Raw genomic sequence first — 72,089 nt, 5'->3', positions numbered from 1 at the left:
CAAATTACTCCAAATTGAGTTGATCCTTCAAATTCTTTAAAACGTCTCTTCCAAGTGGAGTGAGCCATCAGTGAACGTTGAGAGCGGTATTCATCCAACAACAATGAGACGACGATTCGCCTCTATACAGGCGATGGTAGGTGTTCAAAAGGGGGACATGACATATTCCGTGACATTTGCTCCGGTCATGATATATCAGGTGGCATAAGGTTAGAGTTAGCGTTGTGATACAGTTTTTTGTACAGAATAATATACAGATAATGATTAGGTTTATTTAGCTTGAGAAGTTAGTTCTATGTTTGGCTTAACATGCAGATTTTCCATCGGAGCAATAAATATTGTCGCCGGAGCAAATGTCATGGGTCCGTTTTATAGAGTTGTTAAAGGGGAAGCCTACCCCCAACAAATGCTTATTTTTATTAGTAGATAGAATCATAACATTGACAATTTCATCGAAATCGGAGGTATAATAAGAAAGTTATGACATTTTGAAATATTGATTATTTTCACAAAAAAGTTATGCGCAAGAAAGGTGATAATGCAGAAGAGGAAATTGATGATGTCACATACTCAACTATTTTTTTTTTTATAATGAAATACGAAATTTCATTTTTAGTTTTGCAGATTTGACATTTGACAATAAGAGAGCTCTTCATGGAATCACAATATGTTGCAACAATTCCATATGTTTATGTAGGAATCAAAACTTGTATTTAAATCTTAACGAGGAAAAACAAAGATACATCTAAAAGAGTGTGGGCGACGTAATAAGTTCCCTCATTTGACATATTTGTACACGGATCAGGAGTCTGTAACACAAAGCTTAGCAATGATCGTAGAACATTTTTCTACGATTGATTCCATTGACTATGTACAATCAATAACAATTTTAGCGTGCCATCAATCATTAACCATTGTGTTACGGGACACATGATGTATAAACGTCTCTCTGTTTTGTGAAATTAAGCGAAAATTTAAAATTCCATAACTTTCTTATGTTCAACGTTTTGATTGTTTATCTTTAAGATATACCCAAAGCTATTTTTTGGACCTTACCTTTTCCGATATTTACGTGTGTGGGGGGGGGTGCGTGCGTGTGTGTGTGTATGGAATAGGAAATACGAACATTTCTTAAAGTTGTTTTCTTTTAAAATTGATATAATGCCTGACCTCGAGCTGTCTTCTATATCATGAGGTATTGAATATTGCATGTGTATGCATGAACGTATGGGTTCCTTCTCTTTATTCTTCATCCCTTCAAATATTATAAAGTGACTTAAATAATTGCTCAATAAAATTGCACAATAAAATTCAATTAAAATGAAGTTTCTATTGTATTTAGAATAATGATCTTGTGCACATTTCCATTTTTCTCGCTTCTAACAGACTGCTTTTTCGTTAATATCTTCCCATGCCCATACATATATTCTTAAAGTTGAATAAACTTATACCAATCAGTAAACCTGAAATACTCTTTTTTCATAATAATGTAAACGGTGAATGGCGAATAAAAATAAAATTATTTACTAATTTATTAATGGCGCATTTTGGTATAACATTCAAGTTATTGGGAGCAGAGGCGTCGATCCTGGGGGGGGGGGGGGGCAGGGGGCGATCGCCCCACCAATGAAAATATTGGGGGGCAAACATATTGTTTTGCCCCCCCCCAATAATTTCGCATGTGCAAAAATAAAATAAGATTGTAATGTTATATACAGAAATCAGCAAGCGAGATTGAGTTACTCGTTCTTTATTTAAAATCTTGCTCAAAATGTCCGCTTTTCAGATTGGAATATAAAAAATTTCAGCTCGCGTTTCGCGCTCGCATCATTTTTGTAGCAAAAACCCATACTTTTCATGATTAAATAGGTGAATAGTACCAAAAATGCTTAGAATATCAAGTTTTCAGGTCAGAATATAAAGAAATTTCAGCTCGCTCTCGGCACTCGCATTATCTGTGTAGTGAGATACATGTATCTATCCTCCTCATGTGTTACTACAAACAGTCCTAAACAGGTACCCTTTTCCTATTTTCATGTCAGTATACTAAAAAATTTCAGCTCGCGCTCGCATTAATTTGTTGGTGAGATATGTGTCTCTATCTCATGAGTCATATAAATAAATGAATATATATATATATGCATATGTGTGTGTGCGTGTTTGTGTGTGAGTTTGTTTGTTTGTATACTAAAAAATTTCAGCTCGCGCTTCGCGCTCGCATTAATTTGTTGGTGAGATATATGTCATGAGTCACATATATACAGTGCGTATCAAAAAAAAGTTTACACTTAGAAAAAATCCTGTAAAATCATACATTTGTAATATCCTGAAGATTTTTCCACATTTTAACATTGGTACAGATCCATTTAATCAAATGACGATATAACTGTCGAAAAATAATTCCGCTTGAGTGAGCACCACTTAATTTTGAAAAGTTAGTGAAAAATGATTTGCGCAAAACTTTGAAATAGTAATGCAAATAAGAGTAGACCTTAATCATGAAGAACACGTGAAATTTAGCTAGTAAAATTGATTTGAAGATCTCTTTAACCTTTTTAACTTGTTTCCTTTCCCAAAACCCTTCGAAGAGTGCATATCGCCCCACCCCACTCCCCCACACACCGAGGCCATCATGACGACATTTGCTTTACACTGAGCTGTGAATTACATGAAATAACTTAGGCTTGATTTTCATTGTGTTAATCATTTTCAAGCTTGGGAAAAGTGTGGAAAAACAAGTATTAAATGAAAAATGAAATGTAAACCCACTTTAAATGATAAAAACTTAGTGAAAAAATACTGGAGATGTCTGATATAAACTTTTGTTCAGATTCAGTTATGTCCTCAGATCCAGCTGGCACAAAAATTGTAAAGGTTGTGCTTACTAAGTGTTGAAATTTCAATTTGGGTGGAAAATTGTTACAAAAGGTTGAATGTATCCGTTTTATTTCAATTGACTGAAAGTGCAAGGGAAATGTATGAGAAATGTTTCACAATGTAAGTTTGATTTCGCCCATTCCCCTGACACAGCGTGAAAACGAGCGTTTCTGCGCAAACAGATTTCTGTGAGCTTTACAAAAATGGACAGTGCTCACTCAAGTGTAACATTCTGTCAAAACTTTTACTTTCATTTGATAGATGAGACCCAAACCCAAGATTATATGTCAAAAAAATACCCACATGTTGTATATTTTTTAATTCCAAGAGCCTTTTCAAAGTGTAAACTTTTTTTTATACGCACTGTATATATATATACATGTATATATATATATATATGTGCATATATAGGCCTATGTGTGTGAGGGTGTGTGTGTGTAGGGGTGAGAGTGGGTGAGTTTATTTGTTTTGTGTGATCGAGCGTCTTTGGAACGTTGATTCATGATTTTGCCCCCCCCCCCCATCTGAATAATGGATCGACGCCCCTGATTGGGAGTATAAAATTTATTTTAGAAAAATGATGCAAATTTATCAAGCAATACTCGGAAAGAGTTATACTCTTGTTTCATTGCCATGGCAACCAGCAACTCTATTTTCAATTCTTTAAAAAATAGAAATATCATCATATGAATGAATAGTGTTTGGATACCACGCACAAACCTAATACCATAATCCGGCATGACGTGCAAGGGGAATTGACGTGAACTCATAAATGACATTAAAGACCAATGGTAGATTGTAGTTGTCATTATTTTCCTTGGACATGTTGGATTTGCTACTTTTATCTCTCATCAGAAATGTATAGATGAGAAAGGACGATGTAGAAGAGTTGTCATATTTTCATTGAACTTTGCATGAGACGTGATATTCTGTTAATATTTTGACGTCAATAATTATTTAATGAAATTATCGGTAGCTCAATACAGGGACTGTATAGCCATGTATAAATGTGTCCACCATTGATTAAGTAAGAATTAATGTGATTTGTAAAAGTAATAGTAGCCCAGGGATTCTCAAACATCATTTATATACGACTATATAATTTCTAATCAATATTCGATCTTTACATACAAAACCATTAAAGGGGAGCGAACTGTGTGTGACCTGTCATTGACTGTGTGCATGAATAACCTTAGGTACCTTTCAGAAAACTATTGATAATTTAGAAAATAATTTAGCCTATAATTTATTATTTCTATTTATCTATTTATTTATTAAAATATCTTTATACAGGATAATAAGCTCAGATTGACTGTTTTTCAGCATGGTCCTGTTAACATAAAATAACAATATATACATAAAAGATAAAAGTGTAACTTAGGTTCTATACAAGTAATGAATGAATTCAATAACATTTAAAATCAATAATACAAAAAAAATTGATCAAAAATGACATATTCAATTTTTGAGGAATGGATGAAATGAAAATATATCCTGTATAGACAATACAATAACAGTAAAATATAAACTAAGGTGTATTATATCATTGACATAATAAATGAATAATTCAACAAAATTTATGAAGGAAATTATGAATCTAATTATCATTGAGCATATACCATACTCGACTTAAGTAGAAAATTTACAAAATAAATATCACCAAGCAAAGTATTGGAAGCTTGTTTGCTAAGAGTAAGCAATTTCAATTGTATAGAGGAACTAAAATGTCTGTATAGGGAGAGTACATGTTTTTAGCTACTTCGTAACATAATTATTTCGGTATGAATATAATGAGTAGTGAATTACTGCTAAGAATGATGCATTATGGGGTTGGGAACGTGGCCAGTAATGAGTAGATGATGACTCGAGGTGGCTCCTGGTTCGTACTTGCTTTAAAAGATCTTTAAGGGACTGTCAAACCTCAGTGGACGTTTTAGCAAGCGTATATTCCGGCATACGCCATGGGCAAGCCGTTTTCCCACGACTGTAATTCTATTATTTTCTTGAGGAGTTGCCTATTTGATCACAACACAAGCTCATCTCTTAATATATTTTCTCGATAGTTTGTATTATTAACAAATACCATTTTTATATGAAAATTGACTGTTTGATATTAATAAAATATATTTTTTTTTAATAAAAAATAGTCACTGAATAAATAAACGAGAGAAAGGATTGCCATATAGTATAAACCGGCATACACTCGACAACATGTGCTGATGTTTGACTGTTTTGATTGTTTATTTTATTTCCGATCAGATTATAATGAAAACAATAAAGAAAATACCCCCCCCCCCCCAAAAAAAAAAAAAGAGTAGTAACAAAATAAAACAAAGTTCAGCAATGCTATAACATTACTGTTCTTCTTTGGCAGTCCCTTTAAGAGTGAGATTTGGAGGTAACATCAATATGTTCCATACAGAATGTCTTTGGGCAGAAGATCATGTTTTCTTCCAAAATGAGAGATTTGAAGTTCACTCGGGTCACGTGGTAATATCCCATCTGCCTGACAACAGTCACGAAAACGAGACCCGCTTCAGACATCTGATCTTCAACTGAATGGATTGCTTGGGTGTGATGCGGGGTGAGTAGGGGGTGGGAATATGGCAAAGTTATACAGACCTGAAAAAGTCACGGCCCTGGAAGCCGGGGTGCTACTCCTTCTAAAGACACCCTTACCTCCACCCCCCCAAAAAAAATCTGCTGGTGCACAGCAATATCTGAGCATAGAGCTAGCTTTATGATTTACTTGGTATGATAAATGTAGCTCATTAGACTTGTTACCAAAACCACAAGTCACACATTTCTTTTTGTGAGTGATTTGGGAAAATTCACCTTCATTCGGGAGTGAAACCTTTTTTTTTTGGGGGGGGGGGGGTTGTTTTGGTTGTTCACATATGATACTTATTTTGAATATTACGTGTTTTACGAGTAGTCTGAAATGCGGGCTGTGGTAGGCTGGGCAAGGCGACCTACATTTTGTCTCAATGGTGTAATATACAGGGGGTGTTTTACACACCCAAAATCTCTTTTTGGAACACTCTCCCGCTTAGCTTTATTCCCTCTTTCTTACTTATTCTTTCTCTCTTTCATCTTTTCTCCCCTTTTTTCTTTCACAATTTGTCAAATTGACAGGGACAGTCGCCCCTATCCCTCTCCGGATCGTCACCAGTGGGAATTTGACTCCGAAAATGACAGTACACTGACACTCAAAATGTTTTTCTTGTGGATGGGCGAGGTTGCGTAACAGTGGACACAACATATACTCTAAATTCCAAGGATTTAAAATAAATCCAGATCGGCTGTAAATAGTGACCAGCCGAATTTTGAATTTATTTCAAATCTTAAGGATTGACTTTAAAATTTCAAAAGATTTAAATTCAAATCTTTTAGATTTATATTCAAATCAACAAGGTTTAAATCTAAATCTAATATTCGGCTGGTCACTATTCACGGCCGATCTGGATTTATTTCAAATCCTTGGAATATAGAGTGTAATTTTCACATCAATGCCATTGTGTTCAAGTTACGTGGAATTCGCCGGTTGCTGCTTCTCACTACACTAATGAACAACGCCATCTCACGAGTGGGTCAAGTTTCTTACTCTTCTGGTCAATTAGTCAAGAGTGAGCTTGGTTCAATACTCATTGCACTGGAATTACATTATTTCTATTTCAGTGATCTCACTATCATTCTACTCAGATGCGGTTGCGTCCTAGTCAAATGCGACTATAGAAATCAATCAGAAACAATATACAACTGATCATTTCATAAGGTCATTTCAACTATAACGATTAAGAAGTGTGGATCCTGTATGTATCATCTTCAGGCATTTTCGCTATTAAGACCCATGCATATTGTAAATTTTAATGTTGCTGCCGAATATTGTTTTAGAAGCTTGTAATTTAGGGAATGGTGCATTATGGGTCCACATCTTCGCAACTTATTCTATAATCTAACCGTAAGATGGCGCTGTTGATTTGTCTCAGGATATATGTTTAGTGTATAGGAATGTCATTATCGAATTACCTCACTTTTCATATGATTAACAACTATCATAATCCTTTGTAAAAAGACTTGAGCCCTCTCATTATCATGTGGGTTTAGTCGTTTAAGAGTAATGAAGATAGTCAACCTGCCCGTACACTCTTCAAACAAATCAGTCAAATTGACTAGACCAGTAGTCAGCTGGGTTCAACTGATATGGCAATTACTGATAGTCACATTTCTGACATATACTAGTATTCTAGTTAGAAATAACTCCGTTCTCATAAAATACGACTAGAAAATATTCAAATATGAATAGAATAACAGTTGCACCCAGCTGACCCAATTGATTAGTCATTTTTAACCACTTTGTTTTTTAAATTGTAATGTCGAGTCTTCTTTCCTGCTCCTGCTATGCAACTCTAATCGCCGACGCAAGCCAGCCTTCTCTAATCCCTCTAACTACTGAAGCCTCTCAACTTTTCTGGTTCACAATCCTTCACTCATTTTCAGAAAAGAATAAAGTACTTTTCAACTTTCCACTTTCTTGCCTATCCATTTCACTTCTTCCTCTGTCCACGTTTTCTTAGTCCTTCTGGGATTCATCACATTTTGTACCGTAAACCACTCCCGCCATTGTCCATGCCACCATGCACACTTTCAAACATCGTCTGATGATCGGATCAAGCCCTGGTTTGTGAACTTAAGTGGCGCAAACAGGGGGGTTCCACTAATTCTTATACCTTAATTTGCGTCAACCGTGAAAATCGACTAATTTGACATCCTTAATTCCTCATCTAAAAAACATGTAATAAAACAACACGCAACCAAAGAGCCGCTCACGAAGACCCTAAAATTTTCCTAATGAACAAACGCTAAAAATATATATATTTCATTTAACCAAATTTCCAACCTTACATTGCGTGACAGATGAAAAAATGCTACCCTAAGTTAGTGGCGATTACCACTCAATGGTGCTGGTGAGGCAACCGTTTTCCCCTGAAAGACGACGACGACACCTTGGTGCCTGAAACAGAACCAGCCATATTAGTGTGATCTCAGAGAATCCTAACAAACTTATAGAAACGAGGGCATCAACTATCAAACGGTTTCATATGAGGGTTGTGATTTATCAGGAATGGTGAAGGTTAATGTGAGAGTCAAAGTTGAATAAAAATAAAGAAAAATAGAATGAAAACAATAACAAGAACGGACAAGATAGTTAGCCGAGGACACGCGAGTCGCATACCCCTGGCCATTGTGTCGGGGTTCAAGCGGTTTAAAAAAAGAAGAGACAAGAAACGGGACACGAATGGGAAACAAAACAATTCAACCGCCGGAAAGTCACGTTCGCTCCTCATAAAACATGTTTTACAACCTGCTTTTTCAGCCTCCTCCAGCGTTCAAGCAGCGCTCATCATTCAAAAGTTTGATGGTTAGGAACTATCATCGTGGAGTGGTTTTGGAGTGGTTATGAAGGATGTCCGAAGTTTTGAGGATAGGTCTCTAAGAAGAAACGGGTTCAAATGAACAAAGTCTCCGATAGCCCGGACTTTGTGTTTGTACGATCTTAATGGTACGTTTCCAAATTCAATCCTTACAATAACTACACACGCCACTACAAAAATTGCGATTTTTGACGACAGTGACGCAAAAGATTGTACTTGTAGGTAAGGTGTTGAGCCACTCATTGCATGCTACTCATGTATCAACTGTCTGTGACAACCATGACATGTTTAATTTTACTGCACACCGTTATCAGAGTGTCAAATTCCAAAGGTAAGAATTAGTTCTCCCCTGGATTTTGATGTCGATGGTAACCAACCAAATCTATTTCCACCATTTCTAACATCGTCACCATCATGGATACTAACACCATCATGATCATCACCAGTAAATACCACCTCCGCCATCTTAATAATCATCAGCAGAAGCAACAAAACATTATTGTCAGTATCAGCACCGCCAACACCACCAACCTTAACAGTTCCACCTCCATCAGCAGCACCATTACCGCCACAAGCACCACCAACACCATAACTATCACCATCGCCATTACATCACCAATATCAACACAACACCAGCAGCACCTGCCAGCATCACCACCACCGCCACCATCAGCACAACCAACAACAACGTTATCATCATTAGAAACAGCATTATCATCATCACCATTCCCTTCATCTCGTCATCATCATCATCATCATCATCACCATCACTTCCCTTCCACCATCACCGTTATCATCAGTAGCATTTTAACCATATTTTGTTAAGCGTTTTCTTTGTGTTTGTGGAGCAAAAATACATTCGTTTTCGACAAAACTTGCGAAGCCAGTTGTCCAATCTATAATGTAACCAGTATGTTATTATAACACATGCAAGTCATATACCTGTATGTAATTATTATTAACTAGTTTTAATAACTACCTACTTGACAAATTACCCTTTTATGTCTAAGTATCATTAGTAGGCTATATTACCAGGGTTGACAAATACTTAGACGCTCCAAGTTACTATCAACAGAGATAGTTTACTCTTGAGACGTTATCTTCGTATTATCATATCATTTATCTGTATGCAACAATTCACAATGTATTACAGACAAACTAATTGTTTTGAAGCTCTAAATATTCCCAATATTCATTCATGCTAGCTGCCTGCCGATGCAGACTAGTAAACAGAGGGGTCAAAATACATTCCTTTGGGCATGGCAGATCGCATTAGGGTGCCATTTGTCACACCTGCAAATTCCCATCTCGTGTCGCACCTGCGGTCTCCGTTCGGTTCCTGTGAAGTGAGTGGTAGACTGAAAACGGGCGCGGAATTGTACTTGTTTTTTATGGCTCAGTGCCCCGCTCTCTACCTTACCTCACCTGACTGGCTGGCTGGCTGGCTGGCTGGCTGGCCCGGTGACAGGTTCTTGTAATAATAGGAATTAAAGGAAATCGATCAACCCCTGCGCTGTACCTGCCGTCGTAAAAGGACTGCCTGAATACAGATGTAGAATCAACCCAAATTCGCTTAACATATCGCATATTGAAATCTATAGGAACAGAACTGTAAAATATGTAATAGAATATATATCATATGCTCGAAAAGCGAGAATCGGTGAATAATACACTAAAACATCCAACAACCCAAAAAGAGATAAGCTACTTTTTGTAATTGTTAAGGGTAGACTTCAGAATATCCGTGGTCGACTGATCATTCTATTGTTCATAGATAATAATTCGCAATACACATTTTAAATAATGATCTGTAATTAAATATCGGGGGAAATGGGAGATCCACTAAAGCATAACTCATTATAACGTTAACCCCCCCCCCTCCTCCCGAAATGAGGTATCAGAACAAGAACAAAGAAGAAAAAGAGAACAAAGACAAATTAAAAAAAATAGATAAAAATAAAGCAAAACAGGACACAAGAATGCTGCTACGTCAATTCAATTTTACTTTAATTTTTTTATTACTTTTAAAACTTTGCAAATAGAACACACGAAAGCAATGTAGGGGCACACAAGTCATGATTATGAACTCATTTTATGAACGCTTTTATCATATCATATATTAGCTACCCCCCCCCCCCCCCCCCATTCTTCACGTAGATGGAAAATTAATTCATCATTCACTGATGTTCTTGTCCTCGGTACGACCGTGGTATATGGACGAAGGGGGTCGGATCGGGTTTGATCTAAGGACCGCCTTTATCCGACGTGCATGACAGCGTGCACATAGCTCATGAATGTTTAAAGAGATCGTTATCCTCTCCAAATAAATCAATTTCAGAAGAATGTATTGAATGATGGACCTATAAGCATTGGGATTATGTTGGGAGTTGGACTGTGAAGGAAGGAGTTCCGTTCAGCTGGATGAAAACCATACCTGACTATAACTAATTCATAAATTTCTTAACACGAGCAGCAACCCAATATGCACTCAACATCCTTCATTATAAACCAAATCTGTCTTTTTGTTCTGAGATTTGTTTTCAATATGCCTAATCGCAAATATAGTGGATTTGTGTTGATTGTAATTTATATTTCATAAATTAATCACACACTTATCACCCTAAACAGCCAAAGAGAGTTAAAATGGGATGATTTTGTGATGCACAACTTCATCTTTGCGATCGATGTCTTTTCCATTTTTCAAAATTACTGCAACGTCTATTTGACATTTTTTTGGATGTTTTAAGGAACAAAACTGTTTATTTCCATTTTACACCCCTCTATAGTTCCCACATTCATTATACCTTGTGAAGTCAGGGGATGCAATATTTCATCACGTTGTGAGCCTCGGGCGATTATTGCACCTCCCAAATCATATTATGAACGTTATTGTGAGCAATTAGTTTTGGATTTGATTGAAAGCCACCTATACAATTACCACAAACCACCGAATTGCATTGTCGACTGTGGTATTGCAATAGAATTTAATTGCATTGAGAGATAATAGTATTGTGGACTCCATCCTTAACCAGTCCTCTTGATTTGTTATGAAATTGTCTTTGTAAAGCTCATTTTTATTTGATATTAAAACAAATTGAATGTAATAATCTTTGATTTGGTTAGCTTGTTATATAATCTAGTCTGACTTTCGTTGTATCATAACATTCCTATCTGGCACCTGTCATCACCATGATTGTCATCAACAACAACAAAAACAACAAGACGCAAATGAGTTGAATTAAAATATACCCATTCTTGAAATCATCATATCTGTTTATTCAGGCTAGAGATTTGGGGATTGAGTTTGAAAGATATTAAGCAGATTCAATGCAAATTTCCTGATTTTTTTTTCTCTAAATCTAAATGAGTGATAAGACACTCGAAAAGGAGTGGTATCCATGACTCTGCATGATTTTATCATTGAAGTAGTTTCATGATTTTATGATGAGGGACAATACTGAGTGAGACATTACGCTATAAATTTAACCAACCTGGGGGCCGTTTCATAAAGCTGTAACTTAAGAGCGACTGTTGAATCTTTCTTACGCGCTAAATAATCACCAATGAACATTTAATGGCGAATATCATTTACCAAAAAAAAGGATCACCAGTCGTTTTTAAGGTCACTCTTAACCAGGGGCGGATCCAGCCTTCGCCAATAGGGGGGGGGGCCGGAATTTTTTTTTCAGCCATATTTTCCCCGATCGGCCGCTCGAAGAAGATTTTGCCGGGATTTTTGGTTTCTTTGAAGGGGTAGTACTAATAGTCACTTCTTTGCTTTCTTCTTATGAACATGATGAACAAACATAAATATATAATACCATAATCCTTATTTATATAATGCGAGCGCGAAGCGCGAGCTAATTTTTTTTGGAAATCTTATGTATTTTTTTCTAAAATTTTGAACATTCTGGGCAATGTTTGTTATCCTGAAGAAGATGTGTATGCAAATGAATAATTACTACGAACGTGAAGCGCGAGCAGAAACGAACTGATGGAAAGGGTACTGGTAAAGACTGCTTGCAGTTAGCCATGAAGACGTTACATATTTTAAAAAATCAAGTAATGCGAGCGCGAAGCGCGAACTGATTTTTTTTTTCTTACCTAAGGAATGGAAATTCCAAGCACTTTTTGTAACTCAAACAGAATAGGTATATAGCTAAACAATTGAAGCGAGCGCGAAGCGCGAGCGGAAAATTTCGAGATTTAGACCTACTGAACGAAATACTCTATTCAAGTTTTGTAAATCATGAAAAGGATGAGTAAGTGGGGATCTTCCTTACATTAATAATGCGAGCGCAGAGCGCGAGCAGAAAATTTTTATATACGTTTTGAACTGATCGAAAATGTACCTGTTAAGGACTGCTTGCACTTAGCCATGAAGACGTTACATATTTCAACAGTCAAATAATGCGAGCGCGAAGCGCGAGCTTTAAAATTTTGACATTTCTACATAAAGAATGTAAAATTTTAATCAATTTTTGTAATCGTGAACAGGATAGGTATATAACTAAACAATTGATGCGAGCGCGAAGCGCGAGCGGAAAAATCGAGATTCAGGAATGAAAACGGGCACTCTATTCTTATATTTTCTATATCACGAAAATAATGAGTAATAGGGGATCTTCCTACATTAATAATGCGAGCACAACGCGCGAGCAGAAAATTTTTGATATTGTGATCTGAAACTGGATAATGATTTAAATAGAGAACAAGTTGACTATCTGAATAAACATGCGCGCGCGTGTTTCATATTAGACCATAGATGATTTAGACCTAGAATCTAGGCATTCTAAATACATCTTTTATCAGGAAAATCAAAGCGACCGTGAAGCGCGAGCTTAACTGAAAAAAGAGTTAATTTCAGCTCAATATTTCAAGAACTTTGTAGGAAAATTGTGAGGTGGATATGGATCGCACTTAATAAAGAGCTGATATTTTTAATTATTATGACTTTAAGTTTTAACATAGGACCGGGACATCTTTAGGACATGCATATAGAAATGATGACTATCTTCCTATTTCTCTTGCTAACAAAAGGGACAATTTAATTATTAAATTAATATCTTATTCATTAATGCCTAGGGTGCGAATTCTGATGATATTATTGTCTGAAAATTGGACATTCCAAGCACTTTTGTAATTATAAATAGGATGCATCAAGTTAATATATTTTAACCATTAATGCGAGCGCAAATCGCGAGCCAAAATTTTTGATAAACTGTCATGAAAAGGGGATTTTAAGTAGTTTGTTGTATCATCAATATTGAGACATAACTCGCCAATCAAAATGCAATCGTGCAGCGCTAGCTGATACCTTTTGACCTGAAAAGGGATATTTTGATCAGACCTGAAAAGGGATATTTTGAAAACTTTATGGAATACACGAAAATAATAGGTACCTGATAAATAAAAATTTGCGAGCGCGCAGCACGAGCAGAAAATGTTAATATGCAGACCATAAAACTGACATTTTTACAGAGCACTTTTTAAAAACAATTTGTAAATCACACAAAATAATGAAAGTTCGATTTTCGAGGGAAAATATGTATTGTTTATTGACTTCCAAACTTGATATTTAAACTCCATATTGAACAAGATATGAAAATCACCTTACAGGCAATGCGAGCGCGAAGCGCGAGCGAATATTCTATACAGTGACATGAAATATTCTTTTTAGTTTCCAAGTCTTCCCCTCATCTTATTTTATTCACTCGTCTTCCTCCTCTTCTTTTTTCTCCTCTCTTTTCCCTCCTTTTTTTTTCCATTTATTCTCTTTCTTTCCTTTTTTTCTTTTCTTTGCTCCGCCAATAGGGGGGGGGGGGCGGGCCCCTCGGCCCCCCTGGATCCGCCTATGTTAACGAACAACTTTATGAAACGGTTCCCTGGTCTATAATATAACATAACTCTTGAATGGTAATATAAATTATCTTTATATTTTTTAATGATCGTTATTATCGTTATTATTATTATTATAACTTTGACAATTATCATCAGTAATAGTAAAAGTAGTATTCATGGTAGTAGCAGTAGCAACAGCACCACCAGCAGCAGTAGTAGGTAGTAGAAGTAGTAGTAGTAGTAGTAGTAGTAGTAGTAGTAGTAGTAGTAGTAGTAGTAGTAGTAGTAGTAGTAGTAGTAGTTGTTGTAGTAGTAGTAGTAGTAGTAGTAGTAGTAGTAGTAGTAGTAGTAGTCGTCGTCGTCGTCGTAGTAGTGGTGGTATTGTGGTAGTATAGTAGTTTGGAGTGATCAGTTATTACTGAGGAGGAATATATATAGATACAAGCATGAAGATAAGAGCTGACATCCAGAATTAGAGAATTGTAAGAATTCTACAGGCAGCATGCCGAATGACAGTCTCTAAATAATTTGAGTATAATGTGACTCGAACTTGAACTTGAAATGGCCTGTATTTTCCATGTTTCTGGTTGTGGTTTTTCATGACACCAATTAAGTGCGTGAGAATGGGTCTGTTTATGTTTAAGCGAGTGAACGTCCAACTGAGAGAGGTTTCTCTGCCAGCGAGGAGAACATACATGTTATATGAACAAGGAGAATTAATATTTGCATGAAAGTGGTACCTATTGGTGCTTGAATATATTATATATAAAAGGGAAGAAATTAATGAGAGAGAGAAGGATATCGCGGCCAAACTACCAAAAAGTGATTAACTTGTTCAACTCATATAACATTCATTTATTCGAAGGATTTTAAAGAAGAAGTGTTTTGTACAACTTCATTTAAGACGAGTTCTCAGTTCCAAGGAAATGTGATTTCTAAAGACAAGTGTTTAGCCAATCAGCTAATAGCAGAAAGAAATCCGCAGTGCCTTTCGCCGCGTACGTACGTCAACACGCACGCATCAGAATGCTACAGCTAGCAGAGAACGAAGTGGAACATCAGCAGACGACAGCTTGTTCACGGTGAAACCACAGCGCCCTGCACGCTCTTCTTGATCATAAACACTCTCAAAACCTACTCAATCAGATCAGAAGGCGAGACTAAACGTTAATGTTCTGGAATTTTCAGTTTGTCAACATGATCTTTTTGTGAGGAAATATACTCGGAAACATTCATTTAAGCGGGACGGAAAGAGTTGTCATCGCCCAAATTTCTGAACTCTTCGAAAGGCGAAAGTATTGGTACACTTAAAACAGGCATTAATGAAGCGGGCGAGCGAAACAGCTCGACGGCCCCTGGTGCTCATCGGAGAACTCTGACGGAGGGAGCCCGGCATACCTTGATTGCTGCAGCCGCTGTATTTTCCTCTCATCACATTTTTTTTTTCAACTTAAATATCAAGCGATTTCAAGGATACTTTTCGTTTCGCATTAAAAACAGCCAGAAACAGAGATGGCAGCAATAGATTCTTACTTCTTGGAACATAAACTGAGGCAAAATTCTCGTGCCATTGCTGTCGCCCTTCTCGCCATATTATTAATGCTTTCAGATGCCAGTCTCTCATTAGCCACAAGGGTAAGTCTACAATCCTCAGATAATAATCGTTTGATAAATTTTGTTAACATTCATGTTTTTTTTGTTGTAAATATGTCTTTCGAAATTTGTTTCTTAGTTGCTGTCAATGAACCTAACCTAGTTTATTTAATTTAGATTTTAAAAAATATCCCATTTCAATAATTGACTCCTTTGGAGATTTAAGGATAACGAGTTAAGGAAAAATTCAAACTTTGACGACTTACGCTTTAAAAAAAAACACTAGAAAATTAGAGAATACGACAGCGTTGTTTGTTTATTCTTCCCTTTTTTTTCAATAATCGAAGTGAATGCTTGGGCACTGTACAGCTTGGTTCGTAGCTTCAAAAATTGAGACTCGTTAATTGGTGTGATTAAGCTCACCCTAATCAGTAAGCCTGAACAAAAGAGATGGTATTATCCTCATTATTAACTCTTCAAACACGGATCAATATAAGCCCATCACTTAGGTCGATATCGTCATCACAAACTATTGTCCATCAACAATGACTTCAAGCCTCTCCTTCATGGTTTCTTCTTTGAGAAAAGAACAAGGAATGGGAGTGAGGAAAAAGCTAGAATCTTCAGAAAGCGGGAATCCAGCTTGCTTATACTTTCAGCGAGTAGCCAAATAACAGGTGTGTTGTTGGAGAGGATAAGCTGGGATGTGCCAATACATTCGATAACTGCATTTTGGTTTTATTTGAATTACCATTGAAAATAGAATGAATGAATGGTCATTTCGCAGATCTCGGATGGTTGAGCAATGATATAGGACAATGTAAGGACACTCGAAGGAAGAATGCACTATGTCTCTTTCTCATCGTCTAATAGTGTTATACATGTCTCCATTCTGAATTCAAACCGACTTCTTGAATCGTGTAATGCTTTCTTATTTCTGGAAAATGATAACTTTTCCTGCTATACCAGCCTGAGAATTTTTCGTACAATCCAAAAAGTTATGAAATTATCCACAGTCAGAAACGTACATAGAGAGGATGGGAAGCTCAACTGCATTTTGATTGCGTGCTAAAAACCAAGAATGCGGTATGCGCAAATCAAAGCCATTTGATAGCCCGAGACAAAAGTCCCCTAAACCCCATTTTCTGAAAAAGAAAAAAGTGATCAACCCGGTGATAATTATAATCTTGTTAAAACCTGAAAACGATTTTCCAGGTTGAACTAATCATCGAATATATTGTAATCTGTTTTATTATGAAGGGCTTAATGAAGCAACAAAAGATATTTGAAGGCTGAGATTAAGATCTAGCTAGTCTTGTATTTGGAGTTGATTACAGATTAATTTCTTTAGGCTTTGTGTAATGTTAATCTGTTGTAAACAGACCATTCTAATAGACTCCATACAACGATTCTTCCATGTATCGAGGCTTCTTGGTATGAGATTAATGAGATGATGGATTAAATATTATGTGGGAGGGTGTAGTTAATTAGGAATTAACTTCCAAACAATGTTATTGATAATCTCTAGCGATTATTTCATTATGCAATAATGAACCTATTTAGAAATGTTATTGATCAGCGAAATGTTTAGGCATAATCTATCATTATGTCAAATACCATCCCTTCAGACCTTTTAAACGCGACGCCGAATGAACCAGGATCCCTTGCATCAGTCCTACCAGAAATACAAGATTCACTTATATTTTCTCAATTTTATGCTTATAATAGGAAAATTGCCATGAAGTTTCGTTATGTCATTTTCAAATGTCGTTTTGATTGGATAACATAATGACCCCAGTGTCAGGTAATTGCATTCAATGCAGAACATTCTGCGTTAAATCTTTAATGGCCACATTTTGGTAAAAATGATGTGGCTTCACATTAACTGAGGATTACTTTGTACCAGCGACCCACCTGTTATAAAGGATACGTTAAGTATTGCTACTTAAAATGCTCTAAAGAAGAGATAAAGATAATATAGATGTTCTCAAATGTTAATCTGAAAATTGTTCAGCATTTGAAGGACACGGTATAGGAAGTACACTTCTTCCCTTGTTCCACCATGTGAGAAATAATCTGATGAAATGATGTGATGACGTAAGAAACGTTTCTTCTCAGATAACCAGTGGCAACCAAAAATACTTTCATTATTATCTTCTTCTTGACTATCAGGTGCGGGGACAATGGCTCGGCAGTACTCTCAATTTCCATAAGCCTCTCATTCTTCTTTTTATAGACCGGTTCTTCATTTTCCCATCCTACCTCCTTTTCATTCATAAAGCATGGATATATCTCTTTTGCCGTGGTAAGGCTTCCTTATGTGTTAAAGAGGCGTGTTTTAACACTCACTTAACCTACAGTGTTAACTTAACACATGGATTGGATGGTAATCTGGCTTGAATGGCTTCGCTATGAAGCGAGTCTTTTCAGTAAATTCAAGGAGGTATTACACACCAGTGTTCTCAAAGTGTAACAGTTGTTTCGGGGCTTTTTGTTAGCGCAGCCAACTGTTCTGAACGATTTAATATAAGTTATTTCAGTGGCGCTAATCACGCCCTCGGGCGTTTTAAGAGTATTTATCTGAATGTATCAAAAGAAAAGGTTAACAATTACGATTTAGGCTGGATCTGAGCAGTTAGAGAAATCAGTTTGTAGGTCTCCACGTCATACACCAGACCCGGCGAATCACCCCCAATATCAAACCGCCAGACAGATAAGAAAGTATGAATAGTTTTGTTGTTAGAAGATCACAATATTTCATCTGATTAAAATATCTGACCCATTCTTAAATTTACTGAGAACGATACGAAAAACACAGTTTTATTTGTCAGTTCTCTCTACTGAGACATCAGCTGTAATTCCATAACGGTGGTTGTGTTTTCAATCTTGTAAATCACGTTTCTATCGTTTATGATTTAGTCTAAATATTAATAATGTTATGATTTTTTATTCTGTACATATGTTTCATTCAGTCACTATAACAAGCCTTTAAATTGATGACTGAAAATAAAATCACTTGTTTTTCAGAGACGAATGATCTTCTGTCTATACAAGAGTTAAATTCGGCTTTACAGCTCTTCCCTACACTTAAATATTTTTAAGTGAATATTCATGATATCTATTTCGATAATATATCAGTTCTGAGGCTCAAGAAGTAAACAATGATAGTGGGTCTTAATCCCAGACTAATCGTTTGAGAACAGGTGAAATATGAAAACTTTTGGGTTGATTTTTACGGGGGAACATACTTCAACCTGTAACTGCACTTTTTTATACCTTTTATTTCATATACACTTATTTAGCGGCATGATCGGTGAACTGTGAAATTGAAAGGTATTGTTCAAAATGGTTTTGATTGTCCCCCTAATGACAGTTTAAGGTATGTTCCTGAGGGAAACTTGTCCATTCTAATCCCGTAGCATCTATGCCCCCAAGGTAAAAGCACTGGTAATGGAAATCATTAACACAATACCAATTCAAACTTGCGCATCAACTGGAAATGATGCACGCCTCCCAGAAAGATTACACTCATTTTTTGTTGAAAAGAATACAAAGTTATCTCAGATATCAGTAGCGATTAGCATCTGATCGTATCCAATCTTAGAGATGTTATCTCACAAGTACAATAAATCCACACACCCAGGTGTACATACAAATTGGTAAAGAACCCCAAAACGACACCAATTTGTATAAATCACTATGAACTTAAAGTGAACGGCGGCGAAGCAATGTTGCTAAAGAATACAAAAATACAATTTTCTATGCAAATCATTTCAAGTAATAATAAAGGGGGTGACAAAGCAATTCCGAACAATAAAAATTGGTGTTAATAATATGTTAGAATGAGGATAAAAACATATCAGTCATACATGTGGCTTTAAAGGGACCTTCCAATCTATGAACGAAAAAACATTTTTTTTTTGTATTACCAGTGCATAATAATCATGTATACTTGAAGCCCCCACACTAAAATAAACATAAATAGTAGTACCCAATCTATCCATGGATCTATATAGGCCTACTTCTTATTGGTTATGTGTACTCAAAGCTATATCATATTTTCTCTATATTAGGTCGAATTGACGTTGGAGTGATGTCATCATCCGTAATCGCTAAATTATTATGAATATTTTTTTAGGAGTGAGTTTCGATATTAAAACCCCAAAGAAACACCGCTATCGAACGTCTTTTTTAACATGTCTAGCTTTTCATCGAATAGTCAAACGTTGTTTGATGAGAGGGTGATAATAACTTATTACAACGACACCCGATTTCTAGAGGAAAAAAAAAGTACCAGACAACAATGGGTTTATCGTCGTCTCCAGAGGACCAGCGAGTGATGTCCTCTCGGAACCTGGTTCAAATTGCACCCGTAGATTGACTTGGATTTGAACCTAGGCTAATCCGAGAGTGCGACCACCGATATACCAAGTGAGCCATTATGCATCTCAGCTGCTCGCATATGGAGTCACAAATCAAAAAAAAATCGAATAATTTTCTTAAACTATGATGGATTTTCCTCATCCTCACCTGGAATTTATAAAATAAACCTTTTTGCCAAGGCGAACTTTCCAATAGGAACATGCAATTTTCTCTTTAGCATGTTTAGAGTGAGGACGTATATGCTGTATGTGGTTTGGAACAATTTCGAGTTTCGAACAGATCCTTGGTTGAACCAGGGACGTGAGAGGGAGAACCTATATTCGCTGTTTAGCTCCTCCACTGACTCTCCGAGGGAATCTCATGGTTCTGCCTCTCTCGCTCACCTGTGACCAAAGGTTGACATGGAAATCATTCATCACCACCAAGAACATTATTAGAAAGGAATCATACGAGGAGCTGGGTGGAGTCAGACACGGGGACCGTCATAACCCATTCGAAGGGAGTCAGGGGTAACAAACCTCTAGAGAGGGGAGAGGGGTGACGGAGAAAGAAGCGATGAGTCATATTCGGGAGTTAGACATATCTTTTGCTAAACAGACAAATGACTTTATAAATAGGGGTTTTACACTTCTGTATACACATACTATTAATAACAATACGGAGATGGGGTAGAGAAGAGAATCGAGAGAGAGCAGGGGGCAATAAATTTGTGAGAGGCCGATACAGACAGGGACATAGAGACAGGAGCAGATAGAAGGTGTGAGAGATAGGGAAAAGAAGTTGTGGGTGGGGGCACGAAATTCGAAGAGGGCGGGCTATGTGAAACAAAATACTGATCAACAATTTCTCTAGACAAAATACAGACTTGCGATTCTTCAATGTACTGTTGAACTAAAAACGCAGTTTAAAATTCCACGTAATTCCATGCCAGTCTTACTAATAGAGGATACGCCATCTCGTTAGGAGCATGATCGTAAGGAAAATTGACGTTTAGTTATCTGAACTATCTCGCCAGCTTAATACCGGAAATATTCCATCGCATTTTCTAGGTCAAAGACAAAGACGAATGCTCTTCATTTTACCCCTCTCCCGTCGCCACTTTGACAATGAAATGTAAATAATATAAATGACTGGGATAGCCTTGTCTCATAGTCTGTAAGATAATGACAACATTACATTCGAATGTCATCAATGAATATCACCATCGATTGGACTGTTTGTGAGATCTCGTAGCCGCAACGCAAGACTGCCACTTCCTGTTTTATCATGTTCACATACAATGATATGTGCCTAGGATATGTGATGGACGATAACATATTGATGAATTCAGTTGATTGACCTTCGCTGTTTTTTAAATACAGGTTAGAAATGTTTTCTTTCGGGGAATACGTTATCTTCTATTAATAAACCGCATTTGACTACAATTAGGCCAATACATTACTAACATCATTCCACAAATACACTAATTGGGCATATTTGCTATCGATTCGCTCGTACATTAAGTAATTGTGTAATTAAATAAGTTTGATATAATTAGGACGAGAATGAAAACGAAGACAGTCGCCAATTGACTGGCCTGAATAACAGTCTTACCATTTATATTTTATGAACAAGTTCTCGACGAGCGAGCTGTCTCCTCCTCTGTCGGACTCTCGGGCTCGTCGGAACAGACGTCCAGGCAAGGATGTTTGAAGAACAATTCGCAGAACACAAGGCCACATACATGCATAGGATGTATCTTTGCAGTGTATACATTCAAACGTCTCATTACTTCTGAGGGTGAATGTCATTTTCAGATGAAATGGAATTACATTTTGATACAGAACACTTTCATAGGTTGGGGATGATCGATTATTAACTATTACCAACCTTAACAATATTTATGGCGAGCTTTCATCCACTCCGGTGGACTCTCTGAAGCTGAGTTATCAGTCACACACAATGTTGCCTGAGGTCCGTAACTGTCTCAATTAAATTTCAATCGTCGAAAGTAACGACATTCAATTTTTAGGTTTTTCAAGAAGAGCGAACTGAACAAACCACAATCAAACCAGGAATAAACTTGTCAAACTAACACCCGAGACTGTCAAAAAATGTTCTTACCCGATCTGCCACGCAGAGAAATGTGTTACACCCCCTTCTCAGACAAACATCAGACAGTGTGAAGGAAGCAGCTAGTGATGAACTTGAGCCTTCGTCATGGGTGGTATGTCTTCATAGAAACATTTCTGAGGCAAATTTCCGACTCCCATTCTAAATGTCGTCACGACATTTAATGAACTTTCGAAGCGCTGACACAAGCCCAAACCCGTATAACATTTGCGAAAATTCCACAGATTTCTTATACAGATTCGAAACGTGGTAGTTCCTTATGTATTGCTTAACTAGCAGGGGCCGTTACATTTCGATGCCCCCCAAAAGGTACCACGCCCCTACCCCACCCCCCCCCCTTCCTTGGCCAGACGACATTATGTTTACGCCATGTCATCTTTCTCTGCTACCTTATAATTTTTACGTGTTAGTAGACTACATTTACGCCTTATAAGTTATCTGAAAAAAGGAAGCTCTCTAAAGGGTAAATTTTCAAGCATTTGAGTGTCCTTTCGCAGTGATACCAACCAAACCTATTCTCCACATCTACATGGGCCCCATCTTACAAAGAGTTGTGATTGATCCGAGCAACCCCAACTATATGGAAATCCATCAAGTCATAGTTTTTCTACAGGAAGTTTGTACGATGTCCTTTGCAAACAAAGACAATCTCACTGAATTAAAATAATAATAATAATAATAATAATGAATTTATGAATATACATCATACCTAGAAAATATATAGAACAAAACAAACATACATCTTGACGTTACTGGCTTTCCATAATTGCGGTTGATCTGATCAATCGCAACTCTGTGTAAGACGGGGCCCCGGGCTTGGTTAAGTTATTGGATACAATTGGTCATTTGACGTCTACACAGTCAATGTGACTCAACGAGACTCCATAATCATTATGATATCATCTTGTGTAGATCTATATAGTATCATTTTTCTCGAAACCTACTGAGCCTACCCCTCACGCATTACCATACCCCTTCCCAACACATATGGTAACAACCGTTCCATCAATAATATTTTAACCATTCATGTCCTAGACAGGTCGGAACAATGTCACAATTTTCTGCCTGGCTGCTCAAGAAAGACAGCCGCCTTGATTTGAGCGCAATAATGAACCATAAATGAAACGTCTCAATAGAGAGGGTGGGCGATAATGAGAAGGGCATAAAAACACAATAGAAACCGTCATTTCAACTGCAATTGTCATTGTAAATTGCAATTATGATGTGCACGCGGGGAAACGCGATGTCTAAAAATGTATATATTATTACTGATAGTGATAGAATGTTTTTTCAGAACATGTCTTTGGAATATGAAATACATTTACGAAAGCATTATTTCTTCAACATTCAAGATTCTTCGATTGTTCGTGTCCCTGAGTGAAAGGGTTTTCAGCCTATCACACCCGTACGTATGGCAAGCCGTACTTACTCATTTTTCTTGATATGGAGATATCGAGTTCTTAATATCAAGAAATATGACGAACTGTTGAAATGGCTTGCCATACCTAAATACGTCGGGCATAATGTTGGCTAAATCGTGAAAGAGATTGTCACACCTATCCAATTGTTTATTCTGTTTACATGTATATTCAAATGTGAATATTTATGCCACGAGTCGTTTTCTTCTTAATCCCATTTCTTCTTATAATATCAATAATCGCCTTTTGTTAATAAAACAAATTATTATTCATATAAATTAAAAAGTTGAATTCTTCATGGTGATCAGCAAAAAGTGTGAATTTGTATTTTGCAGTATCCTTGATATCGTTAGACGCTGTAGGCCTATGACATATGGCCTAAGGTAAGAAGCTAGAATGGTCTGCATCGTTGATCAGTTGACATCATAATATTTTTAATGATATTTTTGGTAAATGGCAATGATCATGGTTATTACATGAAACAGGCTTTATTTTAGTCACAGGTTTGCCCAACCATTCCCCGTAGTTTCGTCAGGGTGGCCGCGTGTCCTACCATCTCGCTGATGCCGAGTGACATATATAGCACAATGAGGGCATTTTCTCAGTCCCATATGTAGAAAGCCACGTTGTGACCTTCGTGGTCTCACCACCAAGAATAACCGAATCGGTCAAAATACGTCCCAAAACATGAAATTAATGTAATAGTGTTATCCACTATGAATTAATGGCTTGTACTTCTTGGTAGGATACACCAATCAATGTCGTTTTCCAGAGAAAAGCGACCCATTTACAATCCAATACCCACCAGACCTTGGAAGCACTTGTTGTTGACATGCCATTTGTCTTTCGGCTACTGATTGCGGTTACACACGTGCGTTATGAGAAATAATGGTGATGAAAATATGGAATAAAAAGGAAGTAAACTTTGAATATGATCCAGTCCATTCCTTGTATTTTGATGACGGAGTAGCATGAGATGGAAAAGAATGGGAGAAAGTGTGTGTTAACACCTTCGAAACTGGCAGTGGCATCACTACTTGGTTATGTGGTATGTTGTCAACTTCCAGCATGACTATGGCTATAACTGAAAACGCTTTGGTAATATAGGCCTACATGATATAAAGACCACATAAAGTTTCATTCTGTGATGTGATTCATGCTTCGTCTTTCTGATTGTGATAACTTAGCAGGGGCCGCGGAACCGGGGGGGGGGGGGCTGGGGGCGCTTCAGCCCCCCCCCCACTTTTTTCCAAAACCGTGTACAAAAACGTAAAAATGACCATATGATTGTGATTTTTAGCATGGTCAGCCCCCCCACTTTTGGCTCAGTCCCCCACTTTGAAAACCGTTCCGCGGCCCCTGCTTAGCTCCATGGTTTGTCGATACATTTCGTTGGTCGGCATAAGGATGTGTTTGTTCTTGGCACTTCTTTGCAAATCTTTCAAGATGTTGTTTCTATGTCTTAATTATAAGGATATTTACTGCGGTTGTATTGTTGATATGCATTTTAAATTTTGGAATCATGGTCAATCATTCCAATGGATTTAACATTCTCCATAGACAATTCAGTGTGTTGACGAGTTGAGATAGTGCAGTATAATATATGTTAAGTTATTTTGAATTCTAACTTCTATGGTCTTGAGAGTGACTGTTAGCCCTTGAATGCCAAGTTCAAGAAAGTACAGTTACACTATATCAATTATCATATTCTAGCAGTAATTGGGTCCGGGTAGTGGGGATGGCCTGTGTCTGCCCCTGTGTCGAGCCGCTGCACTGCGGGAGCCCCCAATATCAGCCGACTGGCCTAGTCAGTCGCGAGTCTAGAAAAGAATGGGGGTACTGGAGCTCCAACCCCTTTTTTATTCTCTCGAATGATAAATGTTCATATATATATATGTTATATACCAACAACATTTTGCATGTACCTTGATAATACCTAGTTCCCACTGCCACCATTTGCGCCACGATCCAAACGTCGTACTTAATCGTAGTGATCTTATCAGATCGTATCATATCAGTCGTGGCGATCGTATTGATCTTAGAAAAAAAATTGAATGGTTCGAAAAAAAATTGTGATCAGTTACGAAAGGTCAATCGTGGCTTTGATAGGGAACGAGTCGAGGTATTATCTTCTTGTTCTAGTTTGAAAACCCGAATCAACCAGTTCTAGCCCCTATGCTCCATCGAGCCCATCCGCCCATTTCCTAACGACCATGCTTTCTACGCCTTGGTATATATCCCATGGCCACCGCGACGTAGATCTGTACTCATAATCAATTTTTTGAGACTTATTAAAATATTTTACTATGAGGATGTATGTCAGGATAGATATGTACACACATTAATGTTTCTAGTGATTCGTCTGAAAATGTATGATTTGTTTATATTGCAATAACAGTTTTCTTTCATTTGGGGATTATACCTGCAAACTCCGATTATTTGACCTTGGATAAATGAGAAAGGAAAAGCACCGAGGAGAGGCTAACCCGAATGCCAACATGAACCTTCATACTTCGTCGTCATCCCTTACCAAAATATGGTTTGAAATTTACAGATCACGACATAGTGTTGATTGAGTGGTACGTGGTGGAATTGTCGAAACGGTTTCAACGTTCGTTAAATGATGGATTAAGATATGATTATAGGGCGTACCCCTTCCACGAAAGCTATTTTTTGAAATAACAATATTCGTTATTTCTTGCAAAATCAATATCTACACCTTGTCTATATGATATAGCACTACATATTCATTAAGTTTAAGAATATCCAACAAAATTGAACATTGTGGAATGGGGGTGACGATATATTCCAAACCCAATCGCTTCATGCCATTTTTATCTCAATTCTGTATCCCGGTTTGTCTCTCTTGCTCTTTCAGTTTCAACTCAACCCGGAAGCCACCCAAACACAGAACCCAGAATGCAATGTGGATTGCTCGAATCAGAGACCGAAGCCGTTCTGTGGTACCGATGGGAGAACTTATTTATCAAAATGTGAAGTGAAAAAAGCGAGGTGTCAGGGCTGGAATGTGAGAAAAGAACATAACGGCCCATGTGCAGTAGGTAAGTGAATATTTGAACTGGATACTATATTGTCATCAGTAACAGGTTGCCATTCGTCCGTCGACCAGAGGAGAGTTTCGTTCCACGACCCACGACGGATTCAAGAACATAGAATATGTATTGTCACATGCCCTCCATGACAATGAACAACCAAGAGGTCTTTGTCGTAATTTGGTGAATCAAAACAGCAGTTTAGTCCTCGATCCTGGGCAAACGACATGTATAGATGCGTTTTTTTTTCGTCAGCTCAGAACTTAGGACGTAACTGCTGTTCTAGTTCACTAATTTTCGACAAAGACCTCCCAACTGTAAATTGTCATTTGACCGGCATTTTCAATAGACTTACACTGTTCTTGAATACGTCCTGCGTCGCGAAGCGAAATTGGGTCTGATCAACAGAGTCACAAAGTTTCAACTCCTTGGTTTGATTGACTGAGAATTATTGTTACTAGATATGCGATTATTGTAACTCATTGAATGGCAACTTAATGACGACTTACATTGAAAGGTGATTTTATGAAGTTAATCGATTATCATTGGTTGTTTAACTTCAGTACCAAGTGAGAAATAAACATTGTTGATGGACAGTTGTCTCCTGCGCAGGGGGGGGGGTGTTCACACTTTAAAAGATAATTCAAGTGATCTAACTCTTTGGGGCCCCATATCAATAAACCATTTCAATACTGCTGCACTTATATCACTCGTCATGGTCGTAAGTCGAAAGTTATTCCATTGAATACATTTTCAGCATGAAACGGCGCAAATGGCTCAATTATTCACAATACATGTATATATGGTTCTGATTTCCCTATAAGAATCACAGTGGTTAGCCTTGAGCAGGATTACTCTATTGACTTTTTATTTTTATCCTTCTTTTTATGAATTTTGAGATTTTTTTCTCCTTCCCCGCTGTATACATGCTGGGATGTTCTATGATTTTTCTGTCTAAATAAGGATGCATCAAAAGAGGGGTTAGTGGATCTTCCTATAGGGGGATAGGGGGGGGGGTTCGGCGGCTGACACCAGTAGTATTGTGTCTCATTGGTTGTGTACTTTTAATAACAGCCTTTGCCTTCTTAACTCATGTGAAATAAACGATTGGTCAAACATTCGTAAGCAAGAAGAAAGGCGAAGGTCTATTTTTCTTTTCTTTTCATAACATTGGAATGCCAAACCGACAACCTTTGTATAAAAATGTAGACTTTCGGGTTGAAATAAGAAAATAAAAACAGACTCATGGATTTTACTAAATTGTTGCATCCTCTGTGTCATTAAACTAAACTACCGCTTGATATATATTTGAATTTCTTTACCTCTCAATTCACGGGATTGGTTTGAAAATCATATAGGGAATCGATTATAATAGATATTTTTACCCATCGAACGACGCCAAGTTGTATCATATTTCATGTTCACATACCTCGAAAAGTTAAGTTTAGTTATGAATTGAAAATCCTTATTTTATTGTTTGAAATAGAAATCTGAAATAAAAATCGTCCGAAAATTCATTTTGCCCAATTGAGCCAGATCGACGTTGCTCTATTAAATCGTTGAACGCCAAACAGGGTATCAGCAACTCCCATATTATATATATATATATATTTATTCATTTCATGTTAACATGGATAATATTTTCATTTTTAGGGATCTACTTAGAAAAAAAAAGTATCTGTTTTTTGGGGTTTTTTTAAGAGAATGAATAGGTTGAGAAGATGAACGTATGTATACCAGGTGTGCAAATGATTCCAAAATACACCAGCCACTGCACAAATATCCTATGAAACTAATTATGGAGTAACAAAATAGACAGCTTGGCGACAAGTCATCGCAGAGCATATATCTATTTCAGTATTTTCCACTCACATTGTTGGCTAATTTACAATGTGAAGAAATTGTAAGCAAACCAAATAAATGGTACTGCTTGCTCGAGACCAACATAAGCTTTTATTTGTGTGTTTACTTGAGTGATACCACCGTTCACATTCTCTTGACAGTCTTTTGTCCAAAACAATGTATTTGAAGATATCTCAAGGTATTTTCTTCCTTGATACTTTGTTTGTTCCTTTGCAAACACAGCTGATCCGAAGTTTCCCCGTCATGTGTGCCATGCTCAGAATGTGGAAATATATTTCACATTTTTTTCTGCAAAGTTATGGACAGAATATCATCACGAATTGATTTATTAAAAAAATATTTTATGTTTGCAAATTTATTCTTAGACTGCGTGTTCAAAATGAAGGTCACTTTGTTCTAGTTTCTACATTCATTTGAGTAGAGATATTCTTTTGCAAGACAAAACTGTCCACGGACACCGAACTTTGACTATAGAAAAAAATGCATTATTAAATTATTTGAGTTTGATCAGGGATTAGTATGATCCTTGCTAACATTCAATCATGTTAGTAAATATGATTACAGGTTGATATGTCTGATCTAATGGATGATTACCATTATGAATATAATTCCTAATATCTTTCACATATTAATCAGATATCAGAGTTGAAATCTGGTATTGTGTCGTGTGAGGTATTTTTATCATGGAACTTCCGTTTATTTCATCCTAAACCCCAAAACCTACCACTGTGAGTAACATTATTGTTATAGATTTAAAATAGAGCAACGCCTTATATTTTTTTCTTCATATTTTCTCCTTTCAGAATTAACAAAATGTCAGTTAGAGCGGGCCCAGAATCTCCAGCAACCTGACAGTACATCCGTGTTTGTGCCACAATGTAACGACGATGGTAGTTATGCTATGATACAATGCCATAAGTCCTTTGGTTATTGTTGGTGTGTTACTGAGGAAGGAAAACCGATTGCCGGTTCCTCGGTTAGGGATGGAAACCCGACGTGTAACAGACAAGCCGGTGAGTCATATCATCTCTTTTACCATCGGGATCGTAGAATAAATAGAAAACTTTAAAAAAAATTGTAATATAGTAAACGGACTTAGGGTTGGTAAAAAAAAGATGTTCTTAAGTTACAAACGAATTTACGCATGATTTGACGATTTTGGGGTGCTTATTCATATTCCAGCTAAAGTTGAAATAAAATCTATTCAATTTAAATCTTATTAAAAATATTTGTATATACTTTGACGTCATCCGTAAGTCGTTTTACACCACTTATCAAAATACCCCGATGCCGCCCCTGAATCACTGAATGAGAATAAATATTTTAATATGTCAGTTAACGAAGCAATGGATAAGAAGAATTATAATATCCTTGATAATTACTTAGATGGAAAACATGGTTCAAACAATACCTTTAAGATATAAATAGAAACCATACTCACCATGCCTAGCATGCGAGGTACACATATTTTGTCTGGATGATAAGTTAGCATCTGCCGGGTGTCGTCACGTATTTTCATGAACATAAATTTTAGAAATAATGGGGAGGAGTTTAGTAGGTCACTGTCAAATTCTAAAATAGAGTTTCTGTAACGTCTGCTTTACCCAACCGTAAATTTTGCGTGTCGCCAGTGGTATGTGATGATGGGGCGCTGGCGTGCTGCGGTAGTAGGTCCATGGTTAATGCAAGTTGATTTCCGAAAACAATGCCTATTTTTGCTGGAATGATATACAGCAACTCAATCGCAGTGTTTCGTCCTTCTAAATGATGATAATATTTTAATAGCATGATTACTCGCCAAACATTCAATGCAGTGGCGTAATTGGGCCAAAAAAATTTGAGGGGGCTCGATATGGCGTGTCGTGTACAATTAATAAGACTTTACTTTGCGAGCGAGCGAAGCGACCGAGCAAAATTTTCGTTATATTTATTACAAAAATCCAAGTTTGTGATAGATTTTGACATAATATTCATATTTCACCCTTATCCCTTTCCTTTTCTCTTTTTTTTTCTTGGTCGTGAATAATTACATATTTCGCCCTTATCCCTTTCCTTTTCTCGTTTTTTTTTTGGTCGTGATTTTTTTTTTTTGGGGGGGGGGCAAGAGCCCCCGCCTGTACGCCCATAATTCAATGTGTATTCGTAGAATATTGTGTATGATTTCATGCAAAATATTGTTCTAATTAACGACATAGCATTCCTCTGTTGTGAAGAAAAATGGTAAGAAAAGATTATATTCCAGCATTTAAAATATCATGGAACATTAGAGTTTATTTTTGTAAAGAATATCATACTCGTAAAACTTTACGAACAGCTTAGTATGTTATGGATTGTTTTAGGGTGAGATTTAGCCCTTCAAATTTCTTACAATTTAAACGTGGTTTATTTCTAAATTCTTAATGAGAGATTTACAAACAATGTTGAACTGAAATGATCTTCTGGGTTTTCAACATTTTTTTATACTGTCTTATTTATAAATTGAAGACTTAAGAATTTATGGAACATATTAGATTATATAATTATAGTAATTTATTCCTCCTCATATAAACGGTGACCCTCCTCGACCTCTGTTTTTATGTGTCAAGATGTTTTGAGGAAAATCTTATGGTTGGGGGGATTTCATTGCAAGATTGATCGTACTGCCGTTGTATAGGATCATTTAAATATGATTGATGCAGCCCGAAGATGATAAATGATCCACTTACGCGTGTCGCAATGTCAGTATACACAACTGTAATTCAAAAACCCTAGGAGATATCTGTTTCTTATCAACACACTTTCATCACCATCGACATTTAAGTGTAACTTAAGTCTTTTTTTTTTCGATTCATCTGTGGTAATTCATGTATGGTTTTATGGAACACAATGTGTTCCAAAATACCCCAAATCCCTGACCAGGGGTTTATAACACTTGATAATGGGTTCTTTTGATGCTTGCGCAGAGTAAAAACCCCTGATCAGCGGATGGGGGGGGGGGGGGGGTATTTGGAACCATCGTCTTCCATACAGTGTTGTCCCTCTTTCAGGTCAGCAATGGTGAACAAAATCTCCAAACTGCGATTTTAAACAAGTAAGCGTAAGGATTTGCATGACACATATTGAGCAATTGGGTTTATATTTTTCGAAATTGAGGTAAAAAAGTAGTTAAAATCAAGAAAAGGGGAAGAAATGAGGAAGTAGAGTATATAAAAAGTAGAGGTCTTGGACGATTAACTAATAATTCAATTAAGAAATATATGACGTCTGCATTAGATCGTCTTGCTCCCTCCGTTAGTAAAATATCCCGGCGCCGCCCCTGATTGTGATTAAAAGAGGAATCATTAATATTTTAAAGATTCGTGTACGATTATTATAATCAAGAAGTTATGCTGTCCTTAAAAAGTAGACATTTTATCAGTGCTATGCTAGCTGAGTGGATTTTGTTATCAATCTGGCTATCGGAGAACGTTCAGTTACTTTGACCATGGACCTACTACATGCTTTGACATTAATCCTATACTCTTTAAGTTTACACCGAATCCAATTGAGTTATCCAAAGTTAACGTGATTACATGGACCCCAACATTAAACCCGTTAGTTCCGACACCAATCGTTAACGCAATACTTGAAGTAAGCATTTATGCTATCTCAGTCATGCTGTTCAGATTTCTTTCCTTAAAATGAGTAATACATTTTCTCGCGATGGGATGCTGACTGTCAAATCTGAACATGCTGAAAATAATTTTGAATGTTGGATGTCAAACATTCGACTTTTTATTTGTTCGCTGCTTGGCTTTTTCATAAGCCTGCTATAGACTTCATTTACATAATTGTATACCATTCTATTGAAACTCGTAATTTTTTTCGTTATGACGAAAAACTATATATTCATCTGTACAATATGTCAGCAGTCACCAATATGCACTTTGCATTCCTAATACAAAATCTATTTTTCTGAAATGAAGAAGTTGAAGCTAACTATTATGCACTAATTTATGATTATATCATAAACTATTTCGGGGGGGGATGGGCCCAATGCATAAAGACGTATGCGAGCAAAAGTTTGGGTGTATTGGGGTGAGCATGGGTATGAATGGTAGGTCATTGGGCACCATAACCCCTCCCTCACACCCCTCACTCTCGAATCAACTCTTATCTCATGAAAAATTGATTTTGATGCACATAAACCTCCCCTTATTTAGTTATCATTATAAACACTAGATCTTATTTTGCAAACCCCCTTTATTCATGACATTTACTTCTCTGAATTTATATCGAGAGGGAATCTTCAAATCACTTAAAATGTCAATTATTCCCCTCTTTATTTTTCTTTCAAATAAGTTCTATAATGTATCAAGAAAATACAAAGAACTTTAGTTTCCGCCATCAAGAAGTTTTTTGTTATGTTGTCAATTCAATCGTCAATTAATGTCACCGACTTCAAACTTAATTGCAAGTTCCATACGGACTCACTTACATGACTTCTTCGTCAAGGAACTTTAAACTTCTTTCACCCATCTTCCAAATGACTTTTAGATAACAGTCAATCTCAGAGAGTTTCCGATGTGCAATATTGCCACGGTAATTAATGTCATCGAGATCATTATTCTCTCAATTTTGTTTTCATTGATAAAATGAATTAGACAATGTATGCTCTTTAAGAACTTGAGAAAGGAGAGGGGAAATCTATAATTGAAGTCTATGGTGAGACTTAAGGCACAAAGGTAAAGCTTTTGGGAATTAATATTTAAAAAATGACATATGGTCATTTACCCATTTCGATCGGCGAATGCATAACTATAAACGCCATGGAGTAGTTGGCTGTTTTCGAACTTCGAGTTTTATCTTGTTTGCATGCAATTCACGAGGAAAGTGAAAAAGTGAAAACCGAATTATGATTCCCATTTTCCCCCGGTTTCTGAAAATTTTAACCATTTCGCGATGTAATGGCAACGAATGTAAATTATGGTTGCTCAAGAATGTATTGCTCCATGGGGAGCAATTATCGTTATAAAATTGCCCTATCTTGTTATGAAATATGAAAATGATGAACTTTATGTGATTTTCTCTTTCAATGTGATCTAATGTAGAGACAAACCACATGGATTCCACATTCTTGAAATGATTGAGTTATAAAAGAAATCGAAAAATTTATTCGGGCTTACAAATAATTATGCATCTGAATATTTGTCAATCTGATAATCATGACTACATCATTATTGTGATATTAAGGATGCTTATGCTGCTGCAGATTATCATAATCATCATGATGGAGTTATGAGTTATGAGTTTATAACTCTACCACCATCAACATCATCATCATCATCATCATCATCATCATCATCATCATTATTATTACTATTATTATCATTAGTACTATCATATATTATTTCTAATACTACTACTATTACTACATTACTATTACTACTACTACTACTACTACTACTACTTCTACTACTACTACTACAACTTCTACTACTACTACTACTACTACTACTACTACTACTACTACTACTTCTTCTACTACTACTACTACCATAATATTTTCAAGGTAATCCCCATAGAAAATATTCATATTTGATTTTTTAAAGGCAGATTGAAATATATGGATATATTAACATTTTAGAACTTTTCCCTCAATGTCTCATTTTAATGTATTTTCGAAAATGATATTGTATTATTGCTCTAGAAAATTTGAAGCGAGTTTAGGTTAATTTTAAGCACCAGTACGTACGTCAATATTTCATTTTCCCAAATAAATAATTTCGTCTTGATTTGTCTGACCCCCTTCCAGATGAACCGATTGTCGATAATCCACCAACCTTCAAAGGAACTTCATCATCGTCTGGAGGTAAATATGGTTTTCAATTATCATCTCCTACATCATTCTGCTAATCCGTTCATGCTTTTGATTTATCTTAAAATTGAGAACATGAATTTTCATCCGATCAGAAGTATATCATGTCGACCAGACCTTCAAATTCACACATTCTCAATGTATACTTCAAGTGACACCATGCAAGCGCAAGTTAACTTTAAAATGATTATAGTTTACAACTGAATTGCACAGAATCGCAGGTCTTGATCGATTGATTGAATTCGGTTACAGTGTTACTGTATTAGTAGGTATGTCAAGTACTACAATAAGACACTTGCTGATAATTAATTAAGACTTTTAAGACAGTTTTGTTTGCCTTTAGACGATACAGAAATCGAGATCTCTTAACTGTTTTCAGGTTCGAGGTGCAGACAAGACAAACGCGAAGAATTCAACAAAAACCTGAAAAGGATATTCAAGGAAGAATACGCCAGGCTTCCTCGAGCGGACATCTCGCCGATCCCCTTCTCGTCGTCGAGAGCGACTCTGGAATGGGAGAAACAGGTAATCGAGTGGAAGTTTGGTTCCCTCGACGCCAACGAGGACGCCAACCTCGACAGCAAAGAGCTCAAGCCATTGCTCCGACTCATGAAGAAGATCATCAAGCCAAAGGTCTGTGCCAAAGACTTTGTTAAGATTTGCGATCTCGATGCTGATGATCGGCTGACCGAGATGGAGTGGTCGCTGTGTTTAGGGGTCGACAATAGTGAGTATACCACATCGTGAGGTGATCTTGTACTTGACCGGCACAGTCGTGATTTTTGTTTTTTGCCTTTTGTTCACTTTCCACTCTCACACACAAACACATGAACCCACCCCACTCATTTTTTATGAGACACACGTTTTCATCTTTATTTGCATATGATTTGGGGTTTTCTCATTTGAATGTCAGGCCGGAAACCGATTTAGTTTGAGATTTAAGAGTCGGGAAAGAGAAAAAAAAAATACGTGAACATAATCACCTGAGAAAATCGAGATTGTAAATTTATATTAGTTTGTCGGTTTTGTCTGAAACGGAACATTCAATCTGAAATACATCTGACTACCAAGAGAAAATTGAAAAAGAAATCTTATTTTATCAATGGAAAGTGAATGTCTACACACAGCTGTGTTGAAACAGGCCTGTACCTTTGCTTTTCCTGGCATTCCCCCCTTATTTTCAAACCATTCCATGGCACCTGCATTACCTTAATTTTCTTTTAATTGCACTTTACCTCTTGCTTCTCTTTATAGCCCTCCATTTCATTGGTTAACATCTGTTTTATGTTTGTCATTGGTGATTATGTGCTTAGTTGGTTTTGTTGTCTGGGGGCTCGTAAAATGAATAACTAATGCTATTATGTCAAGTGGATGTTGTTTGAGATTGTGCGAATGGTATTACGGTTCGGTTCGGTTTATTTGCTTGATGGTAAAAGAGGGTGCATAATTGTGTTTTCTTGTTTAAATGGTTAATGTTTGATACGCTACCATGAAATATTTAGTGTAACTTGTAAACTCGTCAAGAGCTAGTAGTAAGATTCTACTTTTAATTTAACCAATAATATTTCTCCCAATGATTTACCTCAAAATAAATTACGACAGTCCAATAAACTCCGTGGGATTGTTTCTTGTGGTGCCGTTAGTACTATTTCGATTTGGGCGTGTCGGGGTGGAGAGACGTGCAGTCCCAACACTCACGTCTTTCATGTCAACTTCTACCACACTGAAGAGGGATCATAAATGAAAACAGCCCCTGCCACATGCATAGAATACTGGTTTCATTTTCATGTTCTCACGCGTTGTAATGGTTGAATTATGATCATCCACCATCTTGTGTGGTAAAAATAAAAATATTTTACACCTCTGTGATAATGCGAAGAATAAAAATAATGTCATGTAAAAAAACGACCCCACGGTACTGTAATAATTTATTGCGGAAATGATATGTTTATCACATACCTCACCTTTCCTCCTTATTGCACCTTCGTAAGCTTAGAGTATGATATCTCTAGTGGAATAGAAGTTGAAATTATATATATTCATCAAATTATATGTTCTTGAAGATACACGTACATTTTGTTAAACACTATTTTCATTTTTTTAAGCAAAAAAAAAACAAACTCAAAACAGCTAAGCATTCTGATATGAAAAGTGGTTGATAGTTGATATTTGACGATGTTGGGAAAGGTGGTCTGGTATAAGAAGATCAAAGCTATACAAAGAAGTGGGTCTAATATTTCTGGCTAGACGTGCTGACATGTTTTTGAGTGGTTTTACAGAGAGGATAACGATACGTCCGTCTGTCATCGGAGGGTTTGCTGTTGTACGATCAGGCAATATAAGAACGATTATGACACCTTTTTGTTGCCCTGAAGGGTAATCCAGAGTCATAAAAGGGGATGGGCAAACAGTTCAGATCCCATCAGTGTAGATTACACAGGTGTCACCTGCAGGGAGAACGAGGGACTGAGGGTGCTACTCAAACACCTCTACATTGACACAACAAGCTCCTAACAATAACACCACCTCCAGATTGGGGCGCACACGCAGCCGTCTTAATTGGAAAATTGCTTCTATTTGATACCGGTGATGTATGGAAATGTTTGAAAGATGGAAGGAATGTCCCTTGTTTATATTGAACTTGACCATATTTGTAGCATTACCTACATGTACATCGAAAGAGAGAGAGAGGGGGGGTGGGGTGATCATATGATATGATTCATCATAATTTGCAAAGATCAAAACTGCAAAATAGTACCAGAAGGTTTTGTTGTTTAGGGAAGTCTGCACTGTCGCCTTGTTGATGTTAATAACAACAGACATTGATATTTTCAATGTTATTCATTTTGGGGGTGGACATGGCATGCTAGCAGCTCCACCATATAAATTTCACAAAGTGCCATTTTCTGAGACAGATTAAACTTATTTTATATTTGCTTCCAATATATCATCAGACATGATATTTTTACACCTTTCTGTTAACAAAAAGTATATATGCAGCCATTAGGAACAATGGAAAATGCCATTTTATTCTTGTGAATATGACATTAAATCTTTAGAAAGCTGCTGGTAATTGATGTAAGATAGTCAAAATTCCAAACTCTATATCTCGCATATAATTATTATATTTTTTCAATTTTTTTATTTATTGAAACAGACACTTTACTGCAGTTAAATCAGTATTTATTCATCTCTCCCAAGAAGAGATATTTCAATCGAACGAGTGCTTATACCTATCTTCCAATAGCACGAAGTGTATAGTTATAACATAGAGGTAAACTTCTATTTCCATGGTTATAGGTAAATGTGATGGTCATCATGTCAAAATAATAGTACGTAACATTCGAAACTAATTCATTCTGATCATGAACTTGACATTTCTTGCTTTATTTTCATTGTAACGTTTTCATAATACTAATTATCTAACTTTCGTTTCTTTCAGTGCATTTTATGTACTAACGTGTATTAACATTTTCTTTACCTTAGTGAAATATTTGCGTAATGTTTAAAGAAAAAAAAGTGCAAAATAATTTCCAATGTTGCTTGCTGATGTAGATTATATAAACTAGCAACCTATTTGAAAATTGCAATGCTTTTTTCTTCGAAATGGCAGTATTATGTTTGCATGTGGAATTGCTTTTAAAATTGTAATAAGACTCATAACTGATTAACACAATGACTGAGGGAACTACAATTTATTGAGAAGATAATAATAAAAGCAAATTTATATGAAATGGTGAGAAGTCCCAAACTTGTAGCGTCGAATAAATGATATTTAATGCACTAAATTAAAATCGGTTACCAATAAATAATTTGAATCCATGATGCTTAACTAATGGATTTATTTTTGTCCATGATTTAAGATAAATTTAAATCTGCGAGCATGGGTTTGTAGATATTTTTTATATTAATCTCTTAAAATGTACGATGATTAAATTTTGCTTCTATCACCAGTCCTATTCCCAGTTCGCGATGGACATTGGTCTGACTCATCAGATAATGAAAGTAAGTTTTCAAGAAAATCAAATTTAGGTGTTTTTTAATCATTCTTCCTTTCTTATTCTCCTGTTTCCCTTTCCCCCCTAAAGTTTCTTGCTTTTTCACGAGAATGTTTTGATAACACAATGTTTTCATATTTCACTTATGTAAATCGAAATTAGATTATATTCTACCTTGAATCAATTTCTTTTCTATTTTCCAATGCTGCCTTTATTATCATTGTTGATTGGAAGAACATATATTTATACTCTAGCATTGATTCTTGTGTCACAATGGTACTTTCCTTGCCTGATCACATAGTCTGTCTGCTTGCCCGCTAATTTACACCCCTCTGCTTCTCTTAATGATTGCTGGCTGTTTTTTCCGTCGGGACTTTTATACCATACTACTCAACTAGTTTACCCACAAATATATCGCTCCTTCTTTTCAATTCACATCTTTTCCAAACAAACACCTGTTCTTTTCATGTCTTCTTCAATATACGCTCAAATGATGTCTTGTTCCCCAAAGCCAAAAAAAAAAAAAAAAAGCACCCTAAATTTCAGACCAGTATGCACTGGTCCACTACAGCTTGTTACGCTAAGAGTACACACCTGTATGGAGGGGGTGCACGGTTACCCCCTTCCTCTGGAAGCTATTACCCCTAACTTCCTCTTATCGGGCCACGGCTGTGTGGTAGACAGGCGATGATGTGTCGGGCAAGTGCAAGACGCGTAGGGATATCTCGTCTTAGGTTCCAACCTCCAAGGCTGTAGTACTTCTGTAATAGTTTCCTTTAAACTCTTTCTCTCACTCAATTCAGACGAGCAACCAGAAGAACCGACGGTTGACAGTGGGGGTCCGCAAGACGGTAGGTCAAGTACGAACCAACATCTTTTCTTATCTTTCTTGATTTCATCAGGTTTGTATCGCATATATGCACTCTAAGATTTTCCCCTCAACTATCGACATCACCATCAAGTCTCAAAGTACAATGCATATAGATTAGACATTAAGTAATGAGTAAAAAAAATTTGGTTGTTGATGCATTTGTTTAAACTTCATTAGCACTTTATATGAATATACATCTCAATAAAGATGAACGGATAATAAGTAACAGTGTGAATTGCTAAATATTTGTGAATGAAAAGTTGTCAAAATTCAGTCAGTCCGTAATTTGCGTTGTTAAAACAAACAATGGCGTCTTATATTTACACAAGAAATGTAAAAGGTTATGGAATGAGAATGTATGATTGAGATCGGTTCATCTGACCAATTTTAAAGGAAGAAAGCGATCGACCGTCGTGTGATATGCAATTTCTTAAGCTCATTCCATAAATAACTTGAAACAAGGCTTAGATATCATAACGTAATTAGTACCGTAGGTTAAGACCAATATATCGATCAATATTTATAGAGTAAGTGATATCAGATGATTTCATATGAAGACTCGAGAAATTCAAGATTCCACTTCTGATTCTTGTGAGAACAACATTCCGAGATTCTCTAGACCAAAACAATAATTCAGTAATAGCGACTTACAGGGCCCCAAAGAAAAACAATGCTTAGTCCACTGACGGGGTTACCCTGGATAAACAAAACCAAATAAATAAATAGATAGATAAATAAATAAATAAATAATATATTGCTTTCTCTCAACTAACCAGCACGAGTTCACGTTTGATACGTTACCGTGATTACTTAGGTGATTTTTTTTCTACGTTGTCCAGAAGTATTGAAGATTTCTTTTTTTTTTTAAGAATACACAAATATTTATTCAGTAATATTTCTTTTCTCTTAAATCTTCAGCGAGTCCTCCGTTGTTAGTGACCAGACAGATCCCACATGGTGACAATGCCGATTCAGATACTCAAAGTAAGTTTTTTTTATAATATGATTACCGCTGTCGGGGATTTATTTGAATATAATTTAATTTTCTATTTCTATTAAAAGTGTAGTAAATTTGATTCTTTCTATTCAAATACTTCGCCGACAGCGACCTCATTAGAAAATGATAATCGTTATATATACGTTAACCATTATTTTGTATCCGTAAAGTATATTATATATCCGTAAAGCATATTCTATATATAAACTAGTATAAATTATTTAGGTATTTCAGTCATTTAGATTTACTTCACAGGATAATTTGATGTATTATAGACGCTGTTTGGTGAAAATTTCACTTCGTAGATTCCATTGTGATAAATATATTTGAACCAAAATTTGCTTCTTTATCATTTCATAAGCTGTGTTTGAACATAAATAGAAAGGGAATGTGGTAAGATGGTCGCATACGCAGTATAGTACTTTGTGACTCAGCCATCAACTTTTCAAACGTATGGTTTGAATGATGAAATGATAGAGTTGATAGTCTTGACTATAAATTATGATGCAGTAAGTCGTGACTCTGATCATATTTCCGATTTACTTCGAAATCATATTTTAAAAGGGATTACCATATTATATGCACCATCTATATAAACGCATGTGTTTTTCGGACTAAGGGAAGGGGTTAATATCCAGTGATGGATTGCAATTTTCAGATATTTTTGTTTTCCCGCCATCAACCTGGGAGTTCGGAGAGTGTGAATCTTATATTTCCTACATATTTCCGTCTATATGTCCCTGGTGGCCAGGATGTGATGCCAATTTGCGATCAGTCATGACACGAAACTGGTCGTGTGGGGATAAAGACTTTACTGGGATCCACAATCGAATTGGCCAGGAAATTAATGAATGCTGGTTCAAATTTGCGACTCTCGTCCTAACTGTCTAATGGAACAAGGCGTGTTGGGTGAAGGCTACGAAAAAATTGAATTAACACCATAGCAACTTGTCGACTGGGAGTAATTGGTCTTTACTCAATTTGCGGCATAATTACTCACTTGTCATTGTTGCTATCCCATGTTGGTGGGCTAAATACTGATTTGACAGCCATCCTGATTCTATTTCTCGACAAAATTCCCTTAAAGACTTTCAGATGAGGAAAAATGATATGTTAGCTTCACTTTTGTTATTGTTATGATCACTTAATGTGGTCATGTATAACGGAACAAAGAAAACCCACCGTGAATGGAACAACCGGCTCTATAACATAAATACCATTACCGGTATTTTGAATTTGAGAATGGTTTGCTTTGGAACATGTTCCCTTTGCTTATTTTGGTTGAGAAGCAAACTTGCCATGTTGAGCAAACGTTGTGATCATATAAAATAAACTCCTGAAACCACGCATTACGTTTGAGTATTCCAAGCGTACGCCGAGGAATGAAGATTGAAAGTCTTCTTCGCGTCGTGAAACCTTAACCCCCCGATCCCCTCGGGATGCAGGCCGTGTAATTTGTCAGCTGGGAATTGAGAGGCGTGGTAGGAGAAGAGTTAAATCCTTCCAAACAAACCCAGGTTGATTCCTTCTATCAGCGAGATCCACTAGAAGGATCAGACTGTAAATCCTCTCACCAGTTTTTGGTATTTAGTCGACAGGATAAGAGGGTATATCCAGAGTAGTTTCGATCGAGGGGTACCACTGAAATGATCACTCTTCTCAACTTCAAATATGTCTCTTCTCAATAAAACGTTGAAAAATGTCAGTCCTTTTCCTTTGAATACCTGTGGTTATCATTTATCTCCATGAATATAATAAGGCCTTGTTGTTTTGATTATCATTTATGGGGGTATCCATCGAAAGTCATCCGTTTTGGAACTGCCATTTTGCACACAACTTAGTCAAAATTCCAGAGACCTCTACAAAAATTAATGTGCACTTTGGATTGCATGCCAAAAATCAAATGTTCTTTTTCGCAAGTCGTTCTTTTCTCCATGCAAATGTAATATTCTCAACACATGATGCAATGGAGGTTTGTTAACTGTTTGCTTGCTTCGTTTGCTTTTTAATACTTTTTTGAAACGTTATTGAGAATAAGAAAAAGGTTTCTTCATGGATATAAATGAAATACTTGTGGCATTTTAATCAGTTATCATCACACACGTGCAGTTGGTTTAATCAAGGAATGTAGGGTTATTGGTGGGGTGATGATAATGATTTTCATTGAAACAACAAAAGTTAGAGATGTGATTGTAATTTTTCCCATATAATGATTGCCACCATTCATTAATAAATGAATATTGCTTCGCTCTGTGGTGATGACGTATATCGGGAGAGCTAACTGGACGTACTGGACGGATTTCTGTGATTCTTTAGTTTCGTTACGACTTCCAAATATAGACGAAGTTGTGTCAAAATAATGTGTCAATTGTCGACGCGTCGAAGGGAAAATGGTCTGGGTGGTTAAAATCTTGTATATTTCCATCTCTCATGCATGGTGGTGCGCTCGGCTCTCCTTAACTCATCAATCATAGCTGGCAAGGTTTTCACAATTCACTTTACTTGGGTGATGTTTTCATACCCATACCTCGGGCAATCCAGCAATGAAAAACACCTTCCAACTTGTTATGATTTCATGAAAAGGTGAATATTTATTTTATAAACAGTTTCAGATTAGAAATGCGAATTAGCAACGGCTTGACCTTTATTTATATTGACCTTTATTCTAGAGTTTCAAACCACATGCGAATGTCGACCATAAATGTAGAGGAGAGAACAGACGTTCCCTCTAGCCATTTTCAAAGTCGCAAGATTTTTTAGAATTTGTGTTTAAGATTGACATGATTAAAGTGCGTTCACTTAATATAGGCGACGGAATATCTTCTCATGAGAAAGTGTTGCATTTCGGCTCTTGAATGAAGGTCAAATAAAGGTGGAAACACTCAAGTTCACTTAATACTCGATTCATACTTTACATACCTTCCTTCAAAAGGCTAGGTGATAGTATATTTGTGTGTCAACGATCAACTATGTTCACAGACTTATCACTCGGTATATCCATTACTACTTACCAGATCACAATAACTATCCTCTGTAACGGTTTCAATTTTAATGAAATACTCTAAATTTCGATAAAACATCTTACACTGTCAGAAAATTAATCAAACTACTTGGACACGAAAATACGCCTCGTGTCATTTACGAAGAGAGCGAAGATAGCACAAATCCCTTCAGTCGTAACCTATCATCACCTTCGATATCATTAATTGTACAACAGCACCGAGAGGTGGAATTTGAAATGAAACTGAAACAATTTGCGTCTTTGAGACGAGTTAATTGTTGCTTCAAAAAAAAAAAAAACGGTATGTTCTGTTGAGGACATTTTACCTACGAGTGAACTTTATGCATCTTTATATTGACATGTTTTTATTTCTCACAATTTTAGATGTACCTGTCTTATCGTGCGAAACGGAGAGACAACGTGCCCTTGAGGAACAGGAGAGAACGTCGGCATCCGTAGTGTTCGTACCTCAGTGTACCGTCACTGGTGACTACACGGCTGTCCAGTGCCATGAACAGATGCAGTATTGCTGGTGTGTCTATGTGGACACAGGGAAACCTATCCCAGGAACATCTGTCAGAGATTCTACCAAGGAAGACTGCAGTCCTTTGGCTACTTCAAGAGGTCCAATCACACCAAGGGTCTTTGTCGGTAAGTGATTGACTTCTTTATATTGCTATGAAGGACAAGGCCATTCCATAAAGCCAGAAGTCTACCTGTTAGAAAGGGAAGAGCAATCACAATTTCTTGAATTGTATTGTATGACAGATATCAGGAACATCCAACGCAAACAGTTCTTACAGTTCCTTTCTCTAATCAGGATCTCTCACTCTTGTTGGCTGTAGGGGAGTAAATTGAGAATAGAAATGAGAGATGGAGAGAAAAGGAGAAAGAGAGTGATGCAGCATGGGTAAAGGCCCTAGAGGTTGGACTGTTATTCGGATTCGACTCAGAAGTGTGGCTATATAATAGTTCAAACTATCGACCCTTGCACGCGCAGACTGGTTTTTAATATCCAGGCATACCCCTTTCTCTTTAAATTACACTTCATGGCGAGTGGTAAAGCCTGCGTCGAACCAGAAATGAAGATGAGGGTAATAATTCGGTGCGGTCCAGGGATGCAGCAATGTATTGCCGAAAAGCCCCCCGGATCGGCAGGGGCTCGACCGTCGGGTGCTGTGGGGTGTCAAATCGCAGGTGCAAAACACCTGTACAGTCACCGAGAAGGGTTCTATCAAGTTGCAGGATTCTCCTTACCCCTTCAGGAATTCAGTGGCAAAGCAAAATTGGAGCATGGGCTTTTGTTAGGCTGGCCTACTTATTCCAGTGAAAACATCCTTATTGTGCCAAAGGAGTGTCATGTTCTAGATCCCCTTACAGCTCCCAACAAAGTGTGGGTTGGTGGGGAGAGAATCGTTTCAAGGGTTTGGGAGTGTGAGAATTGGGTTTTTACCTCTGCAATTAGTCAAAGGATGATTGCCGACGTGAAACGTTTATTGTTGTGGCCAAAGAATAGGCTCCTAAAAAATCTAGACTGGAGTTTAAGACTTACCTTACTGGTGCTCAGTGTGTCACAATCGGTCGTGCGATCGAATAAAATGGAAATCAGAAAGTTTTTAGAGCATGGTGTGATTAGGGTTAAATCGTAAGGGAAAGATACAATTTTTGAAGTTTGGAAGAGAAAGTGACAAGCTCGCTTGTGCTTGTTCCATTTTCTGGCGCTGTGAGATTCTTTAGAGACTGAAGAATAACCAGGACGACCTTGACAAATCCGTTCGATGGGAAGTTGGGAACACATAATATGACCATGGACCTAGGTGCATGGTATGACTATATTCTTATCATGACTTTGTTACGTGCTGCCCTAAAAGAGGACAAAATGATAGAAAGAAATGTCGTTTTGCAGTTTGCAGTTTATATCGAAATGTATGGTTATATCATGGACCTAGGTCCATGGTTATATAGGTCCATGGTTATATCAGCGATATTAGCGGTGACTAATCTAAGTTAGATATTGACCTCTTCTGCGATCGACCTATTTATTTTTAGATTTGTTCATATCTGCTTTTGAAAAAACAGAAGGAATGAAATAAACCCTTTATCGCATTAAAATAGATGTAAATTATCTGCAATTAAGAAGAAAGTGCTGGTTTGTTGCGGAGAACGAGAAAAGAGACGCAATTACGGATATCCAAACAATTCCCGTGGAGAGCAATAGAGAGCTCGCTTTGGGCTAGTATTACTGAACATGTGTCAGTATTTAACTTGTGGTTACACCCTCCTGCTTTATGAATGAGAGAGAAGTGAAGAGATTTGAAAGATGTGAATAGAGAGTGTTTGGAGAGGGGAAGATAAAGAAATAGAGAAAAGGGATAAGAAAGAGAGAGGGAGAGCAATAAATAGAAATATTCGTGATGACGGTTTAAAGATTTTCATACAAGCTTTATCCATATTAGTACAGGGGCCCGTTGCAGAAAGAGTTGCAATCAATCGCAACTCTAAAAATCATGCGTAACTTGATTTCAACCAATCAACAGCGCGCATTTGGAACTTGCGTTTAAACGCAACTCTTTCTGCAACGGACCCCAGGTCGTTTCGGAAGTACATAAGTAGGCTTATACCCTTCTTTAAAAAAAAAACCATGTATCTGAAATCGTGGTATTTTCACACAACATGCACCATAATCATTTCACTCATAAGTCATACAGACCAAACTCAGAAGAAAATAAATCACTGATAAACATTCCGTGTTTCGAAGGCGTGCCGGTGTAGACCATGCTCAAACATGGTGTGTAAATCGATATTTTTTTTAAATTATAGTACAGCACAGTGCAGCCGACCTTAGTTTCACAGACATGGTGCATGGAAGTTTGCTTTGCACCGAATAAAAAAAAATCTGTTTAATATATCAAGAGAAAAAAAAGTTTTCTCAATGAGTTCGTCACGGCCGCGCACTTTAATACAAGCATTGGAAGGTTTGACCTTGAAGTTGAACTTTATTTATTAGGAAAATGCATCCGCGACCAATTATCGTTTAATAACTCTCAATCTTCATGTAATAATGTAGTTCGTGCTGATGGTGTGAAGAGCTTCTTTATCAATGTAATGAGTTGAGCGGTAAGCCTTACAATCAAGCATGAGCAAATGACACATGTTACACAGCTACATGAATTTCCAAGAGGGAAAATGATTTTTTTTTCGTTCGGAGATGTGTTCATGTTTGATGACTATAATTGATAATTGAAAGATTCTTTAGAGATGAGGGTCACTTTCTATTAGAAAATAAATTTTAAAAAATGGTGAGGGGACGGAAATTGTCATCAATGGCGATCTTGAGTGACAAATCACATTGTTATTGACTACAATGTGTGTTACAGAATGGAAATTCATATTTTTCACATACTTTAGGAAGAAAAATAACTTCGAATCAATCTTATTTTAAGGTCACAGTTTGTTAGGAGGATCTCGTCCAAAATAGCCACTTGTCACCGCCAGATCGGAAGAAGGGTTTTTGGACCGAATGTAGTACAAATAAAAGCAACCTCAATCTGGGTGTAATCATTATCTTCTCAGCGCTTCTCTGTGCGATTCGCTCCATGTCCACTTTTGATATGCGATCCAAGTAAAAACAGAACCTCCTCTCCTCCATTTTTTTTCTCCATCTAAAACCAAGTCCACCGCAGACTTAGCTCACGGAGGCCAAGAGGGCAGTCACCCCTATTGTGGTATCCACAAAAAATACATGAGCAATGACAAAGAAGCAAAAACGGGACCGCATGTTGTCTGACAAATTACAAATTGTTGTCTGTCCACAGAATAAAACCGTCCAAGGTCAGACGGTCTTTGTATGTCTATATGCAGGTGTGAAAGAGTAAACTGTCAGGGACTGTCCGTCTCATCTACTCGACATTGTCCATTTTATTTGGGAAGAGGAAGAAGAAGAAGAGGGCGTAGAAAAGATCAATATCTTCTGCTTAATTTCTTATTTTGTCAAATATCGAGGGTTGCACAAGACGGGTGCGTCGGTACACAACCACACCCACTCTCATCTGCTGTTGCGATTCCTGAAAGCATTCATAAAACTTCGATTGACTCAGGTGCAGGCATGCCAGGCCGTGCGATATCAAAATCAAATTTTGTCAATCGGTTAGACACAATTGCAGTTTGTTGAAGGTCTGGTAGCAATTGAATTGATGAATATTCATAAGGCTTAAGTCAATGTTGACGAGTATCTTGGAACCACTTACATGCAGACCTTGGTTTAGTAGCGGCGGAACGGTCAATCAGGTACGGTAATATTTTTTGGAATCTGATGTGCGTCTTTTTCATGGTTACGGTGACCATATCTATTCAAATATCAGTCATGATTATCAAACATTATTCTTTAGACTTTGCTTGGTCCTACTCGCCGGCCAATATAAAATAGGCGTTAGGTTCCCCTGTTTTCAGAGTCCGAGTCAGCTGTGGTGTGGGCGCGTCCCTTCCGTGAAATAAAAACTTTTTTTCTACTTGCCAAGGTATCGGATTACGTCTCTGGCAAATATTGTTTATTTCAAATCTAATAACATCCATATTAGGTGGATTAAGAAATCTAGCATGATAGAAACACGGGCGGGGGATGGTCTACGTTGGATGATAAATCAAGCTTTCTGCAAGGCGTGTAATTAAGTTGGACATGTTTCTTACATGCAGATGGGTAGTAGAAGAAGAAAATGGCAAGCGTGGGCTAACAGATATAAGTGTTCCTGTCTAGCACGTACGAAAGAATGGCTCCCGAGGGGGAGGGAGAGAAAGAGAGAGAGAATACCAAATGGGAAACCAAGTACGAAGCGAAGAAAAATGAATTAATGTCAAGGAGGTTCCAACTGAAATGGATTTTTATTTGATAAAGCTTTATGAAGTAATGGTATAATCTGATATTGTTAAGAGTGTTTTGGAAGCATCTCTGGCTTGGGGAAAATCGTTAGTGCAACGGTATAAAGGGGAAAGAGAAAAGAAAATCATAGAAGCAGGGGGTGGGAGCCCGAGGAGGGGGCTCTAGAATATAATGTCAAGAAAATATTTACTAAAATTAATGATGGAGGGTCGTCATAGAATTTAAGTGTAAAGTTAATATTCTTTAAAGAGATGAATTGAACAAAAACTCATAGTTGGCCATACAACATACTGTGAAAGGTTACATTCACAAATTGAATTTGAAGTAATATGAAATTGACAAATTTCGTTTATTCTACTCAATTTGTTCTGAACACGACATAGATTATTTCCGAATGCAACATTCCGCGCTCTCATCCTTTGAGAAGGAGTGAACAATTCGATTATGGTTTTATTTCATGGAGTGTATTTATTTATAAAGCTTGGGTCACCTTTGAACCCAGCGGCACAAAGTGATCTGTATGTATAATGTATGAATTGATGGAATTTTATAGGTACACTTGTAACAGAAATCCCCAAGTAAGCGGTTTCTGATCGACCAGGTCATACTATCACGCGGTTACGTTTACCCAAAGCCTAGCATGTGGTCATATTATCTTTGACGTTTTTCTTCCCTTTTGCTCCAGGCAATGTTTGGATAATTTTGGTTTCATACATGTATGATAACATGACGCAGGAAACAGTTTCCAGAGTGTCAGCTGCCACAAAATTGGCTCCTTTTCCCTAGTTTATCCTAATCGTTTTTGTTATTTCTTGTTCTTTGTTTACGTTGTTGAGATGTTCCAAATGTTCTTTGGAAGGATATTTGTACATCCGTTCCTTTACATTTTCAACGATGTATTTGAACCATTGTTTTTGTTATTCATTAAAACAAATTATTTTGCCTTTATGATATGATATTCATAATGTTCCTATATTTTTCAAAATTCTCTTTTCATATTCCAATTTTATTCAAATCTGATTCAATTTGATTAAAAACACGTTTTGATATGTTGAAATTAGCCCACTAAAAATAAAAATGTCTTATAACGGACGCTAACTCTTAAATTTTTGTCTTTAATCATTATCTTTGAATGTTTTTAGTCGTTAATTTTAATTGATTCACCCTTTGAGTATTGATTTTCTTCTGTATTATGGTTGTATCTATCTTATTTTAATGATTTTATATCACATGTTTTATTTCTTTATGACATATATCACGTTAGTTGTTAGACTACTTCATGCCTCCGATTTGAACATGTTTAACAGTTTATGTTTTTTTTTGGTCTTCATTTCAGATTGTCCAGATGATAAAAAGAAGAGATTTCTTATTAAACTAATAGATAACATATACGCAGAAATGACAGTTACAGATGCACTTTTACTAGAAACAACTACGTAAGTTTGCATTTCGCCATTTTATACTTTTTTTAAGTCGAAATAAACAATATGTTTTTAATCTGTGTTTCTGACCAAATAGAATTATGTCATAATTATCTAAATCATAGGTTAGAATCTACCACAATTTTGGCAGATTTCTACCAATATTTTTACATAATCCGGGCATATGTTCGGGCAAAATTTCTAAAAATTTGCGAGCGAAGCGATTCAGCAAAAATTTTAAATTTTATTTCAAAAATACGATTTTGTGGTAGATTTTGACATAATATCCAGAAATAATATCATATTTTACCCTTCTCTCTTTCCTTTTTCTCATTTTTTTCTTGGTCGTGAAACATTTGAGGGGGGGGGGGTATGCCCCCAAGCCCCCCCCCCCCCCCTGTACGCCACTGGTTTTGATCAATCGTTTTTAAGATTGTACCAATAGATATGAAGAAAATGGTAAAAAGCATGATGTTTATGGTGGTATTTGTTATTTGATTCTCCAAATTAAGGAAGAGCATGAATTAATCTGAGAGATGTTAGGCTTATTATTTTACTTCAAACAACTAACAACATACATACAAGGCATGATACGAAGACATGTACTATGTAAATTTTCCAATTCAAAACACATGATAATTGTGAATCGCTCGTATGCGTAACATAATCGAATTTTCCGAAGAATTTTCTCTGAATTTCAGGGTAATGTAGGGTCATGGTTAATCCAAAGTTTGCCCAATATATTACAAGATTTCGATAGTGATCAGAATGGTTCGTAGACGATGATTTTGGAAAGATGTCCTCATACAGTTAGTCATTGGCGTATTGAAGGAAGGCTTGGAGATATGGACCCCCCCCCCTCCCCCCGGAAGAAATTCGAGACCAAGATTTAAAAAAAATGAGAAAAAGAAAGAAAATAAAAGGGAAAGGGGTGAAATTAAAAAAAAAAATCTGAATAATTTGTAAAAATTTATGACAAATTACATTTTGGTATAAAAAAGACCCATATTTTTACTAGCTTGATCGCTTCGCTTGCTTTTGGTCCTGTACGCCATGTCTGGCCCCTGAAAATTTTGGGCTCATTACGCCATTGCAGTCAGCTATGGGTTTCCTCTTTCTTACATGAAATCGATTTTTTTTATGCTACATCATTTTGTTAGAGAAGTTTTGGGGTATGAATCAACAATATGAATAGTAAATAGTGATCATGGCCATAAGCGCAGATTTTTTTTTTAGGAGGGGGGGGGGGGCAAGTTTTGAGCCTCAATTTTTGAGGGGGCCAGACATGGCATTTGGGGCAAACGGACTGAGTGAGCAAAGAGAACAAGCAAAATTTTCTACATTAATTATAAAAAAATACTTTTGTGATAAATTTTGACATAATAATCAGAAATTTATATATCACGTTTCATTTTTTTTTCCTTTTCTTCAGACTTTCTTTTTCTTTCCTTTTCTTCTTTCTTGTTCTTGGTCGTGATAGAGAAGACTTTAGACTATCATATTAACAAATCCCATTCGTATTAAGAAAAATTATTGTGATAGTTTTTTTCCAAAAAAATAGAACGTTTTTTAATAGTCCACACTTTAAACGCTCCAATAACATATCTTGGCTGTGAACGAATCATTGAAGGTTATATCTTAAATGTTTTTTTTTCCTTGTGAATTACCAGGCAAGCAATAGAAGACCTCAATCCAAACCATAGAGACGAATCGATAGTTTGGAAGTTCGGGCAACTGGATAGAAATGGTAATAATTACCTGGAAGCGAAAGAAACCGCACCGTTTGTACCTGAAATCGACCAGATAAAGTCGAGTAAGAAATGTCGGAATAATTTCTTAGACTTCTGTGATGGAAATCAAGATTCCAGACTATCTCTTAAGGAATGGCTCCACTGTTTTGACATCACACCAGGTGAGTGGATTTTAAATGTATTTTAAAAAAATGTACTGTAGAGGCAACGGAACAAAACGAAAATAAAACTGTTGGTGTATTATCTGTCATCCACTTCTAGGGGCCGCGGAAGCGGGGGGTGGGGGGGGGGCTTCAGCTGCCCCACTTTTTTCCAAAACCGTGTACAAAAACGTAAAAATTACCATATGATTGTGATTTTTGCATGGTCAGCCCCCCCCCCTTTTGGCTCAGCCCTCCCTCCCCCCCCCCCCCCACTTTGGAAACCTTCCCGCGGCCCCTGTCTTCAGTGTAGTTATTTTTACTCTCATTTTTTTGTGACTTATTACATTATTCAAGGTTTCAACATGAGCTGAAATTTGGCCATTCTCAAATTCTCTCCTTTTTTTTAGGGGAGGGGTACAATTATGTAAAGGTTGTTATGAATGACTGAAATAGTTAATTCATTGAAAATAACATAAACAGTGTTGAATATGTATGCGCATGTATTATTTTAGCATAATTTATAACTCAGTAGCATAAGAATATTGCTGTTAATTAATTATATTGTCATATAAGGTTATACACGCTATAAAAAATTTCCGGTGATTAGGTAATAAAAATAATGAATGTGATCAACCTGTAATCTGTAAAATATATCAAGGATAAAAATTCTGAGAATTGAAAAAAAATTAAGACAGCGTCAGCTTCACTAACAACCAAAACTCGATGAAATATTTTGGTGGAAATGAAAAGGTGGATTTGTTTTTCATTATTTTGTTTCATTTTCTCCCTCTTTTAGCCGTTGCAACGGAAGCTCCCCCCAGAAGAGGGCGAAATCCATTTAGTAAGTAGTCTCAAGTTTTATCTTTGAATTTTAAACATTTTAAACAGTTATCTTTCGTACTAAAGACAGTTATATTTTAGATTTTTAGGTTTGAGAAATAGAAGTACATGTAATTGTGTATTTGATTAACCAATAATGGTGCGTCAAAATTTAACCTCCAAAGTTCCACACCTTTCATTTGAAAGAGATGAAAGGAAAAAAAATCGATATGAGTCTCTATAGGGATCATTCTTGAACTAATGAATATATACAAGAACATTTGGTCACCCTTTTTAATAGAAATGAAGAATTTATCATCACATCGGCGATTTCGATTATGACGAAAAAAGTGTGGGCCTCTTGAACTATCTTTGTCCTAAATCTCATTTTACCACCATAAACCAGTGTCCATTGTGCATTCAACATTGCATTTAACATTCTTTCTGTCATTATCTGTATGATGATACAGAATATTCCGTTCCCACAAGCGCCTGAATTATTCCTTATACAAGCTTAGGAACATTCTTAGAATACATGACCGTGGGTTCAAGGACAAGTCATTGAACTCCAAAACTATAATGAGAAGGAGAGAGGAGAAGGGGGAGGTAGAGGAAAGGGGGTTAGGATAAACATGATAAAGGATAGGGGGTATAAAGGAGGACATGGGTAGAGAAGGATGGGTATAGAGGGGAATGAGGGGGGCAGAGAGATGGGAGAACATCCATAAATAAATTGATAAAGACATAATTATGGCGGGGAACAGATTAATATAATGATCCAAATTCTACTATGATGAAGGCCCTATACTACCGTATAGTGCTGTCCTACCACTTTGGATAGTTGCTAGTTTATATGATAATGGTTAGCTTTGTAAGTCTCTTGCTGTTGTTTAGTCATTCTCACTTTAAGATTGGTCGCCCGAATAGTCTTCTCCTCCATTGATAGTAGCTCCTTGGTAGAAGTATTGGAAGTGCTATTGGAACCATTTGAAAACTGAACTACCCCCAAAGTTTTACCAATCCATACATTAATATTATATAACTCTATATGCATGTAGCTGTGTATAAGGCAATGTTTTCACAACCTTATCATGGATGTATGCCAACATTCTTAAAATGCTTTCATGATATATTTTTTTATTTACTTCATCTCCCCCCAGTTGACAGACTAACTTGATGGGCGAATGCTAGCCGATTCCAGTCCCTACAGTGTACGTCATCTTTCACCGAATGAAATGCTCGGCATGTCAAACAGCTCTGCCCAATGTTTCTTATTAAAGACAATATTATACTGAATTAAAAGTAAAACCAACTCCATGCTATGATGTCATATCGGAGAATAGACAAGAGAATTCGACTTATGAATTCAATATTATGGCATGTGCAGCGTGGTGTATGGATGTGGAAACTTCAAGATTGCGATGCAGGATTTGCATTAAAGACCGACCTGCTCTTGTGCGAGTGATCCATTTTGGAGTACGATCTTCTGATTCTCCTTTGGAAATGCAACTATTCAGCTGTTTATGTGTGTATCTTTTTTGTTGTTGTCATAAATCAGATAAAATGGAAGGAGGTGATCAGTTGTTGATCGGAGAATGAACTCCCAGTTTTAGAAGACAACTGATTCATCATCATTAGCCTTGACAAGGAAAGTCGATGAACTGAAATTTCCTTCCGTCAGTCAATCGCTTCATAGCAATATTATCGCGATGGAAACGTATGACCGCGAAAAAAAATGCGCAGGAAAAAGTCGCGATGAAAACAATTTGGCAGCGATGATTCCTTGACTCTATGGAATGGAAAGAAACTTCAGAGGATAACCATTCATCTTATAGAAAAGTGGATCATTGTCAGATGTTTACAAGAGTTAATTGGTTTCGGACAAGGCATATACCGCATCGTCTGCAACGGGGAAGGTCTACAAAAACTAATTTGGTGATACCGCTGCTTATGTTACCGCCTACTTCGGTAGATTCTGAGGTTTATTTTAATGACATCAACATACTCATGAAACTTCAGCCTTTTCTCCACTACTCCTATGTGACTCATCATCTTGAAGAGGCTGGCTTGGGCATCAATCATCTCGGAAATGGGGTTGTCTCAATGCCACTGACACTTTAACATCAATAATAGGCAGGAGGGGGGGGGGTTCTGTCACAAAATGGTTTCTTAATCACCGGATTATATTGGACCATTGTAGATTTTAAAACACTGCATTTAATTTGTTTTCAATGTTGATAAATTAATTATTTTTTAAAGTCTATAATTTTCATCTTATGTAATGCGTCATTTTTTTCTCTGGTATTTTTCTACTTCTAACCGCCCTGCTTTTATTTCGATATGAAATATCAAACCTTCTTTCTATCCTCCGAAACCTCATTCACTCTTTGTTCCATCATTCTTTCTTCACCCCCCCTCTCTTTCTCTATCTTCCTTTTTACATAATAAGATACTGTAAATCACTTGGTTCCGAGTCACCTCTGTTACTTTTCTTTTATCTGTGGCGTAATGTGCCCCAAAAAATTGAGGGGGCCAGAATGGTGGGTGGAGCAAAATTAATAAAGAGATGCAAAGTCGGCAAGTCGAGCGAGCAACATTTTTGACCTTTTTTTTCAATACAAACGTCAATTTTTAAAATAGATTTTGACATGATATTCAGAATATCATATAGGCCTAATATTCTACTATATCCCTTCCCTTTCCTATCATTTCCTTTTTTGTCTTGGTCGTGAAAGCAAGCCCCACCCCCCTTTCCCAGCTGTACGCTAGTGATTCTACCTTGATATATGGAGATATCTTGTAGTCATGACGTGAGAGTCCTGTGTGCTTTCAATGTATGCCCCTCAACCCTCAGTGACCAAAAGAAAATTCTATCATTCCAGCGAACCACACTGACAAGGGTCAAAATTTATGTAGCATGAATTTCCTGAGCTCTTAGGGGGAAACCCGCTCTCATTTTAAGCGTTTTTATTCCCTGCCCGACAAATAAAATTTATTTTTAGAATTGAATTATTTTAAGATGTATCTCTAAAATCATTCACTGACTGGCATTTTTTTTATTTGTCCCGTTCTCTTCGCCCCCCCCCCTCCACTCTTCAATCTGTTCCTCTCATTTTCGTACGCCCTCTCCTTCTTTTTATGTTCAAAGAGTTGTTAGGGAAGCGAATTGGCTTGAACAATAACACTTATGAACTTCATTTTATAAATTATGCGGGGAAATGGTTTAAAGAAAATATTTATCATTTATTAAAGGTCATGTATGTCCTTTATCAAACAAGATTTGAATCAATGTGTTATATTACTATTGTGGTAAATTCAATTGAAAACCGTATTTTAAAATGTTTTTCAACTGCCATATGAAGATGATATCGTTTTAAACAATTATGTTTAAAGTGAAGCAAATTTTTAAAGCAAATGAAAAAAAAATGAGGTCATGACCCCACCCAGAATAATGCCTTGCTTTTTTGAATGAAAAGGAAATGTTTCATTTGCATTATGATGTACAAATTGTAACCCAAAGAATGTACGTTTGTAACTTAATGTCATTAGCAGTATCACTTGGAGGGCGATGGCCTTCGCAGACGTTAAATGAGCGCGGTAGATTCGCTTTATTCTTTTCACCCTAATTGAATTTGACGAAGACTTACGCATCATGATTTAAACTAGTGCACATGCAGGATTTCTGTTTTCCTAACTTTATTTGGGGACATATATGTTCTTCGTTGTACACACAAGATAATGTTTGAGAGTACTTTTTTTTCTGATGAGAACCCCTTGTATTTTTTTTATTTAATGACGGATGAAATATTTAGTGTGATTTTCTTTGTAGAATTCACGCTATTTCGATTAAAATGAATGAGCGAGATAAGTCCCACTTATTCCCCGCGAATTTGTCAGTGTTATGAACACAAAACTTACAATATGGTTGTACATCAATGTTCAGCGTTTACATTTATTCTTAAAATTTATTAAATGAGTGGTTTGGGGAGAATGAACAAGAACTGACGCGCAACAATATTAATGTTTTTATATGGTGAAAACTTACAACAGCAATATATTATTCGTGTAAATAGTGCCCAATAAACTTCGACTGTATTATTCATGTTATTGTGGATATATTGTGCTTGGAAATTTGTATTCATGTTCAGAAAATGTTGTTAAGAAATCTTGTGAATTAAATGCAGCGATGTGTTTGGTAGCCAGCTGTATGGAATAGGTGCATTACAAAATAGTTTGCATTCCCATGGAGACCACTATTACCACAGTCTCTACCGTTTGAATAACAAATGTTCTGATCTTTAAGAACGATTGACCATTTGCAATTTCGATTAGTATTGTAGGAAGTATAGAAAAAGTATTTTGAAAAGGTCATTAACTTGGAAGTGTACATATTGCTTGTCATTTTTCCTCGTTACGTAGACAAACAATGTAAAAAAAAAATAATTTCTAGACCAAAAAAGCATCGTAGAACAAATGTGTTGTCAGAGGGTCAAATATATCACAATGATAATCTTTGATAAAATTAATACAGGTATTTTAGAATTAAGGAATGAGAGAGATTAGAATAATTACGAGAATTGCTTGAAAACAAAAATTATACCGTCTACATGGTCTATCCATCCCTAAGCATTGTGTTTTAAAGGAGGCAATACTGGAGTAGTGAAAACATAATTCTCCTCTTGTTTTTTTTTTTTTTAAGTTTATATATTTTTATATTTATTTCACAATATGTGATTCATTTTGGCAATACAGTTTGAAGTATTTTATCAAGAGAGTAAAATTTTGATTGCATGGATGTATCCATCACTAACAGTTTTCAATCCTGTCCCGCGAATACTATATGTTATTTCCCAACTTTAGAAGTGGGCAAATGGAGAAAGCTTCAATAAAGATAGAGAAATTTATATTTTAATATGAAAGAGTGACCTTCATCAGAGTCTAAAGATAATTCTAGGAGGATATAGGAAATTAATGAACAGAAATTTGAGGTAAAACATTTTCGATGGTGCAAATGAATATTTACCGCTTGTGGTTTCATGGAGGGGAACAAGGTCAAGAATGATGAAAAAATTATTTTAAAAACTTCCGGGATAATACGAGAGTTGCTATTCTTTTAACAGTTATGAATATAAACTCTAGTTATACCTTATGAATATAAACTAGTTATACCAGTGTCAAAACTTCATTACACATGATTATTGATAAAGCTCTATAGAATTTCAGATATAATGCAAACAGGATCATGAATACTTGATTTATGAATGTATTTTCAAAAACATCAATTCGAAGCATGACACTATAAGCATTCATATGATTTTGAGACCGATTGAACCGTCAATTTTTCCACGATTTAATTGAGTTGTAAACAAATAACCCCCTCAAATAAAATAATTTCTTGAAATTGGGATAGATTAGGTAATTTGAAAATTTCTTTCATTTTTTTATTTCAATTATGTTGGTTATTCGACTGCTTGTTATGTTGTTTCAAGCCAATACGTTTCACTTTAATCATAATTTAAGGGTCATAAATATAAACATTAATGGTTTCTTATATAAACATTAAATTATCAATAAAAGTCATATTCATCAATACAAATATTTGTAATGAGGATTGGACATTTGTTTTTCAATCTTGAAAGTGTACATATACTAGTATTATATAAAAAGTATTTGAATATGTCCAGAAATTCATATGCAACAGAATAGAAGTGTGAATTAATTTTGCCAAGAGTTTTAATAAATTGTTTGTTACCACTGCAGATTGCACAGATGTGATGATTGATTTTGTTTTGCTGTATTTGTGTAGATATATATATATATATATTTAGCTTTGGTGAAGGGTCAATAATGCGAATTATACTTGAATATTATCTAACATTCCAATCTAAAAAACTCATAGTAGCCGGGGTTTTTTTAAGCCGCAAATCCCCAGTGAAAAATTTAAACATTCAAATCAAACATATCTAGCGCCCTCTCTATGCAATATTTATATTCTACTTTAAAAGGGCTCTTTAAGTATTTATCTCACAAATTAAGCTACAGGCAAAGATTACGTCATAAAAATTTCAGTCCAGTCCATGCAGGAGTCCATACTTTGGAATACGTTTGATATCAAATGGAACACACGCAGATATTCTATTTTGATTGGGCATGCAAAACGTTTATCCTGTATAACACTTTTTTTCATTACATATCCTCCAAATTATAACGATTTTCGGGATTACACATTCAAATGATCTGGTAATGGATTGGAATAGTGATAGTCACATCTTTGGGTATAGGTCCTACCGATATCTATACAGACGGACTTGAAGGGGAAACGTTGCGGGGTTACTGTCACAGTAAATTATGATTTTATCTGTCATGATTTATCTAATGATATTGAAAAGAAAATGCTACAACTGGACTTAACCATAATGAGTGTGAGGTGTTGATTCAGCCCCATCGACATTTGAGCCCAACATAGAAGGGATTAAGATATGAAGACAAAATTTAATCATTTAAATCTTTCACGTTTTTTAATCCTACCAACTAAATTCCTTTTTCATTGCAATATTTAATCTGATTTTTCAGGTTCTTGTATCATAGTGTCTATTAATTAATGAAAAATGGACAAACTTGAGTTGGCCTTCTTTGGGGGATGCATCCATTGCTTTGACTGCTCCTCGGTCTCGGGATGATCGTTCCAAGTAATTGGATGGGTTACCGTCAGAGAGTGCCAAGTTTCAGCTGTGGTCATGCACTTCAGGTGCAGAGACTTGATGACAGCTCGGTAAGGTTTGTCCATTTTTCATGAGACACCTGATACAGAAATTCTAAGAACCCTTAGATATTGCTATATGGCCAATAAATTTTGTGGGTAGGATAAAGAAATATGACAGATTTTATGGCCCAGATTTGGTCTTTATATCTTGATTATTTTTATGTTAGGCTCAAAACTTTTCAGCCCCCCCCCCCCCCCCCGTAGCTGGCGCAATTTTTGAGACCAAATTTGCGACCTCCGGGTTCGTAAGCGGTTCTAATATTGCGCAACATTTCGCAAATTCATGTCAGACCCTTGATTTCAGCTTGATTTATTAAGTTATCGTCGGTACTATTCCTAAATCCAAAGTTTTTACTGTAATGTTTATATATTCCCACATTCATGACATTAAATCCCACTTTAAAGCAAGGTTATTCTATTTTTACTGAGTATAAACTGTCCTATCTTAAATATACGTTTTCTTCCTAAAGTATTTGTTTCATTTATCAGATTTTTCTCAGGCTACTATTATCTATCTTACCTGAAACAAATCAATAAATAGTAAAGTAATGTTATGAAACAAAACGTTTTAGTATGAAGTAAATTATTTCTGGTTCGTGCTCATTTCGCACATCAATAGGGCTAGGCCTTGTAAACTTTTATACCTATACAGTGCGTCCCAGAAAAAACGAAACCGAGATTTAGCGATGATTTATCATAACTTAATCACAAATAAAATAAACAAATGACCTACCAATGTAAAGCTTAGAATCTCCTCTTTCATCTGATATTAATTAGATTATTTCTCCTTCACGCATGAGTGAGCAAAAATAATTTGAAGAGGGGATACCATGAAGTCATTTGGCGGGTTGTATATAGCTTTCAAAAGGAAAACCACATTTTAAAAAAGTTCAATATCTGCTCTTTAATTTGATACCTCAATTACATAAAATGGTCAAGAAATAACAAAGTTCTGGTTATTTGAAATAAGGCTTGAATTTTAATAATTTCATAAAATTAAGAGGTTTTACAGGCTAGCGTTCAAACTCACTCGACACTCAGTTTTGTTTACGATCAGCCATGCATTAAGTCTTTTCCATGCGATAGCTTCTGTGGGAAACCGGTGAAAACAGTTTATTTAATGAAATTAATTTTTTTTGAACTTTTAAGACATGTGATTTTCTTTTTGAAATTCATATACCCCCCGCCAAATGAGTTTTTGGTATCCTTCCTTCAAATTGTTTTTGCTCACTCATGCGTGAATGAGGAATAATCTAATCAATATCAGATGAAAGAGGAGATTCTAAGCTTTACATTGGTAGGTCATTTGTCTATTTTATTTTTGATTAAGTTATGATAAATCATCGCTAAATCTCGGTTTCGTTTTTTCTGGGACGCACTGTATAGGCCCTACATGACATTAGAAAATCATGATTATGAGACAAGCGTTCAAACTCTAGAATATCGCAAGGAAGCGGGGTTTTTTCAAATTAAAGGACAGTCCACCCCAACAGAAAGTTGATTTGAATAAAAAAGAAAAATCCAACTAGCATAACACTGAAAATTTCATCAAAATCGGATGTAAAATAAGAAAGTTATGACATTTTAAAGTTGTTTAATACTATAGGGTTGAGTCAAGTTGGTCCTTATTGTCAAATCTGTAAAAAAATGAAATATTGTATAATTCAAACAATAAGACACAAAAGAAATAGTGAGTGATGGACATCATCGACTGACTCATTTGCATTACACCGAGTTGTGCATATCAACGTTTTGTGAAAAATAAGCAAAACTTTAAACTGCCATAACTTTCCTATTTTATATCCGATTTTGGTGAAATTTTCAGCGTTATGCTAGTTTGATTTTTCACTATTTATTCAAATCAACATTTTTCTGGGTGGACTTGACCTTTAAAAAAAATCATCGAAACAGAGCGTTCTCGTAATACCAGCCTTTTTTTTAAGGATTCAATTGGACTAAACATGCATAATTCTTACTGCACTCCAATCTTTCGTTATTTATTTTTTTTTTTTTTGGGGGGGGGGTCTTCTATTCATGAACATTGATCAAGCTATTTAGAAACATGAAGCGTTGAATTTTATTGAAAAGACATTGACCGAGACAATTACTTCGAGTTCATTAGCAAAACGACCCATGACCATCCAATTGACCACCACTGTCGTGCACTGGAGCGAAACACGAGCACACAATGAGCGGGAAAGTTTGAATAGCGGAGTGGAGCAGGCGAGAGTGAATGGATTTTTCAAACAGAAATACACGGCAAGCAAAAACAACAACAACCTCGGCGTAAAGGCTGTGAGGAGTAAATGACAGTCTTGTGCTCTCAAATAACAAGACATCCGACAGATTTTCTTTTCCTGGTATTACTGCATGTGAGACAGAGGAAAGGATAGAAACTTCAGGAAGTGATTTGATGCAAACATAGTTTGGTGGTGACCATGCAGGTAAGTGAAATAATTATCTTAATGTTCAGTGTTAAAACATAACCATAAGGAACCTTTTAAAAATGTTCGAAGAAAACCACGGTCACCGGCGCATGTTAAAGTCAGAGCATACTAAAGTATAGGTATATTGACGTTTGCCTATTTCAAGTGTGCAGGGCCTATCCCAGGTGTTATTGAAAGGGAAAAAATAGCTTTTCACTGAATTAGTTTGTGGCTCAGCTATTCAGGAGCAGGGCGGTGGCGCTTACCCCCCCCCCCCCCCCGATAACTCGGACTATCAGTAAATCTGCGCTCCCGTCGGGAAAATGAAGAAAAGGACGAGAAGAAAAAATGAAGGGTAAAAGAGGAAAGAAGAAGGGGAAGGGAGGAGAGAGAAGGAGAAAAGGGAAAGAAAGAGACAGAGAAAATATCGCATCTTTCATTTAGGAAGATACATATCAATTTTACGATACAAAAAGTGCATAGATGAAATGTGTTGTTTTTAGGTCTAAATCTAACGAAAAAAAAAAAAATGGTTATTGAGATACATATCACGTTCTCATCAAATATCCTTATACTTTCCACTTTGTCAGGTCGGAATATAAAAAAAATCAACCCGCGAGAATTATTTCATTAATCTATCCTGTTCATGTTAACAAAAATTGCTTTGAATGTCCATGTACATGTAGGTATTAATATATGAAAAATGAATAGTTCACACTTCACGATCGTGTACTTTGTTCTTCATTAAAAACATATCCAGTTTTCAGGTCGGAATATCTAAAATTTCGTGCTCGCATCAATTGTTCAGTTGATTCCTATCCTGTCCATGATTAAAAAATGGTGCTTAGAATGTCCCTTTTTAGGTCTATATCCCCCCAAAATTAAGCTTGTGCTTCGCGCTCACTAATGAGATCCGTATCCTCTTTGCACTTTTCTTACATATACATGTTAAGCAGTGCTAAAAGGGTTATCTTTCGGGTCAGTATGAAAAAATCTCGCGCTTCGCGCTCACATTGTTTATTGAGAACCACAGCTTTTCCTTAATATAAAAACGTCCTTTAAAAAATCTGTCAGCTCGTGCTTCGCGCTCCCATCATTCTCATGGTTTTAAAAAGTGCACAGAATGTCCAATCTTTAATAGGTCTAAATCTTATTTTAAAAAAATCAGCTTGCGCTTTGCGCTCGACATTTTTGCTGTTGAAATACATTGCTCTTTATCGAAAACTTGTTCCAACTGTTAAATTTTCAGGTCGGGATGTCGTAAATTTTCAGCTCGCGCTTTGTGCTCGCATCAATTATTATTCGATACCAGTGCTATTCTGTTCGTGGTTACAAATTCTGCTGAGAATGTCCAGTTTTCAGGTCGGAATATCAACATTTTCAGCTTGCGTTTCTTGCTCGCATCGGCTGATTGATGAGATAATTATGTTTCCTCTTCATGAGTCACTGAAAGCAGACCTGATTATAATGAAAAAAAAATCAGCTCGTGCTTCGCGCTCACATTGATTGTTTAGTTTTATACGTATCAGAATGAAGAACTGCTCAGAAATTTTCAATTTTCTGGGCCTAATACTGAAATATCCCAAAATTTGTGCCCGCGCTTCGCCTCGCATTGTGTATTTAAGCCTTACGAAATACCTCATATTGTTTGTAAAAATAAAACTAAGTCTAAGGTAAGGACTGGGAAAAGGGAGGTGCACATTTTAAGGAGGTGGAATTAAAGTAGTGGAAATTAGAACAGATATCACACAATAAGGTATTCTTTCATTGTGGAGGTTAAGTATAGGTGTTTCAATTTGGTACCGACTAGCCTGGAAATGGCATTCATGAGATAAACTTATATCAGTATGAATACGTTAGCGATGATATTTATGACAATAACATTCTATAACAATAATTTCTTTATAATTCTTATAAACTTGTCAGTAACATTAAATATGCTATAATAGCACGGAGTGATATATTGAAAGAAAACCTGCAGATTAAGTAATAATATTATACAACGGATCATTATTTAAAGATAGGCCTACATTATTTACCCAGAACTGCAAGAATAGATTATTCATGTTATTGAAAACAAGGCCTATAAATTCATTTTAAACTCATTATTTTACACCAATGCTATAAAAACAAAAAAAATCCTAGAAAATATAAAATCAAAGGGAACAACCTCAATCTGCACAGCTGCACAAAACCACTTTTTTGGGGAATAATTATATCACTATGTAGCCTTGCACTTGAAATGTTACATTGCAATATAGTACCTATTCCTGGAAATCACAGCCGGTGTGTATCATATTAATTTTCATGTTCTTTATTCTGCTGAATGTTATCTAATAATAACTATGTTTATGTACTATAAGCTGTATGTATTCCATTGAACCTTAATTATCAAATTAACACTTATTATAATGTATCTCACTTAGTGCATAATGGTGGAATAAATATCAATAATTGAACGTATTTGCAATACAGGCTGAATTAACTTCAACAATGTGACAAAGAGGTCTTGATATTGCCGATGTGTCTAATATGCAATTTTGACAATAGTTCATTAAGTCAGAGTTGAAAGAGTATAGGGTCAACAACATAGGCGGCGGAAGCGGGGGGGGGGGACGTGCCCCCCCCCCTAAATTTTAGGTGGGGGGACGGCCTCCCCCTAAATTTTTGTTGATAACCTTTTTTTTTTTTTTTTTTGCTTATCAATTTTTTTTCCAGCGTTCCCCCTAAAATTTTTTGTTGACCCTTTTTTTTTTTTTTTAGCTTGTCAAAAAAATTTTGTGGTCCCCCCCCCTAAAATTTTTTGGCCTTCGCCGCCAATGGTCAACAATCTTTGGGGATCGCATCAAGTTTCTTATTTAAAAATCAGTCCCGCCCAGGCAGCGCCTGAGCTCCTGTGAGGTTGTTACATTTTGCAGGAATGACCAAGATGATAGCCGCGGCACTGTTTCAACTTTCTACCAATCAGATATTAGGATTAGGAACAGATTCTTTAAATGGTTAACATAAAGAAAAGAATATATCGTTGTTTTTGTTTGTTTTCGTGTTCGTTTTGAGGGTTCTTTATATTTCATTCTTTTCTCATTTTTTTCTATTAGGCTGGAACTGTTATGACTCTGTAGGGAGAGCACGTGCACCCTCATGCAGCCTGCGCCCATGGGGGGGGGGGGGCTGTTATTGTGTTGAATAGAAGGGAAACGATATACATAGTATACGTATATACATGTCTGTTTCATTTATTTTATTTTCTATTGTTCTCTATCAGTGCAACAATTGACCTGGTGTCGATCAGGACTTCTACAATATCCTGAGCCAACGCTCGAGTATACACATCACCCATGAATTGGCCTGACCAGCGAGGAATGGAGCAGGTTTTCTTCAGGAGATGATGGCGGGCCAGGTGGATAGCAGAATGTTGCTTGGAAGGCATCTGGGCATCTTGTAGTGAGATGAGAGTCAGATGTCGCTGCGTCCCCGAAGTTTTACCATTATGAGAAGGGAAAGGGTGTGGACGGTGTACTTCGGCCGAAGATGAGCCCAGGGAATTCTCACAAACATTTCCCTGATGAGCACATGCCGATATCATGATTGGACAACAGTTCACCCGGTGCAGTCTCATCATGGAGCTACTACCGTTAGTAGCTCCATGGTCCCATCATGGTAAGGGTTGATCAAGGATCCAGAGGGTCTTCTGCCGGTCTGAGTCCGAAGAACTTAATATTACATGACCGGAATGTTCTCGAGAACGTTAAGGGCTTAACTGCATCCTATAAAGAAAAACAATCTCAAATCTATGATGGTAAGATATTCGGCATTGTTAGAACAGTCTGCAAGAGAGAAAAGAAAAATTCGATTAACGTGTTTCCTTCTCTAACTTGCCCATACCCATATCTGATATTTAGGGCAAAAATTACTGTCTCACCCCCCCCCCCCCCCACTTCAAGCTCGCGCTGTTTACAACGCACACAAAAAAGTGAGGAAAAGCAAACAATTTTTGAAAGGGAAATGAGACTGCTAGGCCCGGGGGCAGTCAAATGTATTGCTGTACACATGCGTGACCAAATTATTTCCAAACACCCCCTTAACGAGTTTTTTTCTCTGTGTGCAAAGTAACCCCCTAAACAAGTTTTTCGCGGGCTTTACTGATTTAAACATTTTGGCCCTTAAACAAGTTGTCGCCAGAATATGACCCCGGGGAAAAAGTTTGGGGAAAAATATACCCTAATGACAAATTTGGCTAGTCTTTAAAAAAAAAGCTTTAAAAAAATACTCTGAATACGTTTGACCCCACGATTGATCATTGACCAGTCTTTTAAAACCATGAAAACCACCCTTTTTCTTGAAAATTTGTGTTTTTTTATATCATTAACGAGTGCACGCGCGGCCCGCGTTCAAAACTGAAAAAAAAACACCCCTTTAAACGCGTTTTTTTTTTTGTCACGCATGTGTACAGCGATATATTTGACTGCCCCCCCCCCGGCTGCTAGGTATACTCTGATTGTAAAACAAAGAATGGAACGAAACTCATCTACCAAATCAGTTCATTGAAGGGGGTTTGAACACATATAACCACCCCAGGGCCCCTGCGTACGCCACTGAGCCTACCCGATAGTAACAATTTTGGGCACAGAAAACGCAGAAGAGAAAGGAAATTGAGACAAGAATAAAAATCTTAATCTTTAAAATACAAATGGTGAATGCACAAGTTTTAATAAAGATTTAAGGGTTAGAAATTCAACATTTTTTAGATCGGGCACTTTGATCCATCTCACGATTTTTACAGCACGTGTATAGGTTAAAGGTTTAAAATATTACCGTTGCTAAAAGATTAGGCCTTTATTATCTCTCAATTTTGTATACTCCAAATCTGTAGACATAGAAATTTAAGAAAAAAATAGAAACTGTTCATCAATATTAAGTTTTTGATCATTTTCTACCATTTAATTTCAGTGTAATTTTGTTTTGTTTCATGGGCAAAAAACCGCAAGAAATTGCGTTTTGGCTCAAAATTAAGTGCAGAAGTACAGAACATTTGTTTATACTTACACCTTCTCGAAGGTAAATTCATCAAATATAAGGAAAACTCTGTAATAAGGCAAACAATCCACCAGACCTGTTTTTAAATGGGTTACACTTTTTATATTCTTCCTGGGAAGTAAAAGAAACAATGTCGTTCTGAATGTTTCATTAATGAATTAAGAATAACAATACTGAAAGTCCAGTTTGCTTAATTTCTTGGTTCATTTGTTGGGAAACTATCGTCTGATATGCTTTAATAAATTTTTAATGCATTTTAATAAATAGAGAAAACTCGAACAAGCATAATGCTGAGATTTCATAAAATCGGATGTACAATAACAAAGTTGTTAAATTATGAATTTTCGCTTTATATATTTCAAGAAACAATTATATGCACAAAGGGTTCACATGTAAATGAGAGAGTCGATAATGTCACACACGATTTCTTTTGTATTTTATTATATGAAACAGGATATTTCAATTTCCGCAGATTTTACAAGAATTAATTTTAATTGCATAACAATGCATGTATATTGCAACAGTAGCAATTCCATGCATTCTAAGAGGATCCATTCCCTGTTCAGCATCATAATGAGGAAAAAGTATAAAGATATTTCGGAAATGACATACTGCAGAATTATGCTAAACTTTGAAATGCCATAACGTTCTCATTTTACACCCGATAATGATGAAATTTTCACCTTGGTTAAGAATGAATTATGGTACATGTAGGTCTATTTCTGAAATGCACTTGAAAAATCTGAAATGTAAGTTCATGCTGTTCATCTGCGAATGACATTGGGCTAAATTTTAGAATTATTTTGCCAAGTGGGTGTTTCAGAAAGCTGTTCGTAAAGCCCCTTTCACAATTGACGTACGACCTGTTTACGACCACCTGCAACAGTTTTTTCTTGTTGTTGCACGATCGATCCCATGGTGTCTTGCGAGCACTCGCAGTCGTTGTAGACGATCGCACAAACTCGAGGTGGTCGGAGGTGATCGTGACTGGTCGCATCTGAACTTTGAACATGTTCAAAATCCAAACGCGATCAAATACGATTGATTCACTCGCAACAGGTCGTACCATCGGTCGGGCGATCATCGTGTGAGTGTTGTTCAACGTTGTACGACTTGGTGCGAGAGGTGGCACAACTAAGTATAGTCGCATTTAGTCGACTGGAGGTCGTACAACACTTGCACATGTGCTGGAGACCTACAGAGACCAGTCTTGCGACTGGGTGCGATAATATGAGACTGTTGCAAGACCGATCGAAATTACGGCTTACTACATTCCACTACCGTTGCATTCGCATGTATGCGACCGTTCAGCCCCTTTCACAATTGACGTCCGACCAGTTTACGACTGCCTGCAACAGTTTTTTCTTGTTGTTGCACGATCGATCTCTTGGTGTCTTGCGAGCACTCGCAGTCGTTGTAGACGGTCGCACGAACTCGAGGTGGTCGTGACTGGTCACATCTGAACTTTGAACATGTTCAAAATCCGAACGCGATCAAATACGATCGATTCACTCGCATCAGACCGTACCCGGGGTCGTACCATCGGTCGGGCGATCATCGTGCGAGTGTCTTTCAACGTTGTACGACTTGGTGCGAGAGGTGGCACAACTAAGTAGTCGCATTTACTTGACTGGAGGTCGTGCAACACTTGCACATGTGCAAGCGACCTACATGTACAGAGACCTGTCTTGCGACTGGTTGCGATAATAATATGGGCAATAAGACTGTTGCAAGACCGATCGCAACGGCTTACAACATTGCACTACCGTTTCATTCGCATGTATGCGACCGTTCCACTCGCAATCCCTCGTGCAACACTCGCATGTGATCGCACGAGCACAATAAGAGTATATGCGACTTACTCGTGCATCGGGGTTTACTGGTTGTTTTGTTGTACGACAGCTGTTGCAACTGTGAAAGCCTCTGTGCGATCTTATGAGATGACTAGCGATTGATGCCTGTTGCAGCCTGTCGCACGACCAAAAGGTCGCAAATGGTCGTACGTCAATTGTGAAAGGGGCTTAAGTCAATACTGACTTTTCGCAAGACTGGTGACGCTTTCTTGCGCCACATTGTATATCCCTGTGTAGCCGACTTAGCAGCTAAGAACATGCTCTAGTCATGCACAAAGTTGGGCGTAACTTTGCATATAGCTTTATGAAACACCCGACTGGAAGTAAATGATCGTGTTACACGTTTTTGGCTACTTGTATTTATTCTTGTACTCGGTTTAATATAAAACTTGTCCCCCTACCACCCCTTTCCACCCTCTCTATCTCTCTTTCGATCCCTGTCTCACTTTCTCTCTTTCCCATCCCTCTTTCTTCCCTTCTCCCCTCTCTCTCTGAAGGTATTTCACATATGGCTGTGCGACTATTTTGTTACAATATATTCCCCCCCAATTTTTTTTTATAATACTCTCAACAGTCGCGCGACCAAAATTGGAAGCCCCTTTTTATATTTTATACAGAGTGTCCCGCGGAAAAGGGGAACCGAGAATCTCGTTTTTTTCTTTTTATGGGGGGGGGGGTATTTTTTGCAACATTGGCAAACCATTTATGATCTTTCATCAACATGAAATTATTATCTTATTTTTAAATCACTTGTTTAAACATAGATGTAACAAAACATGAATTTATGGTCAAAATATGTGTAATGACTGCGATATCTACCACTAAAACGGGTTTCCTTTTTATGTGACACTCTGTACACACATCCATTGGAAATAGAGTGAACTTCATCAAATCCAGGTTTACATTATTAAAATTATACCCACTTCAGCAAAAGATTGGAATTATTCTCAATTCTGAAACCTTTTATGATAGATGTACGACAAATTTGAAAATTTAACTTTATCCAGCATGTATGAATAACTTTAAGCATTACCAATTTGAACAATATTCATTTTTGCTTTGTGAATGCCATGGTGCATTTTTTATGTATTACATTCGGTTAACTGTTAATTATCATTTAAGCATACAAATCAAATGTGTGACAATATATAGGACACATTGTTAGAAAATATTGTTCGAACAAGTCTTTGATATCTTACAAAAATCAAATCTATTCAACAAAATTGTTTTCGTTTTGTGAAGTTCACTCTTGAAAATATTAAAATAAAACGTCCCCTATTTTTATGTGAATTACTGCTGTGTATTGTGTTGCAAAGTGCATTGTTATTGAGTTTCATTCACAATAAATATAACTATACTTTTGATTTTTCTTTTGGATTATGGAAAACTTTGAGATTGACCGTGCATATTTTTATTTAGGTCAATCAATATTGAAATAACATCTTTAAGAAAATAAAAATGCATTAGTTATATTATAAACAAACGTGCTTTTGAAAGGATAGAAACTGTACCATCAATATCAGTCACTTTTGCAACATTTTATCGACAACAAAAAGAATGGGGGGTTGGCTAATTGAGGGTTGTACATCTGCAAAGACTATAATAATCACCAACTCAGTGGACATTATACGTGATTTTTGTGGATAATTTGCAAATCTCAAAGGGGAGGCAATTAAACTTGACCTGCTGCAAGCCAAAGTATGACATTGTACCTGAAAGCATTCTATAAGCTGACAATATAATGGTTTTGCATTTCACCAATTTTGCAAGTCGGATCATCCTCAAACTTGCCACTACCTTGAAAATATCTGTGTGAAAAAAAAGTTCAGCTTAAACAGTGCCAAAAGGTAATCCAAATCATGAGGGTTGAAGAGAAAAATAAAAACGAAATCCTTGACTTTTTGTCCATGAAGATGCTGTACTTAATTTAGAAATTTCTAAATAAGTAAATATGAAAGTCATTCAAAGACAAATCAATCATTTGAGTCATTCATAAAAAGTTTCATCATTGCTTTGCTTTTCAAAATATAAAAAATTGAAATTGTAAAATGATAAACATCCACCTTCTAAATTTGGATTACCTTGTACACATGCCCATGACAAACCTAAAACATGGAGGTTTCAGGAGCAATGTCACTTTGGCTTGCAAAAAGGTTTTTGGGACATTTCTGCCGGCCTATGACAAAAGGAAGCAAGGAATAAGCTTATGAGGAAAAATGTATCATTTTAAGGGAAAATATACATTAATTTAGTTACTTCTGAAAAGTCTATATTACTATAATTGGGGGCTATGTGACTCAATTGCTTCAGCATTATTTAGAGAAAATCTCCCAAATCAAGAATTTAAATAAAAAAATTGCTTCCTTTTGTCATTGGACGGCAGATTTACTCCTGCGACAACTGCTCCTACAACGGAGCTGGAGCTCTCACCGAAAATGATTATACAAACCTCGCACCTTAGAGGGGTGGAGGAACAATTGTCGCAGGAGTAAATGTCTCTGGTGGGGGGGGGGTGATCGTTATGGATTTTAAAAAAGGGGCAGGGTAATGAGGGTATTTAATATACAGGTGCAAAATTACTGATAACAAAGAATTTTTCACTTTCTCAGGAATTTATTTTGTTCAAAGATACACAATTACAAAAAAAAGCAGATTAAAAAAAAATGACCAGCCAAGAAGATTCATTCAAGTATGAAGGATACCATTGCAGTCGACCTCTTGATTCGATGGAGCAAACCCTAACCCTCACAAAATGGCCAGCAGCCTGATCTGAGCTGGGCTCTTCTTGACAAAATCACACAATATGTGACATCACTACCTCAAGACCTATTTTTCAGTGTATAGAGAAGGGCACTCGATCCTGTTGTGCATGGTATACAACTTGCCACAATGAGAGTGCTTTATCAATATTTTGTGTAGCCAATAGTATGCCAGACAATGCATCAAATTTCCTACTGATTACGTTAAAAGGGGGCAATATTTACTCTCTTTTTTGGGGGGAGGGAACTGCTTACATTCATCTAAATTTTGCCTTTAAAAAAATCCTTTACCCCCACCCCCCATCCTCTTTCCCAACTACTCCCCTTCCCTCTTCCTTGCCATAAGAATCAAATCTATTAATCTCCTTTGTAGTCTTTTCATTCATCCTTGAACAAAACCACCTCATTCCCTTCCTTACAACCATCTCCCCCTCCCCTTCTACATGAATAGCAGTTAATCCACTGATTGTGCTCTCTTCCTATACCTCCCTGTACTATTCATCCGGGGAAGCATTTCATGAAGATTTTTGTCAGTGATTTTCACCAACAAATCATTGCATCTGATTGGCTTAGAGCAAATTAGTGATAATCACTAACAAAAACCTGTCATGAAATGCTCCCTGTATCTGCCCATTTTCAATCATTTAAAATCCTTTCAACATTATCTATCCATGACTGACACTGCAATGTTCTAATTTTTAAACTAATATTTTTAGTATTATTACAAATCATTTTCACATTTCATATTTTCATTAAACAATTCACTTTTTATTATCACATGAAAAAAATGTTCATTGAATACATTTTTTTTAGGGGGGGGGACTTTTCTTTTCAAAGAGCAAATGGAATATATTACGATATTGCAAATAAATATACCTTTTTCTGTACATGATGCAATTGCGTTTCTATGAATTTCAATGAACACTGCATTTTGATCGAAACCGGCAAATGAATTTTTTTTCC

General features: G+C 36.5%; 1 protein-coding gene across 1 annotated transcript; it reads left to right on the top strand.

Moving 5' to 3' along the window:
* The first annotated feature begins 15,665 nt into the window (after positions 1-15,665).
* LOC129265269 (SPARC-related modular calcium-binding protein 1-like) lies at positions 15,666-58,047 on the top strand. Its single transcript, XM_054903276.2, has 13 exons — positions 15,666-15,788; positions 26,538-26,721; positions 29,379-29,588; positions 34,349-34,405; positions 34,791-35,138; positions 38,366-38,416; positions 39,213-39,260; positions 40,199-40,264; positions 43,663-43,929; positions 49,491-49,590; positions 51,246-51,487; positions 52,266-52,310; positions 53,449-58,047. The coding sequence occupies exons 1-13, from the start codon at positions 15,666-15,668 to the stop codon at positions 53,463-53,465; spliced, it is 1,758 nt and encodes a 585-aa protein (XP_054759251.1). The 3' UTR covers positions 53,466-58,047.
* Positions 58,048-72,089: the final 14,042 nt, after the last annotated feature.

This window comes from Lytechinus pictus, chromosome 7 (genome assembly GCF_037042905.1).
Source record: "Lytechinus pictus isolate F3 Inbred chromosome 7, Lp3.0, whole genome shotgun sequence".
NCBI lineage: Eukaryota > Metazoa > Echinodermata > Echinoidea > Temnopleuroida > Toxopneustidae > Lytechinus > Lytechinus pictus.
Note: the sequence above shows the minus strand (reverse complement) of the source record. Positions and strands in the feature narration are given on the sequence as shown.

Coding starts and splice junctions, on each gene's coding strand:
- LOC129265269 (XM_054903276.2), top strand. CDS start 15,666: ATGGCAGCAATAGATTCTTACTTCTTGGAACATAAACTGAGGCAAAAT. Junction 38,417..39,212: donor TGACTCATCAGATAATGAAA/GTAAGTTTTCAA, acceptor CACTCAATTCAG/ACGAGCAACCAGAAGAACCG. Junction 49,591..51,245: donor CTTTTACTAGAAACAACTAC/GTAAGTTTGCAT, acceptor GTGAATTACCAG/GCAAGCAATAGAAGACCTCA.